General features: G+C 34.6%; 2 protein-coding genes, 1 long non-coding RNA gene and 2 pseudogenes across 4 annotated transcripts; 4 read left to right on the forward strand and 1 right to left on the reverse strand.

Annotated features, from left to right (window-relative positions):
* Window positions 1-3,758: 3,758 nt before the first annotated feature.
* On the reverse strand, window positions 3,759-8,100 carry LOC124822477 (uncharacterized). Of its 2 annotated transcripts, XM_088093999.1 has the most exons (4): window positions 7,289-8,095; window positions 4,628-4,720; window positions 4,220-4,287; window positions 3,759-4,149 (listed from the first exon to the last, which is right to left on the reverse strand). In XM_088093999.1, exons 1-4 carry the CDS (start codon window positions 7,925-7,927, stop codon window positions 4,002-4,004), a joined length of 948 nt encoding a protein of 315 aa, XP_087950125.1. In that variant the 5' UTR covers window positions 7,928-8,095; the 3' UTR covers window positions 3,759-4,001. The 2 variants fall into 2 exon arrangements, with proteins under 2 accessions (XP_087950125.1, XP_087950126.1); XM_088094000.1 differs by lacking the exon at window positions 4,220-4,287 and having other exon boundaries at window positions 7,289-8,100.
* A 7,814-nt stretch (window positions 8,101-15,914) lies between these two features.
* Window positions 15,915-16,540, forward strand: LOC148195028 (uncharacterized). Its single transcript, XR_015780569.1, has 2 exons — window positions 15,915-16,104; window positions 16,378-16,540. It is a non-coding gene; the product is annotated as an uncharacterized LOC148195028 (long non-coding RNA).
* Window positions 16,541-41,944: 25,404 nt separating this feature from the next.
* Window positions 41,945-42,427, forward strand: LOC124823207 (uncharacterized). Its single transcript, XM_088094413.1, has 2 exons — window positions 41,945-42,136; window positions 42,221-42,427. The coding sequence occupies exons 1-2, from the start codon at window positions 41,945-41,947 to the stop codon at window positions 42,425-42,427; spliced, it is 399 nt and encodes a 132-aa protein (XP_087950539.1).
* A 4,793-nt stretch (window positions 42,428-47,220) lies between these two features.
* Window positions 47,221-48,608, forward strand: LOC124823206 (2-hydroxyisoflavanone dehydratase pseudogene; annotated as a pseudogene).
* A 5,051-nt stretch (window positions 48,609-53,659) lies between these two features.
* LOC148195029 (putative carboxylesterase 7 pseudogene) lies at window positions 53,660-54,705 on the forward strand (annotated as a pseudogene).
* Window positions 54,706-72,089: the final 17,384 nt, after the last annotated feature.

Raw genomic sequence — 72,089 nt, forward strand, 5'->3', positions numbered from 1 at the left:
GCCCCCCGTAGCCGTGGTCACCAGGTGTTCCAGATGAATGATGAATGAAGAGTAAGATGAAGATGATGTGATGAAGATGATGATGTTCGAGAGAATAAGGATGGTGACGGGAAAATGTAGTGGAGGTAGTGAGTGAGTTGTGAAGAGGAAATGGTTGGGATGGTTACGGATGGGAGGAGCAGAGGGGTTGGAGAGTATATTCGCTGTGTATGAATGATGATGGTCGTGTGATCTTGTTGGAGATGAAGGCCAGTATAATGATCAAGATGATCGTTTTTGCCCTGGTTTTGGAGGGTGTGATTTTGTTGAGTGAATAGAGAAGAGTCCGAGAGTGAATGGAAGATAGGATAAAAAAAGTGGTGGGTTCTGTGGCTTTTAGTGTACTGAAGGAATTAAGAACTTTTTTGTGTGGAGGTATTGATTGAAGATTGATGTTGGCCGTAAGGTGTAAGGATGAAAAAAAAATCAGAGAAGCCTCCGGATGGGTGCTCGTGGGAGACAAACCCAAAAGCGAATGTGTCAGAAAATGATTCCCCTCTTCTGCAGAAACCCGTACTATGAGCTAGCTTTCACTTTGGACGCGTGTTTGCTTCATCATGTGTCTCCGACAATTGCTCTGCCGCGTTGGTATGCTTCCCTTCCAGCCAGGCCGTGAATATGGAGCTGCCCATGCTGCTGCCAGCGTGTTGCTCCCCATGCTTCCAATCGTGTCTGCTTCCAGCCAAACATCTACCTTTATCCAAATTAAAATCCAAAAGTGAAAGCCTGCCAAAAATATTCTCTTGCAGAAACCCATACTGCAAATTCTCGTTAGTGGTCAAGGTAGGGATCCCTGGTGTAATGCTCAGGCCAAATTAAAAAACGCAACCACCACTGCTTTTGGACGCTCGGTCCATACGGGAAACGGACGACCCCGTGCACATAAAATGAACGAACGTCCAGATCGAACGTTCACAAGGTAAAAGTTCTGATCCAGGTCGAACGCGAACGCTTAAGAGTTACCCGAGTATACCAAACGCCAAAACCGAACGCTCAAAATCACTACTACATAGACCGAACGCTTATGACTCAAACCGATAATAAGACCGAACGCTCACAAGGTAAACTTGAGAAAACCGAGCGCTCACAAACACTACCACAAAGACCGAACGCTCATAGACACTACCACAAGGACCGAACGCTTAAGATTTACAAATTAAAGCACGAACGCCCACAATCATCAATCCCACAAGACCGGACGCTCGAGATTGCTTTATGAGAATATACATCATCAAAACCAAAAGCTACCTATTGACGCTCGCTCCCCAATAGGACGAACGTTAATATAGGACGAACGGTCACGTAGGATAGAGGACGAACGTTTGAAAGCGTAGAAAACGCACGCGCAAGGTGCAGGACGAACGCTTATGGTCAGGGATGGACGAGCGGTAGAAGAGGCGAAGTGATTAGGACGAGCGGCAGAAAGACAGGAATGATTAGGACGAGCGATAGAAGAATGGAAGGGAGGGTCAGGACGAGCGGTAGAAGACTGAAATTAGTTGGGCGAACGGTAGAAAGGGGAAGTGATGGACGAGCGGTAGGAAGGAAAGTGATGGACGAGCGGTAGGGGGAATGATTAGGACGAACGCCTCACCACACTCTTTGCCGAACGCTATTTGTTTCCTGGCCGAACGCTTAAAACCGAACACTGGACGAAATTAAGCAAGAGAACGAACGCTAAAGACAACCGACATTGAGACCGAGCGTTCAAATGAAGGACTGAGCGTTCGAGTGAAGACCGAACGCTCATTAAACAATATAAACCGAACGCTCACTAACACATTACATGACCGAACGTTGACATAAAGTGACCGAAAGTTCACTAACATAAAACATAACCGAACGTTCACAAACACATAACATGACCGAACGTTCACTAACACAACATGACCGAACGGTCAATGCTGAGAATTGCCGAACGTCCTTGAGGTAAGAAAGGACGAACGGTTTTTTTTTTTTTTTTTTTTTTTTTAACACTCCCCATGCAAAGAAAAATAAATCTATTAGCCAATCCGGACGAAATTGGGTGTTGACACCCACAAGGGATGAACACCTCCTCCAAATGCTTCACGAAGGATGACCACCTCCTTTTAATCTTCACAAAGGATGATAGGCTTTCAACTTAGCAATAGAAACAACACTCAATCACACTCCAATGAAAGTTCTCTAGCAATTGCCAACACGTCAAGTTCTAAAAATCACAGCACAAGGGTTACACAAACCCTAGAATACTTACACTGTAGATAAGAATTTCGAAATACACTTATTTCATATGTTGTATTTTAGGATGAAAGTCTCAATCTAATTTATAGAGATCACACTCAAGGATACCTCCAAAAATCCGTTGTCAGCTAATTAACGTGTGACAATCAATTATCCACTTATGCTAATTGATTATACATTTAAGGGTTAAATATGTTTTTAGTCCCTAAACTATTGACCGTTTTTGGTTTTCGTCCCTCTTCCAAAGTAAGGTACAATTTGGTCCTCAATCTTTAAAAAACGTTCGTTTTAGTCGAAAAAACGAACGTTTTGAGGACTAAAACGAGGACTAAAAACAAAATTTTGAGGACTAAAACGAACGTTTTTCTAAAGAATGAGGACCAAATTGTACCTTACTTTGGAAGAGGGACGAAAAACAGAAACGGCCAATAGTTTAGGGACTAAAAACATATTTAACCCTACATTTAATGAATGCACAACGGTTAAAAACTTACTTAAAAATTCTCATAATTGCTCGTGATAATCAATTACTGATAATCGATTATTATAAGTTGATAATCGATTAACTTAAGTATAAAATGAGATTTTCTGATTCAAAACGAACTTTAACGCAACTTAAAGCAAACAATACATAGAATCAAAGCTAAACCACATCCTATATATAAATATACTAAATTACAAAACATTTTAACACAAAACAAGTCGTCACGAAGATCTTCTTGCAACAAAAGCACTTGAGACTTGATTTTGAGACATCATCAAAACTTCTCTTCAACTTTATACTAACATAAAGGTTAAGTCAAAACTTTTTTTAAAATTGTTCTTTATATTCTAATTTTATAAAGCATATATGTCAGTTAAAAGTGTATCATATTGAAAGGATTTAAACATATATTGCCATTTCTTTATTTCCTAAAAAAATAAAGCCTCAAGGTCAACTTTAACGTCTCTTTATTTTTAAGAGATAAGATGTAGTTATAACACACTCAATAATATCAAGAAGAGTCATGCAAAATGTCAGATTGGAGAGCTTGTTTGTGGAGAATTATGAAATCTTTTAGCTTTTTGGAGGATGCAAAAAAGAGTAATATTTAGGAAGAAGGAATGAATGCAAATGCATAGAATTACAATTACTTGTACACTTTTTTTCCATCAAATTGAATACTTAGATAGTCCCTTTGAAACGCTTGGTTGGCTACAGCTTGTAGCATTTACTTTTGTGTCAACAACTTAATCCTCACACTCTTGATGGGTTTGGTGGAGCATTACGCAATGAAGATCAATTATGTTTTTGAATAAATAGTCTCTTTGCAGTTCCTTCTTATTAATTAATGATTACACCGTTGAAATTTTATTAAATTTTAAAAACTAAACATAATTAAAAGTTTGAAAATTTGAGACATCAGAGTGTTCATAGTCTAAATATAGCAAACACGAATAAATATATCTACTTCTTTGACCAATAATTTACTTGAACGTCAATTGTTGACCATCAGTTAAAAAAATTATGCTTGCGATTGAGATGGATATTCTGTGAGGATTGGATAGAGAGTTTGAAAACCTGTGATCCAAATCCAATGATTTTCAAATGCTAATGATTTAGAGTTTATTTATCAACATGCCACTAACCCCTTTGCATTGAACTATTTAATGAGCCTATGCTTTGGAGACAATGGAAAAAGAATGTGTTTGTAGGGTTTGTTTCATATAATGGTGTTTGAAGTAGGATTATTGTTGTTTTATACATTTGAAGGTGAGACCTCTGCAGGCACCTGGAAATCCAAGAGATAAGACTTGAAGATGCTGAAGAACTCATTGGCCTTCTCCGCACAGAAAGCATGCCCCGCCTTCTTAATGACAACTAGTTGAGCATTGTCCCCTAAATGCCTGCAATCCAAATCCAATGAGTTCTAAATTCAAAACTGATGCTAACAACTACAATGAGAGTGTTATAAACCTTTTCAATCTGTGTCCCAGTTCTAAAGGAAATACTTGATCATGTTCTCCCCAGATTATTAATGTAGGCTGCATGCAAAATTAAATGAAGCCTTTTAATGTAACTACTAGCACAAAGAGACAGACTGCTGCCAACACACTCTTCTTGATCTAAATCTATTCAAAACACAAAATCATGAGTGAAGTACATTAAGAGGAGAGTTAGCGACAACATACTGTTTTAGTATACCTCTACTATTATTTATAACTTTTTAATTAAAGATATAAAATTAAGAGAGTAATCAGATTGTAATTTGCAATAAATTATAGCTAACAATAACAGAGAGTAAGTTCAAATAATGTGTTGTTAACATTTATCAGTTTATAATAGGAAGAAAAGTTATCCAGTTAAGAGGAAAGTTAAATGAACCTGAGATATCTTGGGGATGTCAGAAAGTTTTCGGTCCTTTACAAGGGCTTTGATGAGTTCTCTCTTTTCTTGTTCATAGTCCCTGCACATTGTCTACCCAAAATCACCAATTTAAGCCCACTCTGGCTCCTTTACATTCACAAATATACACCGTAACATTCTAGTTAGTTAAAATGGCAGTTGAAACATCATCTATTTTAAACCATTACATACACAACAACAACAACAGACTATTCTTTCTCTTTTAAGTAAGCTTGAAGTCACGTTGCTAGACTAATCCACTTATAACAGCCAAAACTAAACCGGTAACTTATATAAACAACCTTTAGAACAGAAACAAACTAATAAAAATAGTATTACATCCTTCACTATGATAAATTAATCCAATTGCCAAGTAATCACTCTTAACTCATGACCAAAAAGGGTGGCCAAGTATAAATTAAGCACACAAGAATTTATAAAAATAAATCAAATGTATGATAAAACTTTTATACTGCGTTGCATATCGCTCGAACTAGTCTATCAACCTGCCCTACTATCTACTGTCAAATTAGAAAGGGTTAAATATCTCTCTTTCAAGCTTGAACACGCCTCACAAATTATGTGTCCTGGTGTGCAACACCTATGTCGGACACCAATATGCTTACAATACTAATACGATACATATCGTTGAAATGTCAAATTGAAAGATTTTTTTTTTTTTTGTCTTTAACACAATCTTAGAAAAGAAAAATACCATGATTTTCTAAAAATCCAAAAACCTATAAATTTATTATATAAGTTTCTATTATAATTGTAGAAACAAATAACAAATCTTATATCCTCACTACTTTCGACTTTTTGGATATTAAATAGATGGATTAGATTCGTTTTTCATTTGGTGATAATATGTCTAGCTCTTTTTAAATTTTGATACATTTTTTTCTTTAAATTTTAAAAATGAATCAATAATGTTTTTATAGTTTTTTATACTAACATTTGAACTTAAACATATCAGAGAGTATAAATAACTTAAATGTTAATTTAAAATATCATTTGATATGTTAAAAATATTTAACACAATTAAATTAAAATAGCTATATTTACTCATTTTAAAAATTTGAAAACTAAATTATATCCAAGTTTAGGATAGAAATGAATTCCAGCCTAAAAATGTGAAAACTTAAAAACTAAAAATATATTTAACGATAGAAATAATGATGATGACGGAAGAATCAGCCTACTACTGCTACAAAACTAAACCAGCCCAGATTGAGATATGCATATCAAGAACAAAAACCAAGTAAATAACAGTCACCTACATAATCGAAACTACAATAAATTAGCTAAATTGATTAAGTACCGTACAAGTCAAAACTTGGAAGTGACTAAGAGAGGAAGGTTAGATTTCCAAAGACACTGCCAAAAGCTCTAATCACATAGTTGTATTATTCATACACTAATGTCTTTCAACATTTTTTACCACATTGTTTCTGTTTTCTCTTCGTCTCATCTCTCATCAAGTAACCAATCATATGTACAGAAATCTATAATATTTATCATTTTTATTTATTTATTTCTTTTAATCAAAAAATATTACACATAGTTTTCTCTCACTTTTCTCTGCTTGTTTTTTATTAAATTAAAATATCAATGGACACCTAAATGCTATTCAAACACTTTAGAGAAAGAAAGCCGAAAATAGAAGTGTAAATATGAAGGTGAAATGAAAGAACTGAAAAAAAAAAGTATAAATATTGATAAAAGTGTTTAAATATAAAGTTATACAAATTTATTACTATTCTATCACACACTTTTTTGGTTATGCTTCTTATCTCTCACTTCTTTACATAAAATTTCAAAATTCAAGTAGACAATATTTTCATCTACTTTCGTAAGATTGGCCCTTTTAACAAAACAAAAAGCCTGTGAGGCTGTATAAGACAAAAAGTATAATAGAACTAAAGTTTCTTTTCCCTGTTTTCCAATCAAAATTTAAATTATCAAAAAACGTTCAACTGTAAGACGTAAACTATCAATCAAGAGAGATATCTATATAAGGGAAAGAACAACACCGAAAGTACCAAACTATTCCATTTTCTTTTAAAATACAGTAAATGTAAAATAAAAGATATGTTATATACACAACATAAAATATAGTTTTGAAGGGATTATTCTCAAGGTCTAAAACCTTACAGACCAAACAAATAAGTTGCTGTCTTTTTCAAGTATAATATCAATATGAAGCATCTATCAACTTTATTCATAACTAACTTTATTCATTCCCAAGCACTTGTTGGTTATCTATTTTAAAACTATATATTTCCTTCATCTCGATAGTTATTTTTAATTAGTTTTAGTATTTATGCCATAAAAATCAGAGGTTTTATTATTTTATATATATTTCATTATTATAAGAAAATTTATTTTATTTCTCAATTTCTGTAAATACAATTCTAAGATACAGATAACAAAAAAGTAATAGTTGCACTTAATTTATAAGTTTTCCCCCTACTTTTACAAATTAAATTTCATTCTTGTTTTCATTTTCTTCTTCACTGTCAAAAACATTGAACGGTAGGATTAAAGAGACGAAAACATGTAACTTCTAGAGACAGTCGAAAACATGAAAATGATTGGATCTTACATTGAAACATGGAGAGTTGAGAAGAATTTTCTTACCTCAATGAAATCATGGAGGAAGCAAGAAGGAAACCAGCTGAAGAGAGTTGGTTTGAAAAAAGAATACCGAACAAGCTCCTTCAGTTTATTCGGCGTTTGCGGCACCAAAATACTCGCAGCCTCATCCAAATCCGTCACAGGGAAAAGCCCTTCCTTAACGTCCCTCTCCTCCATACACACCCCTGACCCACACACCACCACCTTCTCCACCACCACCGTCTCTCTCTCCATCGCCGCCATGCAGTACGCCACGAATCCGCCGTAGCTCAGCCCCGCTACACTGACCCGCCGCACCCCTTGCGCCTCCATCACCCGCATCACACATTCCGCCTGGAACCGCTCGCTCCGCTCGGGCCGGGTCGTGTAGGACCCGCCGAAGAAGACGAGGTCCGGCACGTACACATTGAAGAGCGACGCCAGGCCGCGGACGAAGTCCCCCCACTGCCACAGCGCATTGGCTCCGAGCCCGTGGATGAGGAGGAGGTTGGGTTTGGCCTCGGTTGGGGCCTTGGGGGCCCAGTAGTGCATTACGGTTCCGTCTTTTAAGTCTGTTATGGTGGAGCGGAGGCCCGACCCGGTGAACGCTGACCGGTAGCAGCGGTTTCGGGTCTCCGTGAAGCTGAACAAACAGTGAGTCATGATTGAAGAAAAGGAGAATGGAGACAGGCATGAATGGGTGGTGGTGACTGTGGTGTTATTAAAGTGTCTGGCTGGTAAAACTACATTTTGCAAATCCGTGTGGCACGTGCCGAAAATGATTGGGGGGAAATAAAATTATCCAGAAAGTAGGTAGGCGGGGATATAGAACGAGACTCAACCTGCATCACCTATTTCCATCATGTGTAATGTTATGTGGTTGAATACAAAGTTCTTAAATAATTAATATCCGCCTATTTATTCAATCTAATTATTGAACAAATATATTAAGTTTTCTTTTCATTTACTTATTATTCAATACTATATCTTATAAAATATTGGTACAGATTTGTGTTAAAATTTTATCTCCAAATTATCTTCTGATTGAGTGTAGTCGTGCTGTGGACTTTCTTGCTTTTTCATGTTCAACATTGAATATAATATAATATAATATAATAATAATAATATAACAGTGTGAATGAAGTGTTACTCTTACTTTTTCATATGAGCCGGAGTGATTAATCTTATTATTACTCGTTTTGGATTAATTTATAAGAAAAAATCATGTTTATTGAATTCAAATATTAGTAAATTTATTCTCTAAAAAAGTCATTTAATATTTTTCTAAAACCATATATCCGGATTTAATTCAAGAATTTATTTTCAATATGACTAAGAGTCATTAAAGAATATATTCATATATTATATTAAAAAAACTTATATGAAATTAATTAATTTAGTATATTGTATGTGTATAAAAAATGTATTATATTATGTGAAATTAATTCATTTTTAAGTAGGAATGGAAATAGATCGAATTGGACACAAATAGTGCATAATTCTAGTAAAAAATTCGATGTTTATCGTACCTGTTTAAAAAATACTCATAATTTTTCTAAAATTCACGAATATTCATGAATATCTATGGATATTTAAAAAAATAATTAATGGATTTTTAAAATAAAATCTAAACAAAATTACAAAATAAAATATAATGTAAATTAAATTAAATTTTAATTTTAATTAAATTTAACTTAATGAAATTTGAATTAATTTTTTTTTTGCGAATAATATATATGGATAAGGTAGTATGATACTCACACTCGACTCATTTATAAGTGGGTATCAAATTTTTTGTTACCTATTACTCGCAGTTACCCATTTGAAGTATTTACTTACTACTTGTAACAAATTTTATCCGCAGATATCCACATACATGAATATTTTTGTCATCCCTAATCATTAGCATCATAAGATTCTTGATAATAAAGTTGTTGATCTGATCTTCATTTTCCATATTCAAATTTCACTAAATAAGTTAAGTCATAATGTATTAGAGACTTGACTTTATATTGTCTGCTTAGTATCTCATTTGATACGTATGGTAAGTGGAGTTATAATCTATTTGACTTTCAATAGGTATCGTCAACTTAATTTGTCTCGTAAGCTCAATTCATCGAGGCAACTTGGTTCATTTGGTTAACTTAATTTGTCTCATTAATTTGATTCATTTGATCAACTTGGTTTGTCTTGTCATCATTGTTTGTATTGTTTTGTCTACCTATTATCTATGCATTCCTAACAAGATTTGCTTCAACTCATAAACACATGTTAGACAATATATATAATCAACAAATTTATGATTGACATATCTTAGACTATTTCACAATATCTAATTAGGACATTCTTTTGTAGAGTCTAAAGGATTTTTAGCATAAATTTTAGACATTAAATTTTAATCATTTTATTTGAATAAATTATTTTAGTTACTACTTGTACCGTCATAGTCGACCAAAGATTAACTTGAAACTTAAGTCCATCCTGTATCAAAATGTCTTAAAATTGATCTAATTGCATGTGTTAAAGTCATTAGGTTAAGGTTAGGAAATTAAGTCCAAGACATTAGGAAGTTGATCGCCCTAAAGTCAACCTAGAAAAAAATATTAGCATGATGTCTTTGGGTTGGTGTGACCCAAGAAGTTAAGAAATAACTCATGAAAAATAAGTTTGTACTAAAGAGTTGGGCCTAAACCTTTAATAAAGTAGGTTTCATTTTATTTCCTATATAGGAGATATTTTACCAAAAGATGAAAGGGAACTAAATATTAAAGAAGAATATGGATATCTTATTCTCAATCTTCTTAAAGAAAGTAAAGTTTTGATGACGATAAAAAATGAAGAAAAGTTGAAGACTTAATAATAATAATGAAGATTTATGGGGAATTGTTGAAGAGCTACATATTAAATAACTACATTAAAGACTTATAAATTTAGTTGTTGAAATCATGTAATATATGTACTTAATTAAGGTAGTAAAAATAGAAGGTTAGAAGTCAAAAGGTTTACTGAGTTAAAATAAAGTAATGGTTTTTATAAAACTCTATTTTTTAAGAGAAATTCAACACCCTCAATCTCTCATCCTTCTTGATTTTGTCCAACAACAAATATTATGTGTTATGATATAAATAGGTTTAAGAACTTGAATTTTCTGACTTAAAGTAGTGTTAACTTTAAATTAGACCATTCATTCTTTGTTTATTTTCTGATTTAGAATGTTTAAGTCTAAACAAAACACTACTAAATGCAAAATTTCTAGTTTATCTTACAAACATTAATAAAGTAATTCACATAGTTGAAATCCAAAAGAAAATAGTCTCATTAACATTATACGAGGAAACCAAAAACAAAAATAGTTTTAGTTTCCATTGACTTATAAAATTTTACATTAATGTCATATAGAAAATAATTTACATTAATATTGAAGAAAAAGAACACCAACTTACATATAGGTAAAAAAAATAGTTTCATTTGTTGATAAAAATTCAAATAAAGCATTGGTTAAAAAATAAAAATAGTCCTTTCAATACTATGAAAAAAAAGCACACTAAGTTTCTTTTGTATTGGGTTGCCGAGTTACTTCTTTGCTAAATATCGTCATGTAAGTTTTTTTTTTTTTACATGGTACTCGAAAGACAAGTTCCTTTGAACTTGGCATTGGTAAACCATTTTACCTTTTTATGCTCGGGCACTATAATGTCAGGCTTCTTTTGTGCTCAGACACCGAAATGTTGTGCTTTTCTTGTATTCTGGTACACACCGAATTTATCTTGCCACCGAGATGCTCTTGTACTCAGGTACTAGGACGATGAGTTGTTGTTGTACTCAAGTATTGGGTGGCCGAGTTTATCTTGTACTCGGCACTGGCACACCGAGCTTTTCGTGTCCTTTGGTACAAGAATGTCGAGTTTCTGATTTGTTTGGAAGGTTCATTCTTGCAGTCTTTTGCTTCAGTCCTTGTTCTTATAGGGTCATGTGAACCAACCAACCTCTTACATTGGTAAGGTGGATCCCAATCTCTCTTTAACCTTTAAGATTCCTCTTGTAGTTCACCCTTCTTAGACTATATGGTTGTCATAGAGATTAAGTTGTTTTTGGCGTTTAGGTTTTAAGGATCCTTCTAGGCTTGTGTGAGTTTATGCTACTCGAACAAATTTTAGCGACTTTTTCTTAAAATAATAGAAATGAAATTACTCGAGCTTGTACAATTGGGCTCATGTGGGGTGAGTTTACTCTGTTGTTCAACTTGTCAAGCTTGTACGCTCTATTATGTGCTCATATCCATTGTGTAAGCACTATGTTATATGTATTCTCCCTTCTTCTTTCCATTTGTACGCAAATAATTATTACATATTAATATTGTTCATTTGTTCTCCTCTTTTTCTCGTGCTAAGTCTTTTTCCATTCATGTAAATTCTTTGTCCATGCATGCAAAGTCTTCTTCTGGAGTGTTGGATTTCTTTGGTTTGTCATTCTTTCTCTTATGAAGGTTTCTTCATCAAAGTGTTTTCTTGCCGAGTTTTAGTAGCGAATGTCTCCCTTTTCCTAAAAGGAAGAGTGAGGATGATTTTGGCGGTTTGGACCTGCTCATTCACTTAGGGACACTCAATTGACGAGAGTTAGTGTTTTATGTCGAGTTGGCTCACATTTGTCTAATTTACCTCTATCTTTTTTCGGGTTATCTTGGAAAACAAGAATTTGCCACCACCTACTTAAAAAAAACATTTTTTTTCTCAATTTAAAATGATATCATGGTAGCGTACCTTATCGAAGGTGTCTTGTAGGTGTGTTGGATGGTCAACTACAACCATGGATTTGTAAACCTCCTTTGTTTTTCCAATGAGGTTGGAAAAATAGTGTCCATCAAGTGCAAGTAGGTTGCAGCTACGTTTTACAAGTACTACGCGTCTAGGAAGTTAACCATCTCGTACCCTATCATGTTATCCACAAGCGCTAGTTGTCATTGGTATTCTTTGACGTTGGTAAGCCACATTATATAAGTGATCTCTCTTCTAGAATCGGGCTCCAAGAGGGTTGTTCTTTTGTTTTCAACACTCTTATGACTCTCAAGATGGTGTATTGCCTACAACATATGACTCTCATTATATGATCAAATTTTCTCTTATCATTAAATGCATGAGCCAAGGTTGTCCTCTACAAGTCGAGCTCTATGGCCAAACTATATCCTCTATTGGCTAAGCTTTGATAACAGTTGAAAAACTGTTATTTTCATGCCTAAAATTGACACAAAAAGCAACCTTTACACTTAGAAACTATCTTGAAATCATGCTTTTATCCATATTTTCATAAATAAGAGAGTTGGACAGGTTTATGCTTGATTTCAGTGTTTTTGTGCAGGTTTTAAGGTGAATTTGGTGAAAGAAGTGAAGAAGGAGAGAGATGGAATCAGAAAAGTCAACCAGAAACCAGAAAAGTCAACCAGTCAACCAGTCAACCAAAAAGTCAACCAGTCAACCAGAATACGAAAAAAGTCAACCAGACGAGTTTTGGGCCAGTTTTATGCGATTTTATGATCTGTTTGGGCCTGGACCCGTTTTCTATTATTTTTATGTCCTATTTAAAGACCTAGATGTCTTAGGGTTGGTATCTTTGGCAGAAACAAAGCAAACACTCTCTCTTCCACCCCTTTGAAGGAGGATCTTGGATGCTCAGGCTACCTCTTCACCTTTCTCGGCTTTTTCTATCTCCTTTCATTCTTTCATTATTGTTCATCTAGGTTCACCATGAATATGGTGAACTAAACCTTGTATGTTTGTTGGGGAATCAATGTAATCTTTTGAAGCTCTCATATATGGAATTTGTGTTTGCATCTTAATCTAAGACTTATGCTTTCTTTCATCATTAGTTAGGGTTTTTCCTCTTTGCTTAATGCTTGCTTTGTTTAACTCATTCAATGCATGATTATTGATTTTGTCGATACGGGAACGTACGGGGAAGTCTAGATCCGGGGAATCTCTCCCAATATTATTAAGCTCCTGTGCTAAAAAACTAATTATTAGGAATGCTAGGAATTGTATGAACTCGTAATTAGGGAGAAGCCTTCTTGAAAGGTAATTTAGAGAGTGGCATTAACAATGATGACTTGAATGTTGAATTCCTAAAATATATGAGAGTGGATAAGATGAAATTGACCCCCAACAACATATTCATATATATAATTCATTGAAAGTGCTTGTCTTTTGCTTTTGCCATTGATCAAAACTCATGCATACATGTTTATTTTCTGTCTTGCATATTAAACTCCAATTATTTTGTTATTAAGTCTTAGCTAATCAACAAATCACATAACTAAACTAGGCCGTGAGTCCTTTGGGAGAACGATACTTGGTCTTACTGAGTTTATTACTTGAAACGATTCGGTCATACTTGCCGATTATTCAACAAGTTTGTGACATCATATTTTGGTGATCATAAATTTGTCCATCAAGTTTTTGGCGCCGTTGCCGGGGACTCGTGGTTTAACTGGTTAATTTGTGTGATTATTGATTATCTTTGACTTTAATTTTGAATTTCTGTTTTTATTTTCTGTTTTTATTTTTTCGGTTTTTATTTTATCTTATTTGATTTGATTTGATTAGATTAGATTTTATTTTATTTTATTTGATTAGATTAGATTTTATTTTATTTGATTTTATTTGATTAGATTATATTTTATTTTATTTTATTTTATTTGATTAGATTAGATTTTATTTTATTTTATTTTATTTGGTTAGATTAGATTTTATTTTATTTTATTTTATCTTATTTGATTAGATTAGATTTTATTTTATATTATTTTATATTATTTTATATTATTTTATCTTATCCTCTGAATCTTTTATCTTCTGAATCTATATCTTCTCCTATATCGTTTTTGTGCTAACAAATCTTTTCTAGGGTTTTGTTTTCTTGTGCATGCAGGAAGCAATTAGAACAAGGAGTAAGAAAACAACAGAACCTCTGCTTGAAGGTCTAGACGAGAGTAAACGGAGGAGAAGAATCCGAACATCTAGAGAACTTTTCCCTTCTCCAGAAACTCTCTTACAATCATCACCACAAGGTTCTGTTCAGAGCACAGAAAATATGGAGAACAACAATGTTAGAAGAACTCTTGCTGACTACACCAATATAGCTGGACCTCAGCACTTTAACAGTATAGCTAGACCTAGAGTCAATGCAGCTAATATGGAGGTCAAACCAGCACTGATTCAACTGGTGAAAAGCAACCAATTTAATGGGTTATCTCATGAAAGCCCATATGAGCACCTCACTACCTTCAATGAGATTTGCAACACAGTCAAGATTAATGGGGTGCCAGACGAAGCTATCAAACTTAGCTTGTTTCCTTTCTCATTGGGAGGCAATGCTAAGCTTTGGTTGAATTCTTTCCCAGAAGAAAGTTTCACAGAGTGGGAAGCAGTGGTCACAAAATTCTTAAACAAGTACTTCCCACAATCTAAGGTGACAAAAGGCAAGCAAGAGATTTCTTCATTTAAGCAGGGCATGGAAGAATCATTGGGGCATTGATGAGTCAATATTTTGTTCACTTCACTTTGTTTATTATACTAGAATTAATCGGGGAATTGTGCTTAAATGTCTGGTATTTTCCCATTTTTCCTAATTGTGCTTAATTTGATCAGAAATTCTTATTTTAATTAATTTGAATGATTTGAGCTAATTATTTGCATTATTAATTGTAGGGAAAATTTCGGAAATACAATTTGGGACATTTAGAGGCTAAATAGTAATCTGAGGAGGTGTGGATTTAAATTATGGGAGTGCACATGGAGATGGGCTTGGTTGGAGAAGCTAAGAAGTGGTGCTGGAAGAAAAAGAGGCTCACGGCCTGCACCCAACAGAAGCACGAGCGTCCAACACTTCAGCGCACGTCCAGCAGCTTCAGTACACGCCCACGACGAGCGTCCAGCAGCTTCAGCACACTCCCACGACGAGCGTCCAGTAGATGGCAAGCACGTCCTGATTTGGCTTCTCGCGGATAGCACGAGCGTCCAACACTTCAGCGCACGTCCAGCACGTCCGCACACATCCAGCACGAACGTCCAGCAGAGTGGAAGACAGCGCACGTCCAACACACTCCACAGCGCACGTCCGCACACATCCAGGCCGCACGTCCAATAGTTGCGGTCCAGCACACGCCCATTCTTTTACGCTCCCAGCTGATTCGCATCCAGCGCCTTCTTCCATTCAGCAACAGCGAAGCCACATGGGAAGCAGCGGTGCATCCAGTAGAGTCCAGGAGGCATCACGCATGAAGGAGCTTCACGGTCTAGCAGAGGAAGTGGTTTTCATTTTTCCAGAACTTGGTTTATGCACCTTTGGAGCTTTATTCCAGCAAGCACGTCCAGCAAGGAGAGCCACACGTGAAGGGGTGTCAAAAGCAAGCAAGGGTGTGATGGGCAGCTTTCTTAGGTGGCAAAAGAAGTAAGCACACGTCCAGCACACTCCACACGCATCCAACAATGTAGGGGTGCACTGTCCAGTGAGGCCCACCACGGCCCAAGGCCTGGGAAGCAGTTTTGGGGGTGCATCCAGCACTGATCCAGAAACGTGAGAGTCCATGGCAGCTTTCTTAGGTGGTGCGTGAAGAAAGAAGAAGCACACAACAGCAGATGTTGCGTTGAAAAGAGGGAGGTGCACGAAGAAGCCAAATGAAAGTTGGTCCAGAGGAATGGGCGAGAAAAGGGCACAAGTCATCTTTCATTTTTGGAAGTTAAGACCCAGCCGCCACCTTGAGAGGCATGATTATCTTTCACTGAGAAAAAAAAAAGTACTGGAAAGATGGAGGGTGATGTAGCTTGAAGTTCTTGGTGCCTTCTCCTTCGGTTTTGTACACTTTTCCATTTAAGCTTTTATTCATCTGCTGTTATCATCTTTGGATTCTATAAACTGCACTCTGTATTCTGTTTGTGCAAGTTGTTATTGTAATTTGAAGCTTTGTAATTTCATTTTTGAAGTGTTTCATTTCTTTTCATTTGTGTTGAATAGTCACGGCTGTGTTAGTGTTATTCTCCTTTCTTCATTTAGTTTTCTTTGATGCATTTGGGTGAATGTTTTTATTGTTCAAAGCTTGAAAGTTTCACGGCTGTCCAAAACAGAGAAAGAAGAATCACAGTACAGAAAATGGAGTTTACGGTTGATGCACTCATCTTCTTTGCTGTAATGTTTAATTTTCAATTTAGCTTTCTTGTTCTTTGTTGTAATAATTTCATGCACAATTTAATTTCTAAGCAAAGTTTGGTTTCAAATTCTGTTTCTAAATTTCCAGATTTTACTGTCTCTTTTTACTGCTGCAATTTAATTTCTGTTGTAATTTAATTTCAGTTGTTGTTTTCTGCAATTTAATTTCTGCTCTTCTTTATTTTTGCATGTTGATCATTTACTATAATTTTATTTTCTGTATTTTACTGCAGTGATTTTGATTCTGTTTTTACTGTTTTCTAAATTTACTGTTTTCTGTATTTACTATTTTCTGTATTTTATGTTTTTCTGTATTTTCGTTTTTTTTACTGTTCCAGATTTATTTTCACTGTTTCATGTTACTGTATTTTCGTTTTTTTTTACTGTTTTAATTTCATTTACTGTACCAATTTCATTTTACTGTTTTAAATTTCGTTTTACTGTTTTGAATTTTATTTCAACGCTTTTAATTTTTACTGCAACCAAAAAAAAAATCACAAACCCCCCACTACGTGTTTGATCTAAGACTGAACCCAAATTGGTCCTTGAGAGACGACCTAGGAGTCACTTCCTAGTAACTGTACTGCATTAATATCTGCAATCAACTTTTGTGTGAGGTGCGACCCTCTCATCAGGCATGCATGGGACAGGTATAAAAGTTTGTTACGTAAAACTCCCACGCATGGTTTTGAAGATCAGGAAGTAGTCTTAACTTTCCTTGGAGGACTTGGTTCACAAACCAAGATGATGCTGGATGCCTCAGCAAGAGGCAATATTAAATGGAAAACTCTAGAGGAAGCAACAGAGATTATAGAAAACATGGCTACTAGTGATAATGAGCTACACAGTGAGAGAGGAGCTCCTATGCAAAAAGGAGTCCTCCAATTACAGACACATGATGCCCTGCTAGCTCAAAACAAAATTCTCACTCAATAGCTAGAGACTCTGACCAAAACTCTAGCTCAATTACCCAAAGAGTTGAAAACTGTTGCACAGGTACAATCCCAGTTGTGCGAATTGTGTGGAGATGACCATATCAATGGTCAATGTGCCTTTCCAGTCGAAGTCGTAGAGGATGTAAACTACATGACCAATCAGTATCGTCAAGGGAGCTACAATCAGGGGTGGAAACCACACCCAAGTATTGGTCAAGGGCAAACTGGGCAAGCTGGTCAATATAATAAGCAGCAGCAGCAACCCACCTTATGGCAACACTTATCTATGCTTAATGAAAGGTCCATGAGGATGGAGGAAACTGAGTCTACCCAAAAGAGCACGGAAGCTGCTATAAAAAATTGGAGACTCAGATGGGGCAGATCACCAAACAGGTGGAAGAAAGGCCAAATAGAAATTTTGGGGCTAATACTGAGGTTAACCCCAGAGAAGAGTGCAAGGTGGTAGAGAGTGTTGATGATGAGAAAGTTGAGTTAGATACAGAAGAGAGAAGAGAAATAGAGAGCAAAAGCACTTTTCCTTTTCCAATCCATCAAGGGAAACAACTAGACTTCACAGAATTATTCAAAATGGTGGATAATGATGCACCTTGGGAACAGATTCTACAACAGATTACGGTTTACACTAAATCTAATGAAGAAATCTCTACAAAGAAAGGACGTAGAGATGATGAGGCAAAGGAGTGTATAACTGTTAAAAAAGAGTCATTCCCTCCTAAAGCAACAGACCCAGGCAGTTTTTCTATCCCTTGTACCATAGGGAAGAAAAGGGTGAAGAAAGCTCTTCTTGATTTAGGTTCAAGTGTTAACTTGATACCTTATTCTTTACTGGAGCAAATCGGCAATGTTAAAGTGAAACCTGTAAAGGTTAATATAGTAATGGCCGATGGATCTTCAAAGGAGCCATGTGGGATTGCAGAGGACATTATAGTTTGTGTTGGCAAACTTTAGTTCTTGGCAGACTTTGTGGTGATGAAGATGGAGACAGAGAAGATACCTATCATACTTGGAAGACCGTTTATGAAAATGGCCAGAGCTATCATTGATGTAAATGAAGGTATAGTAGTGCTCCAGGACAGAGAGGAGAGAGTGGTTGTAGACGTCTTCAAAGATGAGACGCAAGCACAGGAGGATGAAGCTAGTTATAAAGCTGCATTTCAAGATGCACCCATGACTAGCCATAAAGATGAAAATCTCAAGGTTGCAGGTAACCATTGTTTGTTGTTTCAGGTACACAAGGAAGAAAAGATTGGAAGAGGAGGAGAAATTCCTGGTGACTGGGAGAAAAGAAGATTCCAACTTGGCACACCTGTAAGAATCAAGAACAAGTTGTGGGTTGTGAAGGGCTTTAAAGAGAAGGAGATGATAGAGATAGAGTCTCCACATTCTAGAAGGACCAAAACAGTTCACAGGAAACAGCTGAGGAGTTGGTGGAATGACAACATCAACTATAAAGAAGGAACTTGAGCTTTACTGGGTCAAGCTAATGATGTTAAAAGAGCGCTTGCTGGGAGGCAACCCAGTGATTTAAAAAACTTTTAATTTTATTTTGGTTTGTAATTTTTAATCTGTTGAACATGATTTTGTGAATATTTTGCTGAACATAGCATCTACTGATGGATGCTAGGTGGTTAAGTATCTACTGAAGGATACTAAGTGTGTAACACCTACTGATGGGTGTTGATGAGAAAATTTTGCACCTACTGATGGGTGTTGGTAAGTTTTAAACACCTACTGATGGGTGTTGGTGGACTTTGGGTCAGGCTCGTGACGTTAAACAAGCGCTACCTGGGAGGCAACCCAGTTGATTGATTGTTTTTGTTTGTTTTATTTTAGTTAGGGTTTGCATAAGTATTTTAAGCATTGAATTGCAGGGAACCAGTGAGGGGCATGTCTAGGAGGCACGTAGGATAAGAAAAGAAGGAGAAGAGCACATCACGAAAGTGCCGCTGAGCGGCAACTTACCGCTGAGCGGTACTCTCGCAGATGGGCTTTGGTTACCCTTTAGCAGAGCCCGAGCCCATTAGGGTATTTTTATACCCTAAGCTGCGCAAATGCTTTTATTTTCAGGCTCTTCTCTGCACACACACTCCTACATACCTTTTCAAAGGTTCTCTACAACTTTTCCCTCATCCCTCTTTAGAAAATCTCCCTTCCACTCACTTGCTCACTAGTTTTCCATCTAAGTTTGGGGTTGGGAGAAAACATCATTGAAGGGGCTGATTTCTTCATTGTGGTTTACTAATGCTTAACAATGTATCTTTTGGTTTTGTGAATTATGTTTGATGCAGGGATGGGCTCCTCATCGGGCAAAAAGAATCAAGACTAGAAGATCCAAGAAGAGGAAGATACAGAGGACAACTCAGATTGATGAGGAGCTGAGATAGCATTTACGGATGAATGCTATCATATGCTTATGCTTTTGTTGGTTTAAGTTTTCTAAACTTATTTATTTTTCGTTTTAGATTAGGGTTTGATGTACTCTATTGGAAACCTGGTTTCTTGTGATGGTTTGCTATTAACTGTGATTGTGTGATAAGTAATGTTGAATGATGCTTATTGATTGATTGATGTTGAGATGATATGCACATTAAAATGCTTATACAGGTGATTCACAAGCTTTGTGAATAAATGCAGGATATCATGATTGTGGTTGTGGGATTAACCAGGATGTGTATGTCAAATGTGAATGAGCTTATATGTGAGGTTTTGAGCTCCAGAGTTGTTATGTTTGAATGCTATTACTTTGAAAGCATGAATGATTTTGCCCAGGTTTTCTATGATTGAATCAATTGCTTGTTTTGCATCATGTGATCAAGGCCGTTTGTTGGAACCCTTTTTATTGGCCAAATTCATAAAGTTAGCCCACTAAAAGAGAACACTTTGTGTTCTATCCTTTGAACCCTTAGCCTTGAACATACACTGAAACACTTGATTGAAAATCTTTACCTTGAGTTAAGTAGAAGATCTTGTGTGGTATTGTTAAATGTTCAAGTTTGGGGTTGTTGGGAAAACATGAAAAAGGAAAAGCATTGAGCTAAGAGCTAAAAAGTAAGAATATGCAAAGAAAAAAAAAAGAAAAAGAAAAGAAAAGAAAAAGAAGCAAAGCTCAATGCAAATGCAAAGGCAAGTTGGGAAGAATAAGAATAATTGTGTTGTTATGATTCTCTTAACTCAAGGATTTTGTGATCCAGAAAAACCAATTTTCTTGTTAGCCCAGCCACATTATAAGCCATTGAAAAGTCCTTGTGATGATGCATGCTTGTGAATGTTTTTGATTGTGGTAAAATGAAAGGCAAAGTTGATTCATGTGACATTGTGACAGTAGAGTGAATGAGTGATTACCTCTTATACACTTGTGTGTGAGTGAAACACTTTACCTAGTGAGGAAATATTCCATGAGCACATGAACATCCATGCTTAATTGATTGATCATTCATGAAAAATAGCATTTGTTGGAATTTAAATGACTTTGTGAACACTAAAGCTTGTGCACATCTTGATTGAACTCTTGGTCATAAGTTTGAGTGAAGTTGTTACTTATCTTGAAAAAGAGGATTTTTGAATGAGTGAACCATCATATGAATTAGTTGAAGATTGAGTTACATCTTGTTTGCTTGAGGACAAGTAAAGTTCTAAGTTTGGGGTTGTGATAACAGTTGAAAAACTGTTATTTTCATGCCTAAAATTCACACAAAAAGCAACCTTTACACTTAGAAACTAGCTTGAAATCATGCATTTATCCATATTTTCAGAAATAAGAGAGCTGGACAGGTTTATGCTTGATTTCAGTGTTTTTGTGCAGGTTTTAAGGTGAATTTAGTGAAAGAAGTGAAGAAGGAGAGAGATGGAATCAGAAAAGTCAACCAGAAACCAGAAAAGTCAACCAGTCAACCAAAAAGTCAACCAGTCAACCAGAATACGAAAAAAGTCAACCAGACGAGTTTTGGGCCAGTTTTATGCGATTTTATGATCTGTTTGGGCCTGGACCCGTTTTCTATTATTTTTATGTCCTATTTAAAGACCTAGATGTCTTAGGGTTGGTATCTTTGGCAGAAACAAAGCAAACACTCTCTCTTCCACCCTTTTGAAGGAGGATCTTGGATGCTCAGGCTACCTCTTCACCTTTCTCGGCTTTTTCTATCTCTTTCATTCTTTCATTATTGTTCATCTAGGTTCACCATGAATATGGTGAACTAAACCTTGTATGCTTGTTGGGGAATCAATGTAATCTTTTGAAGCTCTCATATATGGAATTTGTGCTTGCATCTTAATCTAAGACTTATGCTTTCTTTCATCATTAGTTAGGGTTTTTTCTTTTTGCTTAATGCTTGCTTTGTTTAACTCATTCAATGCATGATTATTGATTTTGTCGATACGGGAACGTACGGGGAAGTCTAGATCCGGGGAATCTCTCCCAATATTATATTGGTTGCCTTAAGCTCCTGTGCTAAAAAAACTAATTATTATGAATGCTAGGAATTGTATGAACTCGTAATTAGGGAGAAGCCTTCTTGAAAGGTAATTTAGAGAGTGGCATTAACAATGATGACTTGAATGTTGAATTCCTAAAATATATGAGAGTGGATAAGATGAAATTGACCCCCAACAACATATTCATATATATAATTCATTGAAAGTGCTTGTCTTTTGCTTTTGCCATTGATCAAAACTCATGCATACATGTTTATTTTCTGTCTTGCATATTAAACTCCAATTATTTTGTTATTAAGTCTAGCTAATCAACAAATCACATAACTAAACTAGGCCATGAGTCCTTTGGGAGAACGATACTTGGTCTTACCGAGTTTATTACTTGAAACGATTCGGTCATACTTGCCGATTGTTCAACAAGTTTGTGACATCATATTTTGGTGATCATAAATTTGTCCATCAAGCTTCGTGACCGAGCTTTATTCTCTAGTCGTCAGGCTTCACGGTCAAGATTATCATCTAATGGCGGAGCTTCACAATCGAGATTATCCTGTGCTAGCCGAGCTTCACGGCCGAGGTTATCCTTTTTTCGATGAGTTTTATGCTCGAACTTATTGTAACACCCCGATTTCTGGGATGTCACGAGTTATTAAAAATCAGTAAAATTCAAAATTTATCATAGCGTGGAAACATACTTAAAGAAAATTGTTCTCTCATTGGCAAGTATACTAAATTGTATCAAGTAATATATAATGGTAAGATCAAGTATCGTTTCCCAAGAGACCCGTGACACCAAACAATTGTATAATACCTTAACAAATTAAGACTAAAGAATGATTCCATTGAATGAAATTTGAATGCAATAAAAGTAAACATAAAACTTTGAATGTAAAATTGATCTTTAGAAGCTAGAACAAGAATGAATGAATGTTATTGAGATGATATGAGATGATGATATTGTTGGGGTTAGATTTCACCTACTTCACTTTCATGCATATTAGAACTCATCTTCTTAATTAGAATGCTAATGTCACTTTCAAAATTACTTAGAACTCAATCCCTTGGCATAAAAAGCCTAGCCTTGATTATTAGACAACAATCCCTTGGAAACCCTAATAACCAATTTCGCATTAAGAAAAGAAGCTTAAGACAACTAAACGTCCTATTTCTATCCTTAGCTAATATTTCCTCTAGGTGAAATCCTCCAAATCATGGTTCTTCAGTATTTCCGAGTAACAAAGAAATCCAATCATCAAGCTATGAATGGCCAAAACATAACAAGCATTAAGAATAGGAGAAAATCACTAGCATTCAATGAAAGAAGCATAAAATATTCAAAACATGTTCAACTACATGAAGTTCAGAGGTTACATCTTTCCCCAACAATAAATGAATGTAGCTCTCCATTGTCATGGAGAACTTTGGCTTACAATGGAAGAATGTAAATGAGATGGAAACCCTAGAAAGAGAAAAGGAAAGCTCCTGGATGCCCAATTTTCCTTCAAAGGATATGAACCATAGTGCGTAAAAGCCTTTAAATAGATCAAAAGTGCCACATAAGCCAGCGTCACTGGCGCTCAGTGCCCCAACTAGGGGCAACCAGGCGAGACTGTGCAAAGAGTGTAACCAAGTGTGCTACTGTGTAACTAGCGCTCAGCGCCCCAAAGAAGGGCAACCAGGCGTGGTTATGTGGCCTTCACCGCTGAGCACCCCAGAAGAGGGCAAGTAGGCGTCCTTGTGGGACCGTTAGTGCTAAGGGCCCCTGAAGAAGGCAATCAGGCGTGATTGCGTGGCAACCAACGACCAGGGCCCCAGAAAAGGGCAACCAGGCGTCCTTGAGCCTTTTGCAGCCTTCTATTCTTGTGCTTCTACTATCCTTCCTGGGTTCCAACTCCTTAATACTTTACTTCTCTTCCAAAACATACCAATAACCTACAAAATTGGAATTAGTGATAAAAATCATTAAGTATACCCACAACTAACTTATTCACAAAATTCAACTAAAAACAAGAGTTTAAGCAAACTTCATAGTGAAAAAGAGTTGATTTAGTTTCTAAATTACATCACAGATAACGGTAAAATCAACTGTTATCATAACCCCAAACTTGAAACTTTGTTTGTCCTCAAGCAAAATGTAACCTGGCTTAAACAAAATAGCCATACTACAATGGTCTAGCACACCAAAAAGCATTTTCTTCTAAGACAAGTAATCACTTATGTGTGCCCATCATAGAAAGATCAATCAAGATATAATGATGTCTTAGCCAATCAAGCTTCCACTATGGTGCTCACATAACAAATAATACACAACAGATGCAAAAGCCATATGAGTGATCAATAACCAAAGAAAAATGTTATCCTATAGTGCATGGAACCATTCCTCACCAAAGAAACTGTTTCACTCAAGCTCAAAGGGGTATAGTTAGGTGTCTCTATCACTCTACCATCACATTGTCACACAAATCAACTTTGCCTTTCATTTAAACAACATCAAACACATTCACAAGCAAGTTATCATTACAAAGGACTTTTTAAGGCTTGTATTGTGGTTGGGTTAAAAAAGACTAGTTTTTCTGGACAACAAAGTTCATTGAGTTAAGAGAGTGAACAATTTACTTCATAATTTAACATTAACCTCTCTTTCTACTTTTCACTTGAGAAACCACTTCTCAACTTAATCCCAACTTTTATTCATTGAACTCATCATTCTCTTCTTCTTCTTCCTTCTTTTTCTTTTTTTTCCTTACTTAATGCTCGTTTTCTTTTTCTTTTAACAACCCCAAACTTGAATCATTCTCCTATACCATACATGCATGCTCTACTCAACTCAAGGCAAGGATTTCAAGGGTTTTTCACTTTAAGCTCAAGGTTCAAAGGATAAAACAATTCTTTTTCTTTTTGGGTCAAAATGTTGGCATTGGCTTATTTGGCTTAAATTGTAGATAAAGGGGAGAATAACAGACGACCTTGATCATTTGTAAGAAGTAAGAAAATAATTCAATAGCGAAACTCGGGCAAAATCAACTATGATTCCAAAGGAATAGCATTCAACAATACACTATGGAGCCCAACCTCTCACAGGTTAATTCAAGTTCCACAATTTGATAAACATCAATGCAAGCACATTAATCACAGCTGAAACCATGCATTTGTCTTAAACAACTATGAGCAACCACCATTTGTGCTTAAGAGCTAAAGCAAACATTAACTCAACATGAATCTCAAACAATAAAGCAAACACAAGATAATCTTACTTCTCACCATCAAACAATTTATCACTTAACACCAAACCATTGCAACAAACTATCCATTTAACCAAGTACCTAGCTCAAACTAAAATTAAAAGAGAAATAACCAAAATTCAAACATGCAAAAAATAACACAAACACAAGAAAAATCCTAGTCTAGCAACATTAGGAGATGTTGTCATCACTCCCCTTAAAGGCATCTAAATCTTCCCTATCATCCTCATCATCCTTTGCCATAGCTTCGGCTCCGAACGTGCCACCTCATCCACTAGCTTGGGCCTGGTCCCCAAGCCAAGACATGCGAGTGATGAACTCATCAAGTGAAATTCATTGAATTCCAGGAGAAGCAGCATATAACCTAAAACACAAAAACACTCAAAGCAAAATCAAATGAAAACTGCACAATTAAATGAACTAAAAAGAAGGGTTAACGTCATTATCTTGACACCACTATGCTCAATTTGGATTTTTAATGTTGGCATTCTTCCTTCTTTCAATACACCAACATAATCTCAACATCTTCCTAGCCATCAACTTGACTCTCCTAGAATAAGGAGCCTTAATCCCTAGATCTCCATTTGCTTTGATAGCCTTGATAACCCATAACATGTTCTTGAATTTCACTGGTTTGCCAGGTTTGGGTTCATTATTGTCCAGCACAAAGTCTTGGTGCACTAGTTTTTCTTCATTATCTTCATCCTCTTCCTTCATTTTTGAAGAAAAATAATTATGGCCCCTCTTTACCAAATTGGCAGCTTGGTCAGGTAGACTAGTCACTGATAGAACTTCACTTTTTGTTTTAGGACTAGTCTGTTTTACTTGAATTGGCTGCGCATCATTGAAGACATTAAAAGTCATCTCTTCATCTTGTCTTTCAACGTTAAAACTCCATCCTCTACATGAATTACAACCTTGGTTGTCTTCATGAATGGTCTTCCAAGAATGAGAGGTGATGGAAGACCATCAAGGAATCACATTGGAACTCTTACTAGAGCCATGACAAAGAAGATTCAAGAAGAAGAAGGATCACCTATCACTTTACTTCTATATAAGGTTACTTATAAATATCCTTCTTCTTTTGTCTAAAACATTTATACTATTGTTTGTAGGGTCTAATAAAGCTTGGAGACCATAGTTGAGCCACCTAGGAAGCTTGAGAAGCCAAGGAAAGAAAAGGAGCTAAAAAGAAGAGGAAATGAAGTGAATTACAGATTTAGCAGCTTAGCTTCCGGATTGGAAACATGAAGAATTTTAGCTTCCGGATTCTGAAATGGCCCAGCCAAAACCCTGCTCGGCCCAGCCACTACGTATCAGAATTTTAATTTTCACATGCTTTCCTTGTGTGCTTGAAGTGGGAAGCGTGTCCCAACTAACTTGGCGCCCAAGCGCAAATTGTATTTGACTTTTGGAGGGAAATTAGATTAGAAATGAGGCCCCTCTTCACCTATAAATAAGAGGGCCTCTCCTTTGTATTTTTCTCACTTTTGAGCTTAGTGATATGTTGCTGAATTCATTTCCCAAAACTATTTCTCTTGAGTCACTCTTGATTTTCGACTTCTCCACCCTTCCTCTAGCTTCCTTCCTTTGTAGGAAGGCCTTCTGAGCTGTGAGGCCTCACCAACATGCTTCTCTTAACCTTAAACACTTCAAACACTGCATTATCTTCCATTTTTCGCTGCATCTATTTCCATGGTTGTTCTACTCTGGTTTGGAGCTCCTCCTTGCGTGAATCCAGCTGGAAGTAGTGTCCATCAAGAGGGATCTCTACATCTTCCCCTGTTTCCATCACTACAAAATCAACTGGGAATTTGAGTTTGTCAATCTAAATCACAACATTTTCCACTACACCATAAGGATGCTTGATGGACCTGTCTGCCATTTGTAAGATAATTCTTGTAGGTTTGACCTCAACACCACCAATCTTCTTGAGCATATATAGGAGCATCAGATTGATGCTAGCCCCTAAGTCAACTAGAGCCTTCCCTATATCATGATTCCCAATGGTGCAAGGGATAGTGAAACTTTCTGGATCTTTAAATTTTGGAGGGAGAGTCTTCTGCATAATGGCACTATAATTACCCTTCACTTCAATTGTTTTTAGTGAGAAACTGTTTCAAGCATTTAGCATAAGCAGGGATTTGTTGTAGTGCTTCAGTCAAGGGTATAGTAATCTCCAATTTCTTGAAGGTATCTATGAAACGCCCAAATTTCTTCTCTTTTCCCTTCCTTGAATAACCTTTTGGGTAAGGAAGGGGTTTCTTTATTGTTTTTCCTTTTTTTTCTCTCATCCTCTTCTTCTTTCTTTTTCTCCCTGATGACAAATTTATGAACACCGAAAAACGGCACCACAAACTTGTTTAACAATCGGCAAGTGTGACCGAATCGTATCAAGTAATAAAACTAGGTAAGACCAAGTATCGTTTTCCCAAAGGACTCACGGCCTAGTTAGCTATATGATTTGTTGATTATTTGAGACTTGTAAACAATTGATTGTAGGTTTAAATGCAAAAGACAGTAATTAAACATGTATGCATGAATTTTGATCAATGGAAAAGAGGAAAACAAACACTTTAATGAATTAAATGGATGAGTATGTTGTTGGGGTTATCAATTTCATCTTGTTCACTCTCATATACTTTAGGAATTCATCATTCTTTTCATCAATTGCTAATGCCACTCTCTAAATCACCTTGCAAGAAGGCCTATCCTTAATTACGAGTTCATACAATTCCTAGCATTCCTAGTAATTAGTTCTGAAGTGCAGGAGCTTAAAGGCAACCAATATGCTATTGGGAGAAATTCCCCGGATCTAGATTTCCCCGTACGTTCCCATATCGACAAAATCAATAATCATGGCAATGAATGAGTTAAACAAAGCAAGCATTAAGCAAAGAGGAAAATCCCTAACTAAAGATGAAAGAAAGCATGTATCTTAATATAAGATGTTAAAACACAAATTCCATATATGAGAGTTTCACAAGACTACATTGATTCCCCAACAACAATACAAGGTTTAGTTCACCATATTCATGGTGAAACTAGATGAACAATAATGAATGAAAGAAAGATAGAACCCTAGAAAGAGGAGAAGGTAGCCTGAACATCCAAGATCTTCCTTCAAGGGGTGGAAAAGGGAGTGTTTGCTTCGTCTCAGCCAAAGATACACATCCTAGGACGACCTAAAGCTTATGTACTATTCTAAAATATACAGAAAATTAGGCCCAAGCCCAAAATAGTGTCGCTCAGCGGTAAGTGCGTAAGTTGTTTTCTTCCCCTCAGCGGCCTTTTCACCCCTCAGCGGATCCACCGTGATTGCCTGAGTGCCGCTCAACGGTAAACTGCCGCTGAGCGGCAGTTGCGGCTTCTCCTTTAGCACTTTTTTTATGTCTTTTCTGATTCCATCTCTATCCTTCTTCACTTCTTTCACCAAATTCACCTTAAAACCTGCATAAAACACTGAAATCAAGCATAAACCTGTCCAGCTCTCTTATTTCTAAAAATATACCCAAAAGCATGATTTCAAGCTAGTTTCTAAGTGTTAAAGGTTGCTTTTAGTATCAATTTTAAGCATGAAAATAACAGTTTTTCAACTGTTATCACTCCCCCTCATAACTTTCTTTCTTTTTCTCAGCCACTTCTTTTCTCTCTTCATTCATCTCTTCTTTTTCACTCAACTCATCTTTCTCTTTTATCTTAATTTTTCTCTCATCTAACATCTTGCCACCTAAAATCATAATGGCGTTACTGATAACGGTTGAATTTACTGTTATCTGTGACGCAATTTTGACACTAAATTAACTATTTTTGACTTTGAAACTTACTTAAACTCTTGTTTTAGTTGAATTTGGTGAATAAGTGAATAGAGGTTATAATTAATGATTTTATCACTAATTCCCTCAATTTTGTAGGTTATTGGTATGATTGGAAGAGGCGCAAAAGTATCAAGGAGTTGGAACCCAGGAGGACTAGCAAAAGCACCGGGAAAGAAGCCTAAAGAAGGCGTAGGGCGCCTGGTTGCCCTTTTCTGGCACCCTAGGCGTTGGTTGTCTCGCAACCACGCCTGGTTGCCCTTTTTAGGGGCCCTCAGCGTGGGAATTCTCGCAAGGGCCCCTGCTTGCCCCCATTTAGGGCACTGAGCGCCATTCATCTCGCAAGCACGGCTAGACGTCCCCTCCAAGGGCGTTGAGCGCCAGTCAGCTACACCGTAGGACGCTTGGTTGCCCCCAGCCAGGGTGCTGAGGGCCAGTCTCTTCGTAGTTGCGCTTGCTTGCCCCTAGTTAGGGCGGTGAGTGCTAACGACGTTGGCCCTTGATCCAATTTATGTTTATTTAAAGGCTTCTACACATTAGGGTTGGTATCTTTGGACGGCTGAAGCACAAAAACACATTTTTCGACCCTTTGGAGGGAGATTGGGCATGCGGGAGCTTTCCTTCTCACTTTCTAGGGTTTCCATTCATTCATTCTTCCATTGTACACCAAGGTTCTACATAACAATAGAGAACTAAACTCATTTGGTGTTGGGGATGATGTAACCTCTAAACTTTCATGTATTTGAACATCTTTTAAATATTTTATGCTTATTCCATTGAATGTTAGTGATTTTCTCCTATTCTTAATGCTTGTCTTGTTTTGGCCATTCATAACTTGATGTTTGATTTGTTTGAGTATTGGGAAATATCTTATGAATCATGATCTGGAGGATTTCGCCCAAAGGGAATATTGCCTAGGGATAGGGATAGGACGTTTGGTTCTCTTAAGCTTCTTTTCTTAATGCGGAATTGATTGTTAGGGTTTTCAAGGGATTATTGTCTAATAATCAAGGTTGGGCTTTTTACGCCGAGGGATCGGGTTCTAAGTAATTTCGTAAGTGACATTAACATTCCAATGAAGAAGATGAGTTCTAATATGCATGAAAGTAAAGTAGGTGAAATCTAACCCCAACAACATCATCATCTCATATCATCAATATCATTCATTCATTCTTTCTTTTAGTTCCAAAATATCAAGATTTTTACATTCAAGTTTAGCTTTACTTTTATTGCATTTTAGCCTTGATCATTTGAATCATTCTTTAGTCTTAATTGGTTAAGGTATTACACGATTATTTAGTAACACGAGTCTCTTGGGGAAACAATACTTGGTCTTACCATTTTATATTACTTGATACGATTTGGTATACTTGCCAATGAGTTAACAATGTTTTGGCGCTGCTACCGGGGACTCGTGGTCATACTATATATACTGTTGTGTGATTCTTACCTTGTTTAGACTTTTTCTGTTTTTAATTTTTGTTTATGTTTTTTTTGGCTAATCTGGTGCTCTAGTGTAGTGTTCTTTAGTGTATGCAGGACAAGATTCGCACAAGGAGCACAAAATTATTTGAACCTCTCTTTACAAGTCTGGACTATAGTAGATGAAGAAGGCGAAAAAGGGTTTCCGGAGAACTTTTTCCCTCTCTTGAGACTCTTGATCAACCCTTCACTTCAGTCTTTGATCAGGAAACATAAGACATGGCTGGAAATCAGAATATGAGTCTAGTTAGACGTACTTTGGAGGATTATGCAACAATCACTTTCCCTCTTCATTTTAATAGTATTGTCAGGCTTAGGGTCAATGCCACCAACATGGAGATGAAGCGTGCTCTCATTCACTTGGTGCAGAGTAAGCAATTCAATGGCTTAGCTCACGAAAATCCATATGAACATTTGACCACTTTCATAGAAATATGTAATACAGTGAAGATTCATGATGTAATACATTTGACCAACGCCCAAGGCCCTAGAAAAGAGCAACCAGGCATCCTTGAGCCTTCTGTAGCCTTCTATTTGTATGCTTCTGTTGTCCTTCCTCGAATCCAACTCCTTGATAATTTGCTCCTCTTGCAAAACATACTAATAACCGACAAAATTGAGGGAATTAGTGATAAAAATCATTAAGTATACCCTCAACTAACTTATTCACAAAATTCAACTAAAAACAAAAGTTTAAGAAAGCTTCATAGTCAAAGAGCGTTGATTTAGAATCAAAATTACATCACAGATAACGATAAATCAACTGTTATAAAAAACCTTATCTAATTACATTATTTTGAGTAATAAAATAACGAAGAAAATACTCCAATTATATTGTCTTAACTTGTAAAATAAAATAGATTTAAATAAATCTCAAGGTAATTCCCCATCCTCTCTCGAGTCAATCACGCATGTAGAACATCTGTAACATTGTCTGCTCATGTATAACACATATATGATTATCACCGATAATTTCATTCACAAACAAATAAACACAAACATGTATGAGGTAAGCTACCGATAAAAAAACTATAACAACTAGATACATACATACTGATTATATCAATCATAATCAAACACATAACAAGATACATATCTTCTGGTTATATCAACCACACAATCAAACACACAACAAGATACATTCTTTTTTATTATATCAATCATAATCGAACACATCATACATAATAGTAATAACAATAAGATTCTTAATCCTCTAACATAAACATTTCAATCATACTGAATTACTCGATCCTCAATCTTCGATCCCCGATCCTTGAACGTTGATCATCAATTCTTAACCTCTAACCCTTGATGTCATCACTAACACCTCACACATAAAACCTTGGTGTATCCACTCATTAACACTCATGCTAACTACTTACTATAACCATTATAGAAACACCACTATCAACATAACATAACTTGGAGCATCTCAAGTACCATGATCATCATCATAGACACACCACCATCATGATTATCCTAGCCATGAACAACACCATGAGCATCACCGTACCATAATACCATAGTGGAAAGAGTCCATCTCACTCTTGTACCCTACCTCACTGACTATAGCCGCTCCAACAGCCCACCTATAGCCTCCCTTATAGGACATTTATAGCCTGCCCTACAAGGTCATCTCCTTTTGAGGCACACAAGGCAAAAGGAAGCACATACTCGTAGATAGAACAAGGATTCACGAGATGCAACAAGTAGACTTATCCTCCACTTTCAATCACATACTCAAGTACATCCCAACACTCACTCATATTCCACTCTCAACCACAAGTCAAACTAACCGTAAAAATAATCACTCACCTCAACCTCTGATTATCATCAGGTTCCATAGCTCCTTAGGCTTGGTTCACGTTCATTCTTCATCAAATTCACCATTGTCACCAAAATGTACTGTGATAATCGATTATCACTTAAGACAATTGATTATCTCAATAAAATTTACCCACAAACATCACGCAGGAAGGGATTATCAATTATCATCCCAAATAATCGATTATTCCCAAAATCACACTCAAAATCAATGCGCAGATAATCGATTATAAGTAATGATAATCGATTATTTCCAGATTGAAACACATCCTGGACATGATTCAAGCATTCAAACATACATACATCAACCCTGGATCACGTGGAAACATAATTAACACATCATACTTGCATTCAAGCATTACATACTCATGTAAACATACTAAAACACATATAGTACATCACTTGAATCATCCAAATCATATCATTGACATGTTATACCGCAATAATAGGGTACAAAAGAGTCTTCGATAAAAACACCAAATAGGGTTTTCAATCAACCAAACTAACTAAGCATAATGCTTACAAATGACAACCAAGAAGATGAAAATTCTCCAAAATAGAGTTGTTGATGTGAGGTTGTTTTCTCCCAAACTAGACCTATGATGGACGATACAAATGGTCAAAATGAAGAATCATACATCTGTTAACTCATTGGCTAGTGTACCAAATTGTATCAAGTAATATAAAATGGTAAGACCAAGTATCGTTTCCCAAGAGACTCATGTTCCTAAACAATTGTATAATCACTTAACTAATTAAGACTAAAGAACGATTCCATTGAATGAAATTGAATTGCATTAAAAGTAAACATAAAAACTTGAATGTAAAATTGATTAATTGAGGCTAAAACAAGAATGAATGATTTAAGATGATATGACATGATGATGTTGTTGGGGTTAGATTTCACCTACTTTACTTTCATGCATATTAGAACTCATCTTCTTCATTTGAATTTTAATGTTACTAACGAAATTACTTAGAACCCGATCCCTCGGCGTAAAAAGCCTAACCTTGATTATTAGACAACAATCCCTTGAAAACCCTAACAACCAATTCCGCATTAAGAAAAGAAGCTTAAGGGAATCAAACGTCCTATCCCTATCCCTAGGCAATATTCCCTTTGGGTGAAATCCTCTAGATCATGATTCATAAGATATTTCCCAATACTCAAACAAATCAAACATCAAGTCATGAATGGCCAAAACAAGACAAGCATTAAGAATAGGATAAAATCACTAACATTCAATGAAAGAAGCATAAAATATTTAAAACATGTTCAAATACATGAAAGTTTAGAGGTTACATCACCCCAACAACAAATGAGTTTAGTTCTCCATTGTCATGGAGAACCTTGGTGTACAATGGAAGAATGAATGAATGAAAACCCTAGAAAGTGAGAAGGAAAGCTCCCGCATGCCCAATCTCTCTTCAAAGGATCGAAAAATGTGTTTCTATGCTTCAGTCGTCCAAAGATACCAATTGTCGCAACCAGAATCGCGACGGGACGACGACCCGAAAAAAATAAACGGCGTTTGAAAAAAAGAAGATAATTGGAGTCGCCACCATAGTTTATTCTGGAAAACTATGGAAACACCATAAAATGATAAGGCATGGTCTACAAGAACCAGATTCTAGGTTCGGGAGTCGGTTACGTGTAGGGAAGGTATTAACACCCTACAACGCTTGCCCTAAGGCAGTACCTCTAACTAAATACGCGAATGTGATGTGGTTTTCAAAATGTTTAACTATCCCCTAAAATAAAACTCTAAAGAGACAAAATATATTTTTTAGTTTTTTGTGCCCGACAAGGATTGACCTTGCTCCTACGTATTCTCATTAAAATGAGAAATCAGGATTACGTAGTTCTTTTAGAAACTGCTTGAAAATTTTGTTTGAGGAATTGTTTGAGAGATTTGTTTGAGAAATTGATCATGGATAAATTTGGATTTTTGGGGAAGTGAACCTGACAAGGACTAGCTTTGCTCCTATGTATCTCCACTTTTAATGGAGAATCAAGGATCACGTAGTTCTGGCTGAAAGAGTGTTTGTTTGCTTGAAAGTGTTGATGTTTTTAGTTTTTGAAGATTTTATATTTTTTTTGGTATTTTTTGAGAAAAAGGAGGTGAAAAGGTTTTTTAGCACAAGGACGATGCGAGCGATCACACATGTGCTTAACCCTTTAAGACATATTTTTATAATTTTATTTGAGAAAGAAGAAAAGGTTTTAGCACAAGGACGATGCGAGCGATCACACATGTGCTTAACCTTTAAAATATTTTTGGTATTTTTATAAAAAAAGAGAAAAAGTTTTTAGCACAAGGACGATGCGAGCGATCACACATGTGCTTATACCATTATTTATATCATTACATGTTTTTTAAAGTTTTATATTTTTTTATTTTCTTTTTATTAAGAAAGAGAGGATAAAAGCATAAGATAAAATTGTGGTAGAAAACAGGATAAATTTATAAACTAAAAAAATGGTCAAAATGCATATAAATAGAATAAAAAGAAAATGTGTACCTTGTTGAAGATTTGGATGATGAAGCAAGACTTTGCTTGTAATAAGTTGTGAGAAGAGAGATATTGATGGTGAAGAAGATGAATTTATAGTAGAAATGTGGTATGTGATTTACTATGTATAGAGGGATTAGGAAATAGTAAAATGTGAGAGAAAAATGAAGTAGAGTTTTGGGATGGAATGAAGAGGTTTTGAGAGAGAAGAGATGGATATTATGTAATTGTATGTGTCTAAAAAGGAGTGAAGAGAATGTGGGTATTTATAGAGTTAAGGATGGAGAGAGTATTAAATATAATATATATTTTTTTTAAAATGAGTGGAAAAAATAGAAAAAGTTAAAGTGAAAAATAAGTAAAAGAAATAATATAAAAAGTTGGTGGAGAGATTAGGTGAAATAAAATTAAGTTAAAGAAATAATATAAAAAGTGGGTGGAGAAAGTAGGTGAAGAAAGTGGATGGAGGAAATAATTAAAAAAGTTAATGAGGAAATTATGTGGAGAAAGTTGGTAAAGAAAAATAATATAAAATGTGAGTGGAGAGAGTAGAGGAAGAAAATAGATGAAAGAAATAATAAAATAAGTTGGTGAAGGTGGTGGATAAAATATAATTTAGAAAAGTAGATGGAATAAATAAAAGTTAGTAAGAGAAATTAATATAAAAGTGGGGTGGAAAAGTAGATGGAGAAAAATGGATGAAAGAAATAATAAAATAAATTGGGAGAATGTGGTGGATAAAATATAATTTAGGAAAGTAGATAGAATAAATAAAAGTTAGTAAGAGAAATTAATATAAAAGGGGTGAAAAAGTGGATGGAGAAAATGGATGAAAAAAATTATAAAATATGTTGGTGGAGAAGATATAAAAAAATGTAAGTGGAATAATTAGGAAAGTTGGTATATAAAATTAATAAGGAAATGAGGTGGAAAAAGTAAAAGAAAAAGGTAGATGATGTGGAATGTGATATGGAGGGTGAGGTGGATGGTGATGTGGAGAGTGGGGTGTGATAAGAGAAAAAGGGTGGTGAGGAAGTAAAAAAAGTGTGAGATTATTTTGGATCATTGAATTAAGGAATAAAAATTTAATTTGGGGGTGCAAATAGTAAAAAAAATATTTTTTTTATTCTTTTGTTTTTTTTTTAATTTGTTTTTGTGATGAATTTTATTTACCCGGATGAAATTGGGTATTAACACCAACCCTAATGTGTAGAAGCCTTTAAATAGATCAAAATTGGATCATGGGCCAACGTCGCTGGTGCTCAGCGCTCTAAGTGGGGGCAACCAGGCACAACTGCAAAGAGACTAGCCCTCAACACCCTGGTTGAGGGCAACCAGGCGTCCTACGATGTAGCTGATTGGCGCTTAGCGCCCCTGGATGGGGCGCCTAGGCGTGCTTACGAGATAAGTGGTGCTCAGCGAGACTTCCAACGTTGAGGGCCCCTAAAGAGGGAAACCAGGAGTGGTTGCGTGACAACCAGCGCCCAGGGCGCCTAAAAAGGGAAACCAGGTGCCCTACGCCTTCTTCAGCCTTCTTTCCCAATGCTTTTGTTGTCCCTCCTGGGTTCCAACTCCTTGATACTTTTGCTCCTCATCCAATCATACCAATAACCTAAAAATTGAGAAGAATTAGTGATAAAAATCATTAATTATAACCTCTATTCACTTATTCACCAAATTCAACTAAAACACGAGTTTAAGCAAGATTCAAAGTCAAAAAGGGTTAATTTAGTATCAAAATTGTATCACAAATAAAGGTAAATTCAACCGTTATCAACATCTGGAACCCACTGTCCAAACTTTAGCCTGATCCTACGGTGTATGACTTTACAATGACGAAAACACTAATGCAGGTTTCATGTTATGCGAGAATGACTTCTTCTCTTCCTTTCTCTCTCACTTGACTTTTCTCTCTCTTCAAATGACTCTATTGTGCCTTACTAATCTGACGCATCTCCACTAAAACAAAGTGAGACATAATGATCCACATTATTTGGCCTATTCTCCACATAGGAAGGGAACCCAATGACCCAACAATTACAACATATATTTGCATGGAAACCCCCAAGCATCATAATTTTTTTCTCCCTTAGCATCAAACCTTTGTTTGGAATAACCCAATAAAACATACATAATACATTAATAGGGAAAACTCATCACAAATATTAGATAAACCCTATGCCCATTCATACACAAACTTTTACCCAACAATAACCACATATAATCATAATCATATACACATATATCAAAACAAGGATTACAATCAACATAATCAAGAACACATTAACATATAACCATAAACAAACAAAGGTAAGATTCCCATACATTGGTCAATCATAAGGCTTTATCTATATCCTAAAACACCTTCCTTTACACTAAGAGTTTTCCTTCGCTCTCTCTCTTCTTCTCCCAAAACGTTAATCTCATCTTTTCCTCTATTTTTCTCTTTAATTTAGAGTTTCTAGGGTTTCTAAACACCAAATCATCCCTTAATTAAGTTCTATACCAATTAAATAAAGGTAAAATACCATTTTGCCCCCAGAAAAAAATATAAAAATAAAGAAATAACATAACAATTATACACTCAAGAACACTAATTTCTAAACAAAAACCCAAAGTCTCAAAACTACTTTATTTTTAAAACCCTTATTTTCCGTGATCTTACACTTATCCTCTACTAGTCCAGTTTCACAGTCGAGGTTATCCTTTGTTGGCCGAGCTTATAACACTTAGTTATTGAACTTGTAAACCGATATCGCCTTGTTGGAAGGTGTCTTGCTACTCTGGGCCTATGGTATGTTCAGGTGTGATTTCGTTGTAGATGATTTCATCTATTGAGAGAATCCTCTTTTTCCTAATTGTCTTGTCTGTCGAGGTGTCCGATGGTGTGCTTAGGGAGTCTGATATCCTTCCCGATTTACTATGATCACATCTTGAGTGACAAGGCCGTCCACGAGTCTCCTCTATCGTTCATCGAGTTGATTTTCTTCGAGCTCTTTGGGATTTGTGCCCGAGCATATCAACTATCATTCACTCAAGTCATGCAAATTTATCCATTTTTTGGGATGTTTTGTTGAATCTTGAGACTCCACCATTTTGCATCTCGATGTAGGTTGCGATGTTTATGCTTGTCGTGCTCTCATTTGAAGTGAGGGGAACATCGACTAGTTTCTTTTGTTCTTTATCGGTTGACCTGCTCTGATCTCTTTGAGATCGATGTTAAAGAGAACAATCTTTCCTCCCACACAAACCTCGTCGAGCTGGCGAACTATGTTTTGTCCAGGGATTGCAGGGCCTTATATATAGGAATCTAGCCGAGGTCGAGGAGATGATCTCTCATTCTTCAGGTCTATTAGCCTCTATTGAAGTCCCTAGAGTTCGTGGAGGTCTTCCTATTGTGGAGAGTGCATGGTCTCGAGGTCAACACCTTAATGTCTTCGTTGTTCGTTGTTTTGTTGGATTAACATATGCATTTTATATTGCATGGTCCCCAATGGGTTGGACTCCATCTTGCGGGAAAGTTGTTCCTGACTTCGAGTGGTGACCATGGAAATGTGAGACTGGGGAAAAGTTTTACCGAGGCCCCACGATGGGTGCCAAGTGATCGTACTAGGATCTTGAACATGTATATGCGGACAGGTGATGAGATCCTAGCAATGATTTGAAGGTTCTTAATGATCATAATGGAATGCCATATTGCTTAGGAAGGGAGATCTACCTACAAAAGGTTCTTTGATACTGAAGTTAGTAAAAGAGTTTAGGATCTATGAGTATGTGTAAGTATGAGATATTAGGTGAGTATTCCTTAGGGAATACTAGTTGTATTTATAAGAACTACACAAGTCGTGAACCTAGGTTATTATTGAAAAATACTCACTTCAAGTATAATATAAGAGTAGTTATAATAACATAATAATACTTTATCATAAATAATAATCATAATACAAAACGGTCGATATTAGTTATGATATGTGGATATTGTCCAATAAACGTAGGTTTTGACTGTTTCAGAATGAAGAGAATTATGAATCTTGTTTGTTTCGGGTTCTTTAGTATGTCTATTAGACTGCGTATGAAGAACACACAAAATAATAAAAGTGTTCATAGAAAAAAATTATTATTACTTTTAAAAAAAATCCAATATTAACTTAAAATAATTTTAGTTAACATAAAGTAAAAAAAAAAATCGTATGTGACAAATGGAAAAAATTGTTATTATAATAAAAAAGAACTGTGATTAATGTTGGTTAAAATATAATACTATCTTAATATCAACAATAAAATAATCTTCATGATATCATATGGAAATAAAACATAATTAATTTTAATTTGAAAAAGAGAAATTTTTATTTATATTTATAAAAGAAAACAATTTTTATGGCTTGATACTCAAATCTTAACCAAACTAACAATGAATCTTAATTAAATAAAATTTCAATATTTTAATTTTTTTGAAATTTTGGACTGAAATAACATATTTTAATATAAAATATTTTAAATTTTCTATGAAAATAATTATCCTTTAAAAATTATTTATTCAAACAGCTGTTTGAAGTTTCCCTTATTGGTATGAGCAGGTAAAACAAAAGTTATATGAAAATGATTATCCTGCTATAGAAACAAAAGTATATAACTTTTTTAAATTTTTTTAATGCTTTTGTTAAATATTAAATCATTCATGAATCTTATATCTTCACCTAAAAGTCAAAAGTTTAAATTTAGTATCTCATCTTAAGCAAAAAGGCGTGTTTGGAATGTAAAATAAGCTTTGAACTGGCTCTAATTTTAACTTCAAAAGGCTTTAGGACAATTAGGTTGAGCATAGATACGTGAATTTGATTTGGATTCATTATGACCAATTCAGTATATTTTAAATTAAATAATTTAAAATTTATATCTAATAATTTAATTTATTAGATTAATCGAATTCGGATTGTTCACAGATTAATTTAGTTGGAATATTCAAATTATAAATTTATATTTTTTTAATAAAAAATATTTCTATTTTAAATAAATAACATAAATATAATGAATTTTTAATTACAAAAATAACATCTATAATTTTAATAATTATTATTATAATGAATTACAATTTTATATTACTTATTATTAAATTTTACAAAAATATTATGATATTAAAATAAAATTTTAAATTTTAAATATATTTACGAATTTATCAACATTAAAATATAATTTCATATGGCATGGAATACCCTAAAATTTCAATTTTTCATAAATGTTCATATTTACTTCGGTTCGAATACTAAATGTTTTTCTCACCCTAGTACAATCACGAGAGAGCATATCATAATTGCTATTTCTATTTGTGACATTCCCATGCTTTCCTACACGTGGACATTTCTATTTTGTGAAAATATTTAACATTTTTATTTTTGGACTCTTTCATTTGTAACTTTAAACATTTCATCTTACTTTTTTAATTTCCAAAAATAACTAACAATTATATTTCTCTTCGTTAGATTTTAAAATTTTACAAAAAAAATAAAAAGTTTTTAATTGAATTTTGAAATTCAATAAAAAGAAATTTTTATGAAATTTGATAAAAAAATTTTTTTCAAATTTTAAAATTTGATGAAGAAAATAAATCCTTAATCAAATTTTAAAATTTGATAAAACATAAAAAGTTAGGTGTATGATTTTCTTAATTACAGATGACAGTTTTAAAATTTTAAAAAATTTTATAAGTAGAGAATAAAATGATTGAAGATGCAAAATGAAATAGTCATGCTTTTGTGGTGAAATGAATACAAATTAATAAATAAACAAATAAAGAAACTTGATTGTTTAATTTGATAGAAATTTAAAAGGAGAGTCCACACTCTTTAACATTTCTATTAAGAAAATAAATAAATAACCATACCAACACCGACAATCTTTCATCAATTAACATAATTAATTATAAGTTTTTTTTATGCAAATTGATTTATGATTGATTACATATAATTCAATTCGATTAGGAATTATAATAAATAATCATTTAAATTTAAAAAAATAATTTACTTTATTTTCCCTTCTATTTTCTTAACTTGTAAAACTATGTACCCGTATTTTCATTCCATTTCTCACGTTCTCGTTCATCTTATTTTTCTCTTTTCTTTGTTTATCCATCTTATTGTTCATTTGTTTTTTCTATCTCTTTCTTTCTCCTAAACACCCTAATAATTCCAAGTATGTTCACGTGTTGATGTGATCTTTTGTTCACTATTTGTAAACGAGTCACATATTCAAGTGGACAGTAATTATGGATACAAACGTGGGGCTAAAGTCCCTCTCAATAAAAAATAACGATAAATTAGTTTAGCGAATACTCATTCGACACCTCTACTTGATATTCTTTTTTACCATAATTAATTGAACTTGGTTAAGTTAGTTTAATTATTGGTTAAATTTATGTCTGAACCAAAATTTTAATGGTAACATATTCAAACACTATATCACTAGTACAGTCAGGGGAAACGACAGCGGTTATTTTTGTCTATAGGCAGCGGTTTCTGAACCGAGGCATATTCAGGCGAGGTAAAAAGTCCAATACTTTTGGTCTCGGTTGTGAACCGAGGCATATAGTCCCACTCTACGGCCTCGGTTCAGATCTAACCGAAGCATGAAAGTTACAGGTTTTTTAATTTATTTTTTTCGTTGGACATACTGCCTCGGGGCCCTTTAACCGAGGCATAAAGTCCCACTCTACTGCCTCGGTTGTAGTCTAAACCGAGGCAGTAGATCCTTTTTTTTTTCTCTTTCGCGACACGTTCTGCTTTGGTTTTTACCATAACCGAGGCATAAAGTCGCACTCTACTGCCTCGGTTTAGGCTACAACCGAGGCAGTAGACCCTTTTGACTTCGGTTGTTACCAGAACCGAGGCATATAAGTACGTTTTTTTTTTGTTTAATACCTCTTTTGGTCCCTCGAAAGGGGGCCAATGTTCAATGTGGTCCTACCCTTTTTTAGAAGTTCAATGTGGTCCCACCTTTTGTAAAAAGTGTGCAATGAAGTCCTTTTTGGAAACGGCGCGTTGAGTTTTTAACGGAGCAGCTGACAGGGTGGACTGAAGTTAGCTACGTGGCTTTGTGTGGGTAATACGTGGCTGTGAGTGGGTGATACGTGGCTGTGAGAGGGTAAATTTGATAATATTACTGAGGTTAGGAAATCAGAAGTTAGGGTTTCAGGAGTTTTAGAGAAATTGGTAATTTGGGATACGAATGGCTTCTTCTGAAGGGTGTTCGTCGTGTTCGAGAAGTTGGGGCAAAGGATCTTCTCGGTGGTCCCATGGTTGTGGTGTGAGAGGAGGTGGGATAATCCCCACTTGTTACTGTGGTAATGTTGCTATAACCAAAGTGGCGAGAACTACGAAGAATGCTGGGAGAAATTTCTGGGGTTGTCCACGTTACAAGGTTTGAATTATACCCTTTTGAGTTAAAGTTTTTTTGAATTGATTATGCATTTGTTGATAGATTCCATAACTTGGTGAATAACAGGGTGGATCTTCAATTGGCAGCTCGTGTAACTTTTTCAAGTGGTGTGTTGAAGAGAAAGTTGATGAAAAAGATTGCACAATGGTGAGGAGGATAAGTCAGCTGGAAAATTCAGTGCAGGACTTGCAGAAAATGATGAAGATCTTAGTTGTAGCTTTGTGTGTGTGTATTGTGGTGTGCCTTGTTCAGGTTCTGTTTAGGTTCATTTAGTTAGATTGTAACATCCAATGTATTACGTATTGACTATTTTAATGAGTAAATTTTAGTGATTAATGTTCAAATCAGTCCCCCTGATGTTTTAACAATGTTGAAATCAGTCCCCTGATGTTTTAAAAATGTTGAAATGAGTCTCCCATTTGCTTTAAAACTGTTCACAAAGGTCACCCAAATAATGCATATGATGCTGAATATTGGCACATAAAACAAATACATAAAACAAGTACATAAAACATATACATAAAAGCAGTTTCATTCATTACGACACATAAAAGAAATACAGAAAATCAGTTCAGTAAGTAAGTTAAGTATGTATTACACCACCATGTAACAAATAGTACATATTACACCACCACGTAATTTAAATATCTAATAACCCAATTTCATCTAAGTATGTTTTCTTCTGACTTTGCATTTTGTTGGCCAGGATGATTGGGGACTTGATGGCTGTGATGGTTCAGGGGTTGGGGAACTTGGAGGTGGCTGTGATGGTTGTGTTGTTTTTGCTGGCTGGGGCTTTAAAGGGCAGTTATTCTTGTTGTGCCCCATCTTACGACAAAGACTACATTTTTTCTATGGCCACCAACACGCATTTGAGTCTGATCTTTAGTTAGCTCCCATGCTTCCAACCTCCTTTTTTTCTTTGGCCTCCCAGGCATCTTCCTGATCAGTGGTGGTAGTACATCATTGAAATTTGTGGTTTCCCATAGTAGGTGGCCATTGAGTGGAAAAATGATGGACGCATAGACCTCTTCATAGGTGGATCTTGTGAATACATTGGGGACAAAAGTCTGTGGATCAACGTTGGAGAAGTTCATTGCTGCAATTGCATGACAGCATGGAATGGCACTAATCATCCACTTTCTGCAGCTACACTCCTTTGTGTCCAGGTCCAGTGTGAACTTGTTCCCAACTGATGAAGTATGCCTAACCTCAAAAATCTTTCGTGCAGACCAGCTGAAACAAATGAAGCACATCAACAATGTAGATAAATAACTTGTATATAAAATAAATTGAGTTATATTACCTTGGCACCCAAAATCTTGACAGATTACATTCCTTCTCAAGTCTCTTCTTTATCTTTGGGCATATTGTGAAGTCCATAGATGCCACCTTGGTTCTATTGGTGGCCCACCTTTTCATGAGATAAACTCTGATATCCTCCATCATGGTTATAATAGGTTTTCCTCTTGAATGAATAAGAACACTGTTGAAAGCTTCACTGATGTTGTTATCTAGTGTATCAGTCATTGCTTGACCTGTGAAGCGAGATCTTGACCAAAACCTGTTGCACACTCAAATGGGTTACAATGCATCAGGGATAGTAAATTGTATGTAATGGCTAATGGGTTACCTCGGGGGAATGCCTATGAGGTATTTATATGCTTCAATATTGACTTCTTTAATTTTCAGCATCTCTCTCTCCCAAGCCTGTGGATATGTGCTTGTGGCAGCTGTCCACATCAGATTTTTTAAAATTTGACCACCAAACCTTTTCCTAAAGTTTGCATACAGGTGCCTCATACAGAATCTTTGTTCTGCCCCAGGAAGAAGCTCTTGGATAGCTGGGACCAACCCCTGCACAAATAATTTTAGTCATAAAACAATATCCTTTAACAAAGCATTAACTAAAATTGAATATAAGGTGTATATTTACCTTCTGCTGGTCTGACATCCACGTGCACCCCCACATACTTCACTACCCCCGAGGTCTTCAATTAATAATTGCAAAAACCATGTCCAGCTGTCTTTGTTCTCCACTTCTACTACTGCATAGGCAAGGGTAGCATTTGATCGTTTGGGTCCCTACCAACAGCAGTGAGAAGCTCTCCCTTGTAATAACCTTTCAAAAAACATCCGTCTAAACATATATGGGCCTACAACTTTTGAAGCTGTCTTTACAAGCTTTCAGACAAACATACATTCTTTGGAAGATTGGGTCACCATTATGAGAGTCAACTTTAATCTGCACTGTTGAACCTGGGTTACACCTCAACAACTCATGTCCATAGTCGTATATCCTTTTATACTGTTCTTTGAAATCTCCTTCAAGCTGTCTTGTGGCAATTAACTTTGCCCTTCGTGCCTTGGATATTGACACATTTGTATTCCATTTTCTTAATGCTTTAGTACGAATATCATTCACCTTTAAATTAGGATTGTCAACTAAAGACCTATCTATTTCTTCACTCAACCACTGAGCATTCATTAGTTTGATGTTAAGTTGCCTACTACAACCGTGAGTATCAATTATCTTCCTTAATTGCCAAATTTTGCGTGATGGCAAGTACCCACAGTAAGCTACCCATGGGCACTTCCCTTGGCCACCCATGCAGCGCACCCTCACCCTACGCTTATCATTCTTCACAAATTTTAGATCCCTCCCAGCATGAACAACATACCTTCTAATAGCATCCTTAAACTCTTCCTTCCCACTGAAAATGGTGCCCACTTCCACTTGTAATCTGCCATGGACTTCTGTTTTGCATATTTTGAGAAACCACCATACATACTCTATCCTCGTTGTTATCTTCCTCACTTGAACTGTTTTCAGGAGTTACAAGCATATCAGACTCCCAATCATCATCTGACAAACCCCTGCATTGTTGTTGGGTTTCTTGATCATTGTCTGCATCCACATATTCATCACCACTCAGATCATCCATTCCTGGTTCATCATCACTGTCCACGTCCACTTCCAATTCTTCTTCAGTATGAAGCTCCCCTCCATCCTCAATGTCCGCTTCCAATTCTTGTTCAATATGAACCTCCCCTCCATCCTCAATGTCCACTTCCACTTCTTGTTCAGTAGGAACCTCCCCTCCCTCCTCAATGTCCACTTCCAATTCTTCTTCACTTTCAACCTCCCTTCCATCCTCAATGTGCACTTCCACTAATCCATCATTTTCAAGCTCAACTCTGTCCTCATTCTCAACCTCCACTGCAACCTCAACATCTTCTGCATCCTCCTTGTCATCCTCCCAGACATTTTCATTCTCAGCATCCTCCTTGTCACCCTCAACATGTGCTTCTCCTCCAACGTCACTACCCTCACCACTGTCTGCTGGACCTTCACATAGGTACAAAATCTCATTGTCATCATTTTCTACAATAGCTGGTTCGTCCACCCCATGCACAACATACAGGTTCACTTTCCCCAAATAATTAGCCACCTTCATCATGTTCATGCTCCTTTATCATCATCAAGCTTATGTAAAACATGTTGGATATTGTAATATAATTCTTTTACTTCCATGTAACCCAGATCTTTAAGTGAACCTAATACTCCAAAATAACACCATTTATCGGGATCTACGTCCCAATAAACTATCTCCCCGCCCATATACTTAAAGGGGACTTCTTTGATCAAGGTCCCACCGTGATGGACCACAACCTGAAACATGTCATCACCCATCCCTACCCCAACCCTGCAAATGCAAACGGGGACCACTAATTTAAGTTAAACTAATATCTATGGGACCACTATCAACCATCAAAAAAGACAACTTTTCACCCCTACTTAAACCCCTATAAAGCGACAACAGTGATAACATATACAACAACTACATGTCATAAAATTATCAAACATAAACCCTAACCTGATTTGCGGTTTCCAATTTGAGCTTCAGATTTGTGGTATCCAATTCGCGCTTGAGATTTCAACACCCTTCCTCCACGATGATCAATCCCAAATTCCCAATTTCTCTAAAACTCCTGAAACCCTAACTTCTGATTTCCTAACCTCAGTAATATTATCAAATTTACCCTCTCACAGCCACGTATGACCCTCTCTCAGCCACGTATTACCCACACAAAGCCACGTAGCTAACTTCAGTCCACCCTGTCAGCTGCTCCGTTAAAAACTCAACGCCATTTCCAAAAAGGACTTGATTGCACACTTTTTACAAAAGGTGGGACCACATTGAACTTCTAAAAAAGGGTAGGACCACATTGAACATTGGACCCCTTTCGAGGGACCAAAAGAGGTATTAAACCTAAAATTAACATAAATTTTAAATCAAAATAAAAATGTTTTAAAATTTTTTAATATATAAAATAATTATATTTTAAAATAGAAATACACTAGAATAAATTATTTTACTTGATATTAACATTGAAATTTGTTAATTTTATTCATTTATAATTTTAAATATTTATTTCTAAAATAAAGTTATTAGTAACATTAATTTTATTAAAAAATTCAATCTATTAATCAACATTTATAGTATATAAATATAATATAATATTTAGAAACATAATTATGTATAAACTTTCGTAACTTTTCTTTGGTATTTAGAAGGGAAAGTCATAACCTTTTCTTTTTCGTGTTTTCCATGATAATTTCCTAAACAGACGAAACGGTTGAAACAACGTTGAATAATGAATGTGCGCCGGACCACGTAAAGGAGGAAAAATTATGTATTGTACAATGACACGTGAATACATTATTTTATATTATTTTAATAAATAATGATATGATAACATATTTTTACTTTCATTTAATACATAATATAAAAATAAAATAATCATAAAAAGTAAATTTTTATATAGTTTTTTAAAATAAAAAATTAAAAGAAATAATGTTAAATAAATCTAAAAAATTTATGTTTATAAAAGTATATTTTTTTATTTTAATATAATGCATATTTGAATTGTTTTTGTTAAAATTATTATACGTAAGTACAGTAAGTAAAAAAAAAAGTGTCTTATGTTTTTTAAAAATATGTTTCAAAATATCTTTTTCTTATAAATTGTGTAAATTTTAGAAATCAGTTAAACCGTTCTTTATGGCATTGTTTCTAACCATCAACAGTTTCGGTTGTTTCTGCCAACCCTTTCTCTTTTATTCATTGCTACCAAACTCTCACATATTCTCCATCTTTTTCACACTTTTTCTCGTTCCATCTTTCTTACATCTTTTCTCATCACTGCAATGGAACCAAGCATCAAGCCCGGCGAGGTTGTCCGCGAGTTTCCTCACCTCTTCCGCGCCTACAAAGACGGCAGCGTCGAGCGTCTCCTCGGCACCGAAACCACTCCTGCCGGAACAGACCCCACCACCGCCGTTGAATCCAAAGACGTCACCATAAACCCCCAAACCAACGTCGCCGTCCGCCTCTACCTCCCTTCCAACGCTTCCTCCTCCTCCGAGAAACTCCCTATTCTCGTCTACATCCACGGCGGCGCCTTCTGCGTCTGCACCCCCTTCAACCCCGCCTACCACAACCACCTTAACACAGTCTGCGCGGGCGCCAGCGTTATCGTGGCCTCCGTTCACTACCGCCTCGCCCCGGAGCACCCGCTTCCCGCCGGCTACAACGACACCTGGGAGGCCTTCCTGTGGGTCGCCTCCCACGCTGCCGGTTCCGGCCCGGAGCCCTGGCTCAACGCCCACGGCGATCCAAAAAACGTGTTCATAGCCGGTGACAGCGCCGGCGGTAACATCGCGCACAACGTGGCGATGCGAGGCAGTGCTGAGGGGTTCTCGGGATTGAACCTCCAGGGGATGGTGCTGCTCCACCCATTCTTCGGGAACGATAAAAAGGATGAGCTGGTAGAGTATCTGTACCCTACCTACGAAGGACCGAGCAACATGATGATCCACGCCCCGCTGGATCCGAAACTATCGGATCTGGCGTGTCCGAGGTTGCTGATCTTCGTGTCAGAGAAAGATTTTCTGAGGGACAGAGGGATAAGCTATTACGAGGCGCTGAAGAAAAGCGGGTGGAAGGGTGAGGTGGAGAAGGTGGAGTTCCCCGGAGAAGACCACGTGTTTCATCTTCTTCAGCCCTCTAAGCAAAATTCCTTGGATCTCGTTAAACAGTTTGTCGCATTCTTGAAGCAAACCCCCTCGAGCCGCTGATTCATTGGTTAGATTATGATCACCCACTTTCTCATACTACTCTTTTGTTATTATTGCTTTTATTATGCCGTCTACCTTTTGGAAGCTCGTGCCCTGTGGATTTCTCTGTCTTCTTCTCCAGCTAGTCATAGCATAGCAGGAAGAGAATTTTCCTGTGAATTGAAAGCTCAGAATTTTGTTTCCGATTCTCTTGCTCCGTGTTTTTGTCTGAATTCAAGTGAATACAGGCATGTAACTGTCTTTCAATATTTCCTCGTTTTCTTTGTCGTTTCTATCCATAAGTGAATACAGACATGTGACTGTCTTTCAATATTTGCTAGTTTTCTTTGTCGTTTGTATCCAGTAATTGCTTTTTGCGTTCGTATTCTTGGAAATATTCATACAATTTCTCAAGAAAACTGAGGAGAGAAAACAAAATGAAGTACTCTTATCTCTCTCGTTATATGCTAGACAATGCATTTTTAAAAATAAAAAAATTGACATAGATTTTTTTCATAACATTTTGACACATAATTTTTTTACTAATTTATTATTATTTTTTGTTATAAATGTATAATATTAAAATGTTGGTGAAAAAAATATGTATTAACATTTCGTTGTCATTGTACCATTATTTGCGGGAAGAAGTGGGTATACTGTAATGAGGTGTCTATTTAACGCATATTTAATATAGCAGTGGTCGACTCACATGGTGGCCAAAAAATAATGACTTTTAAGTGAAAATGAATCAGTGATTTTTTTGCCGTGGAAAATTGAGTCCTTACTAATCACCCCAACTGTGGGTAAGGGGACGAGTATGGAGTAACATGTTGCGTTACTAATCTCTATCTGCACCACTCCCTACTTTAATGTTGCAAGACGAAACTGAGTAATTGTCTAACTAGTGAGAGAAAAAGGAAGTTAGTTGTAAATAAATAAGAAAAACTCCTATGAGGAGAGACCTATTTTCACTGGTAATCGAGATCTGGAAACGTAAAAGAGAGTGTTACAACAACTGTTTCGGACTTAAGCATCCATTTCAGTTTCCCACAGTGGTTTTGCTGCAGCGTGTGACAACGGCGTCGGGGTGGGTGTGACACGGCGACGCATGTGCGGCAGTGACACGGGACAGAGGCAAGGGTTTTTGGCTTGTGGCGCATTCTTTTCAGAAGGAGATCCGTCCCTGGTGTTTGCTTTTCGGCTGGTGTTTCTGCGGCGGCGAGTGCTTTTGGCGTGTGTCACGTTGTATTTAGAGGCAGGCTCATCCCGACAGTGGCCTTGTGGCGGCGGTGGCTGTGCGGTAGAGGTGTTTGTTCGACGGTAAAGATATCCATAACCAGCTATAAAGTTTGATCACTCTACTCTGCACAAATTGTCAACAAGAGCAGGAAGACATATCAGAAGCGCAACCATGTAGTTCCTTATTTCTCATCAACACAAGCTTCAAGAGAAAAACAGAGTTTTGATGACAACAATCTAAGAAAAAAAATAGGAAAACTCTGCACTTTGACGTATCAACAAAGGAAAAGGAAAATAGCTTATTAACCATGTTCATTATCCAAAATAAAATATTGATAATGCATTACACATTGGACTTAAGCCAAAGTCAATTTTACTTGACAATTAACCATGTTAATCCAAACATTTTCAGTTAAGTGCAATGTTGTAATGAATGAAACTCTTCCCTCCAATGCCCTCAATGAATAATTAGAACAAATGTCATAAGTGACGTGGTAATTCAATATTTGTCATAATAGGATTTTCGTAATAAAGTTCAAAACATACGATAATGGTCTCTCATAAAAGTTTTTAATCCCTAATTTATTTAAATTATTTTCGTATTTTTATCTTATTTATCCTCTTTTCGCGAATTCTCTTTCTCAATTTACCTTCTTCTCTCTTTTACAATAAGAAAAATGATTATTTGACACACTTAAATTTTTTAGGTTTATTTGACACTATCCTTACTTATTTTTACTTTTCTTCTTTTTGAAAAAATACAAAACTTTACACTTTTATAACCATTTTATCTTATATCATGTGTCAAATAAATATAAAAGTATGTCATGATACCCTTTCTCTTGTGATAATATTTATCTTCTCTTTACTTGTTGGCCTCTCCACATTACATCGATCACATGGCCTCATCTCCATGTCGTGGTCTCCCGCTGTGGTTTTCATACCATTGTCTTCGTGATGTCTTCTCCAATTTGCATACAATCAGGTTTTCTCTCTTTCCTTCACTTATCCATGTTGTCATTCAATATTTGCTCCAATGTATTTGTTTTGTTGCCCATTTCCCTCTTTATATTGTTGTATCGAACCTCAAGATGCATAGATTCGAGTTTTTTTTTCCTGCATAGGTTTTCTGTATCGATAAAAAAAAATTGAGGGGATTCTTCTGTTTAGAAGACTTTTTTGTTTTGTTTTCTTCTTTTTCTCCTCTTGGCTCTCGATTCTCTTTTATTCTTCTTGTCTTAATTTTCTATTTAGTAGAGTAAGATATATATATATATATATATATATATATATATATATATATATATATATATATATATATATATATATATATATATATATATATTAAGAGAGTGAACATTTGGGTAAAGGGTTTCATACGCACAGCGGTGTGAGGAACCACCATTGAGTGCAAAGCCATCGGAGGAGGACACTTGAGTTGTTGGGACTACGAGAGTGCAAAGCCACTGAGAGGATTTTAGTGTAAACAATACTTTGTACCTTTTCAATTTCAAAAAATTAATACAATTGAATGATTCATTTTCCAATTTGTGTTCTAATTTTACATTATTTCAATTTGTTCTTGATTCATTTTTTGATTATTTAAGATTTTCTTGCAAAGTTTTTTTTTTTATCTGGGTTGAAGTTTTCATGTTCAGTTTTATTCTTTTCTCGTGCATTATAATTGTGTGATTCTTGCAAAACCACATTCTTATGTATCAATTGTGTTTTTGCATTTCTTTACAGTTTTAGTTTTATCGTTTACTATATTTCTACCAATTAAAATTACCATATCTTGCTTTCTTTTAGATTTTCGCAATCTTGTTTGTGTTCATGTGTTGTTATTTTTCAGCATTGGCATTATCAACTTTGTTCTTTTTTAGGTTTTTTCAAATATTTGAATTATTTTCTATGTTTTAAATTCTAGTATTTGAAACCTTAATTTGTTTATATATTTCTTTTCAACCCTGAGAGGTTGATTCAAAGTTGTTGCTTGAATCTGATTAATTAATTGGATTGTGTAAACTCAATAGGTATGTGATTTAGTTTAAAAATCAAATGACCCCAAAGTGGACCTTTAAGATGTCTACCTTCGTGACCACACTATCATATAAATTCTCAATGTAACAAATATTTTAAAGATAGATAAAACTTATTATGGATTTTATTAATATTGCCCTTCCTACGAAGGATAGGTCTCTTTCTTTCCATTAAAGTGTAGTAATTTCATTAGCAACATAACAACAAGGACAATAAGATATCTAAATAAATAGTAGTTATATACTATAAACGAATAAACAAGTCGGAGAATATTTTTAATTTAAAATAAATTCAGTTCAATTTTTTTACTTTTAACAGTTTATTAAAATATAACTTTGTTTTTAAATATTATTTAAAAACATTTAAATTCGATCTCCGTCAATTTTTTAATAAATATATAAAATTTTAGTTCATTTTACTTTCTTTCTTGTGTTGCATGTCAATCTCATTTTTTAAGTAATAATTTAAATAAAGATATTCCTTCCATTTTTGGAAAATTTATCACGTCATTTTTCACATAAAACATGAGAATGAGCAACTTTTAATATGATTAAGTTTAATATATATTTGTATTTAAATTTTAATATCTACGTCAATGGGAAAATTATAAGTGTGAGATCATGAAACAAATGCACACAATTATATGTACAAACATTATTGAATAAGGTAATAAAAATTTGATTAAATACTTATCAATATTATTTTAATTTTATTACTTTATTTATAGATATTTAACTATTCATCCTCATTAGAAGGAAGAGACATGAAAGAAATTAGAATAAAGTGGACTGTTTTTTTAAATGTCAGTGACTTGTACTAGTGTACTTATGGAACTGTGTATACCCTGACAAGTTGAACTCTACAAACTTCCTCAATCTTCCTCGAGTCAAGAATTTTTCCTTGCTCCTCTCGGTACTTGTGCTCCATAGGATGGACGGTGGTGTGCCTGAAAAAGTCACTTTATGTCCAGGTGAGTTTGGTGGATTAGATAGAACCTAAATTGTAAACATGAACTTAAATTATTTACTTTGATTTTATTATTTATAGAATAATTATCACATTTGTGAGTCCACACTTATTAAGGTTAGAGTGGGTATAGGGATTCATTTATTTTGATATAAATTATGTTAAGTTAAAGAATATCACACTAATAAAGTATAACAAACAAATTTAATTCTGAATAGTAACAGACTGACTTGTGGCAGGATAGGAAGAGGTCGATTTGTGACCGAGTACGAAGAAATTGGCTTATGGTTGGGTGGAAAAATTTTGACTTGTATCTGATGGAAACATGCCGATTTATGATTATGTATGAAGAGATTTGCTTTTGATTAGATAGGAAGAGGTCGACTTATGATCGAGTAGAAAAATGTTGGTTTATAACTAATTAGAAAGAGGCCAACTTGTAACCGCGACTTGTGACATGGTAAGAACAGGCCAACTTTTAGGTAGTATAAAAATATTAACTCTCTAGTTTTCTGATGACTTTGAAAAATGTAAAAAACTTAAATAAAATAATTGTAACTGACCATTTGTTAACTAACTTATGAAACATGATACCAAAATAATAGGTATTGGATAATCGTGCTGTACCAACAAAACAAATGTAAAGAAAAGAAAAAATAAAGTTGTATCTTTAGTAATGATCTTAAATATATATAATAAACTCATTTTCTCAAAATATACTCTCGGTTTGTACATTTTGTAAATAAATAAGTAGTAAACTTTGAATAAATTATTTTTCCTTTTTAAGAAAATCAAGTTTAAGCTCTTCTTGACCATTAAATGCTCAATTTTCTTTAAATTCCAATTTACATATTATTAACATTAATACAACTGAAAGTTATAATATAAATAATTTAGTGGTTCTGGTTCCGCTTCATATGATATTAGTTAATCATCCATCTGTCAGTATTGAAGTTTTACTATGAGATGCGAAGATATTAAAAAGTAGAAGTTGAGGAACTAGAATGACTTTTAACCTTACCTTACCTACATAATAGCCCTAGAAAGTTGACCATATCCACGCCAACCAATGCTTCTGCATGCACATTATAACAATCCCTCTCCCACATCACACAAACTAACAACTTTCTTCTCCATCGCCTTCAGCCATGGATTCCAGTTCTACCGAAGTAGCCTTCGATTTCTCACCCTTTCTCAAAATCTACAAAGACGGTAGCGTCCAGAGACTTGCCGGCTGCGACGTCACCCCGCCGGGTTTCGATACCGAAACAAACGTGGAATCCAAAGACATCGTAATCTCGAAAGACGACGACGTATCGGCCAGGATATTTATTCCCAACGTCAGCGATCAAACCCAAAAGCTTCCTCTCCTAGCCTACTTCCATGGTGGGGGATTCTGCATAGAAACACCATACTCTCCTCCTTACCATAAATTCCTCAACTCACTTGTTTCCAAGGCCCACATCTTTGCTGTGTCTGTTCATTACAGAAGAGCACCAGAGCACCCCCTTCCCATTGCCTATGAAGATTCATGGACCTCGCTCAAGTGGGTGGCGTCCCATTTCGACGGAAACGGCCCTGAGGAGTGCCTCAATCGCCACGTTGATTTCGGGAAGGTTTTCTACGGTGGGGACAGTGCGGGAGCAAACATCGCACACAATATGTGTATTCGAGCGGGGATCCACGGGCTTCCGGGTGTTAACGTTGAGGGGATTGTTTTGGTGCATCCCTACTTTTGGGGCGTGGAGCGAATCGGAAGTGAGAGCCAAAAGCCTGAACATCTTGCAGCGGTGGATAATTTGTGGCGTTTTATTTGTCCCACCTCGACAGGATCCGACGACCCGTTGATCAACCCGGCTACGGATCCGAATCTGGCAAAGCTAGCTTGCAGGAGAGTGATGATCTTTGTTGCTGAGAATGATTTGATGAGGGATCGGGGTTGGTATTACAAGGAGTCGGTAGAGAAGTGTGGGTGGCAGGGTGTTGCAGAGGTCATGGAGGCAAAGGAGAAAACCACGTGTTTCATTTGTTCAATCCAGATTCTGACAACGCTGTCTCCCTGCTCAGTCGATTTGTTTCTTTTATCAACCATAGTAGTTAATAGTTAACTTTATTAGCAGATAATTTTTCATGCTTACTTGCAATAATATTGTAGAAAATTAGAAAACAAAAAATAAAAATAAAAATTGACGGTTTGAAAAGAAATTTATACGAGTCGGCTATTGTGTTGTTAAGCATTAGATTCTTAATTTTGAATTATTTGTGATTCGGATCTTTTAATTTAACTATTTATAGTTTTTACTACTTTAATCATTACAGTGCGAGGTTGGAAACACATGATATTCTCGTCACTTATTTACACTTAAGGTATATGGACATGCTGCAAAATGCAAGTTATTAAATATGTTTTTATAACTGAAAATCGAACCCAAGTGTTACACGATATTGTATGTAGCTGAATATCCTTTGGCTTTGCAAACAATGATGTCTTCTTAGGACAATCGGTTGCATACACATTATAACACATTATATGTTGATTGTGAGGAGTGAATATTATCCAGTGAAAGTTAGCGAACTCTTGAGGGTTGAACACTACCTAGTGAAGGTTAATAGCATACTGTTGAAGATCGGAAACTATTTAGTGAAGGTTAATAGTGATTTGTCAAAAGCTGAGCACTACTCAATAGAGGTTATAATTGCCTACTAAACATTGATAACTGCTCGCCAAAAGTCAACATTTGTTTACCAAAGAATAAGTACAATGCGCGTTACATGTCAGTGTTGTTTCATGATGGACGAGTGCCTCTTATCCAGGGTTAAGTGTTACCAACTATAATTTGGTATAAGACCTAAGAAAAATGTAAAAGTTAGAAGTAATATTGTAATAAAATTTAAGTAAGTTTTAATGAAAATTGCATGTTTTCGAAAGGTGTAATGTAGTTCAGTGGTGAGAGCTCTTTGATGGGTTGAGATATCACGTGTTCAAGTATTGGCTGCAGATGTAAACACCATCATAAGTATAGAACAAGTATATGTTCATAAACATAAATCACCATCATAAGTATAGAACAAGTATATGTTCATAAACATAAATCACCAATACAAAATACATTTTTTATAGCGGTATAGAAAGATGTCTGTTTCGTATTTTCAAATTTATTTTGTTCAGGCTATTGAACTAAAACCCTAGGTAGCAGTGTTCTCATTCTCCTTTTTTTCTTGCATCGTTTAGTGTGACATCCTTATCATCGACAACCCCCTGGACGACAATGTCGAGTTCGAGATTGTGAGATTCTTTTATGATCTGGTGTTATTTTTTGTGAGATTGTGAAGAGTGTTTGGTTAGGTTTTGTGACTCATGGCAAATCATCCATAATTTGGGATTGCACTGATGACTCCCGATAGGAAAGCGGGGCAACCAATCTCTTCTATATTCCCACATCTGAGCACTCGGGTATGGTTGGTTTCAAGAATGATAATATGTACTTTAAAGAGATATTTTTGTTATTTTTTATAGAGGTTGTCGTGAGCTATCTGTTTTTCTTCTTCTAAGTGAGATTAACATACCTTTTTTATGAGGATCATGGATGTTGTCGTTATTTATAATCATCATTTTCTTGAACAATCCTCTAGGTGTCATTTGAAATATGGATGTTGATGTATTGTCAAGTAAATTAAATGATTTGATCTTAACCCATCTTTACAAGACTTGCCAGATTTGAAGGATGCAGACTTTTATGACGTGGATTATGAATTTGACCTGTCAACATTTATTTCTTTTCAAGTGTTCATCTATATAATATATGAGAAGATTGAGTCCTAGGTTGAAACCTCTTTCTCGTTTTGTAATTTGGTTTTAATGCCTGAATTAATCAGTAATTTCTATCCAAAAAGAAGTTGTATATGGATTGACAGAGGTTTTAAGGGAGGATATAAAGAATGCACGTCTAATTGCCAATCCTGGTTGTTATTCAACTTTCCCTTGTTCCATTTATAAAGGTCAGGATGTTTACTTTACAGTGTACAATGCATATTTTGAAAAAATTGAATTTTCCTTTCAAGAAAAGATTGTCTCATTAAAATGCAAATAATGGTATAAATTTGTGCTTTAAGGATTTTGTTCTGTGAGTTGTATCTACTAGTCCTTTCTTTGCCTTGTGGCTTGAAATTTATGGTCTAGGATGTTCAGCTTGATAAGTATTGTTCACTTTTAACATATTTCTATGGTGCTTAATTCATGGTCTTTTTAAGCTAATTAATTTTCAGATATGCGGAGGAACTGGATAACTCTCATATAATGTCTAGATTTTAGGAGCTCCTTTTGTTTTTTTCTTTTGCCCATTTTTTTTCTTCTTGTGGATTTCTTATCCTTCAACCTTTTGTTCATCCGAGCATGTTTTATTCCATGAAAAAAAATATTTTAGTTTTCTTCAATAATCTTACATCACTAAAAGTTTCTCTTTTTAGTTGTGTATGTTATATTTTCTCTGCTTTGTGGGTGTTGTTTATAGTTTACACTTAATACTAGTCTTGTGATGAATTGTGCATTAAGTAGAATTCATGTTGTTGCATCTGTCTGTGCACTTTTAGGGTGTCCTATATTTGGTAGAAATCTTCATGAGTCACACCTGAGGACCCGCAATCACAAAGAATGCTTTAGGGATTGCATTTAACATGTGACTTAAGCAACCTGTTTGATAAATTGGGTGGACTATGAAATATTGTGCTTTATGTTCTGAATTTGAAACTTGGGTTACAAATTTTTATTTCAACATAGTATTCTTGGGGCATGAGCCTAAATACGTTGCACCAGTTAGTTAAAATCACTATCGTTGTAAACCTTAGTTTATGTCTTGCTAAGCATGAACATGACCAACAGTAACGATATCATGTTTTTATCTTATTTATTTTGAGCTCTGGGAATATGATATAATTTGAAGACGGACAATTTTAATAACTAGTTAAAAAACATATGCAGAGAGAGTACAATTTGAAGATTGAATATTTTAAATTTTTAAAATCTACATGATTATTCGGTCACTTAATTAGTTTATATTTGTTAAATTATTTCGTTTAACGACTTGTAAAATATAAGAAGTAATATAAATGGGTGTTGATGATTTTGTTATGATAGTGAAGGTTGATGCATATGACAAAGAGAGGTTCACAAGGAGCTTAATGCCGTGCAATGGACGAATCATTGGCAAATGTTCCATTTCTTGTGCTAGCAAACAAGATTGGCATTCCATATGCTGCATTAGAAGAATAGTTACGTTATTATCTCGGTCTCATACATCTACAGTGATTTATTGTCTCGGTCTCATACATCTACAGTGATGATGTTAAATGTCATAATTTATATTTTTAAGGTTTTGTTCACTTGAATGGATTTTGGGAAAAGTGATTGAGTGAATTTGAGAGGATTTGAAGATAAACTTTTTTGTTGTTTATTTGAGTAAATTTGGAGGTAAATGAGAGTAGATTTGGAAGTAATTTTTTTTAATCTGTTACATCAATCAAATCCTACACTAATTCTCACAAACATTGCTTCCAAATTCACTCTCACTTACCTCCAAATTCACTCAAATAAACAACAACCAAATTTATTTTTAAATCCTCTCAAATCCACTCAATCAATCTCCCACAAATCCATTCAAGTGAACAAAGGGTAAAAGTTTCTTTTATCGGCAATATTTTTATCTGAAACATTGGATTCTATTGTAAGGGTTATGTATGATTTTATTGAAAATAGTAACAAATATGGTGATGTCTTTTTCAAATTTTTTCCAATGATATAAAAAGTCATTTTTAACCGATATACATCCTGTCCTATAGCTACTCGAAAATCGATATAAAAAGTCATTTTTAACCGATATAAAAAGTCTTTTTTTGACATAATGAACCTAAATAGTGATCATCTTCATGGTCTTGTTCTTGTTCATCGTTCTATTGTTGTGAAAGTGACTAGATTGGTGTAGGCTGGACTGATATACAATGTTAGTAAATGATATAGTAGAATAAGTTTAAAGTCTAAAACAATTAATATTAAAAGTGTTTGCTTACATGTGTCCTCCGAGACCTTTTGATCGAGGTCGTACCCGAATTAAATTAATATGCAATTAAGTGCAGTATAATACTAAGAAGTGACTCCTAGGTCGTCTCTCAAGGACTAAATGTGGTTCAGACAATAGGTCGAATACATGGTGAGGGGTTTTAAAGGTTGTTTTGCGAAATGAAATGAACTAATTAACACACAATTTAAACACAGATTTAACAACAGGTTGGCATTTGGATCAATTACAATGCTTCTATCCTTGATTAATAACAAATCAAAAACTCATCTTACCCCTAATCCAACACGAATTAACCAACTAAGCAAAGGTTAATCCAGTCTTCAAATTGCAAACTAAGCAAATGCAACACACATATTCAATTGATTCTACACTACACAGATTAATCAACTAAGCGAAGACTAACACCAATTAGGCAACTAAGCGTATACCTAATTGCAAACACAGAACAAACTTAATACAATGCAAGGTAAGAAAACACATTAAAATTTACAGTCCATAAATCTCAAGTAAGCAATGCAATATCCCCAATTACCAACTCACACAGATTCAAGCTACCATCAAGATGAAATGCAAACAGCAAAACGAAATTAAATTGCAAATGAAACTGGACATGTAAACAAAGTTGAAAATGGAATTGAACAAAACACAAACTGGAATAGAAAGGGGAAAAACGAAATGCAATGGTAAACGAAATGCAAGAATATAAAACGTAAATTGAAGCAAGAGTACAAAACGAAAATGAAATTGGAATTAAAAACAAGATTCAATACATAAAAAGGGAAGGGAAAGAAAAACCTAAAACCCCTAGGAGGGCTGCAAAAACTTAAAATGGAGAAGAAGAGAGTTTCTAAAATTTGATTCAAGGGTTTAATAACCCCAAAAGACGAAAATGCCCTCCTAATGAGCTTCTCCTAAATTTGACCAAAAATGGGTCGAAAGTCAAAAAGTTTGACCCAATTACATTATAAACGAATTCAAAACAAAATTGAACTATAATGTTGACGTGGCGAGAGTCTTATTGTCCAAAAATATGATTCCAAAATTGTTCTGCAAATAATAATTGAAATAATTAGACCCAAATAATTCAAATTAATTAAAATGAGAACTATTAGTAAAATTAAGCTCAAATAGTGAAAATGAGACAATAATAGAGAATTAAATACAATTCACTAATACAATTTGGTGCCAAAAGCTAAGTGAATAGTATAAAATAGTGATTCATCACCTTTATCAACGAACTGACCAGATCCCTTCCGAAGATGAGTTTGTTGGAAAACCTCATCAACATGGACAACTCACCCTAGTTCTTAAGCTTGTAACAAAATATAGTTATATATTTACATAAAATTTAGAAAACATAAGTTATAGGTAATGGATACTAAAGGAATGAAGGTTTACCATGCTAATAGCATGTTCATGAAGTTAATTAATTAACCTGTATGTACGGTCCCACCCTTTTCTGAAGCTCTATTCCTCATGCAGTAACAATTTATTACGATAATTTGGCGAATTTCAATGTGCTAGTAAGGAGTTCCAAATCTTCTCTCCAATCCAGTAAGGGTGTTCTCGTGCATTGCATACATATCTCTAAACATCTCTAATAGCCTATGAGATGCTTTAGTGTAAAAATTTCTATGAATTTGACTTTCATGTTTAAGGCTCAACTGCACATTCATCTGTGATAATAAATCATACAAACATTAGAATTGATGTACTATGTTTTGCATTTTATTTAACTTACATAAATAGGAAATGATAATTATTTTGATGCACTTTCACCTTAAATCGTTGTCAGAATGGGTCTTTGTCTTCTGCAAGTATTGTTTTCCATGTAGGCCAAGACTTAATTTTTTTTTGCTTAATTGACCTTTTGATTGCCTAAGAAGCAACTCTGGATGGAAGAAGCCTACATATAAATAAATGAAAGTAATTTGAATTAAGGAAAACATAAACAAGTCATGTCATAAAAATTAGTAACAAAGATTATTAGGTATTACTCTCGACCATAAGATTCAATCATGGGTCGACATGGAAAGGGGCGTCAACACCATCACCAGGTGAATTAGGATTACCAGATGGTGTAGGAATATTTGAAGATGGTATGAACAATGAGGGAGGTATAAAAGTAGAGTCCAAAGGTGTCCCAATGAATGTAGAAGGTGACATATCAACTACATGGTCTACTACATGATGAACTAAAAGGTCTGTTGTGGGTAGCTTAGGAGGGTGTGTTGCATGTGATGGTCCAACATTCGATGGAGTGAGGGCAGCAATGGACAATAGTGTTGTAGGAACCCTCAATATATAGTGTGTCTGTCATTACCTCTTCTTAATTAGGTTTTGTTATCCCCTTGCCTTTATCAGACATGATGGACGTTTTTTGTCATTACTTCATTGAAATGGTTAAAAATGAAGTGAAACAATGCAGAGGATTAAACCAGGGTTATATTTTGAAATACAGTTGGTAGATACATAAGATGGATATCATATTTAGTACAAAATAAAGTGAATGTAAAGTTTATGCATACAACTTTGAACATGGTATACACTACATCATATGTTTTTGAAATTAAAGTTTGACAAAGCATAATAAATCTCTTAATTGAGTGATTGTCATCATCATTGTCTTATTCTTCTTCTGCGTCCTCATCATCATCGTGTTCTTGTTTTTGTTCTTAATCTTCATCATCATATTCTTCTTTTTGTCTTCGTATTTCTCCTTCTAATTCCTCAACATCACCATCATAGTCATGCAATGCAGATACACATTCAACTTCAATAATTATATGGATCTATGAAATGTTGGTCAACTTGGTAGGTGATATCCTCTTCAATCTCATTTGAGTCAATGAAACAGACCAACTGATGGCATACCCCCTAGCAATGACCAAGGAAGTTCGAGAGGAGTTGGAGTCATATGTGGAAGATGGGACTAGATTCTCTCTCTTGGGCGATCTTGAGCCATCATGAAGCTTCTAGTAGAGTAAGAATAATTTTGTTTAAGAATACTGCATAACTAAGAGTGAGTGAAACTCAACTAGGTAGCGTATCGGGGATACTAGGAGCGGTGAGAATACTGAATTGTAATATTGTTGAAGATTATAGTGGAACCCTTTAAGGACAAAGGAGATTGGACGTAGTTTAGTTGGAGCGAACCAATATAGAAATATTTGTTCATTTATTGTTTACTTTTCTCTCAACTCTTCGCTTATAAAACCTGCAGTTGCATTTTAGTTTTGAATATAAGAGCTTCTCATACTAAACAATTGTTCATTAAAAGGAAGTCCTTACAAACCCTACATTAGATATTTTGAATAGCACTCGAAAAGAAATTATTATTTAAAACCAATTACAAGGTCGAGCGTTTAACAACTTCTTGAAATATCCTGTATTTGACGAAAGTGCTGTATTAGAAAGGTTGCAAAAATGTTTTTTCCATTAACATTATCCAACACCCCTTTTCAAATCATTCCCTTTGAAAGCTTCGCTCAACCCTCTTATGGATCCGCACCTAAGAAGTCAATCATGGAAGGATCTCAAATTGCTGAAGAAACAAATATGGTGATCGTAGAGCAATCTACAGACCAAGGTAACCCTAAACCATCAATCTCTATAGTACCTCAATTTCAATCTAGTGTAGATAAATCTATGACAATTCAAACTTCTCATGAACAAGTCACACCTGAATCTCCCTTAGCACCTAACTCAACCCCAAAGCTCACCTTAAACATATCATCGTTCTATCCTCCAAATTTCCAACCTACACCACGTCAACCCTTCAACTATCCACTCTTAAACATTCCTCACAACAAAGATTATGAAGTTCATCCCTCACCTGACAGCCACAAAAATCTACCCATCTTCGAATCAATATTCAAACACACCATCGAGATACCCTATGAGACCACTCCTTATCAATCATCACATCACCAAGTACCATTACCTGAATATTTGAACCTTCCACCAAACTCCATAGTTTCTCTTCTTGCACCTTCTATGTCAAGAGAAATATATCCAAACCTCAAACGGTCATTGATAACAGTTGAAAAACTGTTATTTTCATGCTTAAAATTGATACTAAAAGCAACCTTTAACACTTAGAAACTAGCTTGAAACCATGCTTTTGTTTATATTTTTGGAAATAAGAGAGTTGGACAGGTTTATGCTTGATTTCAGTGTTTTATGCATATTTTAAGATGAATTTGATGAAAGAAGTGAAGAAGGATAGAAATCGAATCAGAAAAGAACTCAAAAAGTGTAAAAGAAGAGAAGCCGCAAGTACCGCTCACGCCAGTTTACCGCTGAGCGCACTAATGAACACCCGTTGGCACGCTGAGGAGTGAAACTGCAGCTGAGGGAAAGAATTCAACACACACACTTACCGCTGAGCGCCATTATTTTGGGCTTAGGCCCACTTTTCTGTAATATTTCGAATAGTATATAAGCTTTAGGACTTCCTAGGGTTTGTATCTTTGGTAGAGTACGAAGCAAACACACACCTTTCCACACCTTGGAGGAAGATTTTGGATGCTAAGGCTACCTACTCAACTTTCTAGGGTTCTATCTTTCACTCTTTCATTGTACTTCATCTAGTTTCACCATGAATATGGTGAACTAAACTCTTCTTGTTGTTGGGGAATCAATGTAATCTTTTGAAGCTCTCATATGTGGAATTTGTGTTTAAACATCTTATTTGAGATACATGCTTTCTTTCATTAATAGTTAGGGTTTTTCCTCTTTGCTCAAAGCATGCATTGTTTAACTCATTCGATGTCATGATTATTGATTTTGTCGATATGGACACATACGGGGAAATCTAGATCCGGGGAAATTCTCCCAATAGCATATTGCCTAGACATAGGGATATGAGGGTTGGTTGCCTTTAAGCTTCTGTGCTTAAGAATTAATTATTAGGGATGCTAGGAATTGTATGAACTCGTAATTAAGGATAGGCTTTCTTCGCCGAGACATCGGGTTTAAGGTAATTTAGAGAATGATATTAACATTGATGAAAAGAATGATGAATTCCTAAAATATATGAGAGTGGATAAGATGAAATTGATTACCCCAACAACATACTCATCCATATAATTCGTTCAGTGTTTGTGTTCTTCTTTCCCTTGATCATCACATGCATACATGTTTACTTTTTGTCTTTTGCATTTGAAACTTATAACAATTTGTTCACAAGTCTTAAATAATCAAGAAATCATATAACTAACTAGGCCGTGAGTCCTTTGGGAGAACGATACTTGGTCTTACCGAGTTTATTACTTGATACGATTCGGTCACACTTGCCGAGGGTTAAACAAGTTTTTGGCGCCATTTTTCGGTGTTCATAAATTTGTCATCAGCCATCACCATATCACATATCCACGGGGGCTATGACATTCGTCTGGTATGAGTCACAGTCTACTCGTCGACAAAAATCCTCGAAGGATGAAAAATAAGAATGGAAATTGAACTATCACTAGTTGGACATAGGGACTCAAGACCTGTAGAGGTGATGAATCATTATTTTGTCATATTCACTTAGCTTTCTGCACCAAATTTAATTAGTGAATTGTGTTTAACTTTCCATTATTTTCTCAACTTTGCTATTTGGGCTTAATTTGACCAATAATTTATATTTTAATTAATTTTAATTATTTGAGCTTAATTATTCCCATTATTATTTTCAGGGCGAATTTTGGAAATATAATTGGGACATCAAGAGGGTTGCCACATCATTTATTATTTTCCACATCAACATTTGTTTTTAATTTCTTTTGTAATTTTATTTCTTTTAATTTTGGGTTAGAATTGAATATTGGGCCATTTTTAGTGAATTAGAAAAAAGCCCAATTTTGGGGGTTGACTTGGCTAGCCTAAGGTTTAGCGCCCATGCAACAACCACCCCTTAGGAACTCTCATTCATTGTATTTTCGTTTTTTTTCAGCTTCCTGGACAAAAAACAAAGCTCTTATCTTAGGTTTCATTTACGTTCTCCAGCACCTTCAATTTCAGCAATTTAATTTTGGTTCTACATTTTCGTTTTTCTCTCCTTGTTTCTTGTGCACTTTCATTTCCATTCATATTTTCAAGTTTGATAATTTCGTTTTCTGGGTTCATTTCGTTTCTTTGATTCTACATTTCATTTCCATTTTCATTTTTACATTACAATTTCGTTTCAAGTTCTGTTTCCAATTTCACTTTGCATTCTAATTTCGTTTTCGTTTCTTGTATGTAATTCATTTGTTGTGTTAATTTCTTTTTCCAGTAATGCTTCGCTTTTAGTTTCATTTTCGCATTCCAAATTCAGTTTCAATTTCGTTCTTGCCTATGTTGTTATGGTTGTAATTCATTTTCATTGTGTTGAAGTTGTTTTTATGGAAGGCTGAATTTGTGTGGTTGGACACTAGGAAATTACATTGTTTTCCTTGAGATTTTTGAGCTGTCATTGTGATTTTGCTTCACATATCTTGCATAATGCTTAATCTGTTCTGTGCTTGCAATTAGGTACACGCTTAATTGCTTAATTTGTGTTTAATTTCCACTTAGTTGACTAATCTATGTGTGCAGAATTGATTAGACATATTCATTATGTTTGCTTAATTCACATTCTTGAAAACCAGATTAACCTTCGCTTAGTTGGTTAATTTGTGTTGGATTAGGAGTGAGAGGAGCATGTAATTTGTTGTTAATCAAGGATATGAAGCATTGCAATTGAACTAATGACCAACCGTTTTTAATCACTGTTTAATTCGTGTTTTAGTCAGTTAATTTAGTTCACACAATCTGTTAAAAAAATCTCCTTACTAAGTGTTTGATCCTTTGACTGAACCAAAATTATTCATTGAGAGACGACCTAGGAGTCATTCTCCAGTTACTGCATTTAATTTGCAACATCAATTTGAGTCGAGCGCGACATCGATGATCAAGGGGTCTGTGTGGATCACATCAAACTCTTTACTCATTTGTACAAGTTCACTACAGTTCATCCGTGCGAAGTGAAAGGTGGTATTCCTGAAGAATTTTATCGTAACATGGCTCTGACCCTGCTATAAGAAAATGAATACGAAAACAAGCGTATGAGAAAAGTACTTGTCATGCTAGCTGCCATTGCACCCAGATTACCTCCAATTGATGAAAGACCTCATGAAGAGAAGACAAGAACTAACAGTAACTTTATTGTTATACTCTTACACTGTCAAAACTCTCTTTCATCTTCTTCGTCTAAGCTCTTTGTAAAAGGAAAATCTTTGTAAGAATTTTTTCAGATAAATCTTGTATTGCTCAAATATCCTCTCTAAAAGAGTTAATATTTTTACTTCTTTAAAGAAAACACTTTACTATTTTTGTAAACTCAAGAGTAATTTAAGATACTTGTTTATTTAACTCAGGGGAGTTAAACAATAGTTAGTTGGATTAAATGATACGAAGAGTGGTTATACTCATTGTAAACTAGGAGTGGTTAAACTTGTTGTAATTTTTTCAAAGATTAAGGGAACCTTTAACGGTGCTTAAAGGAGAATTGGGTATAACTTAGACCTAGTGAACCAGTATAAAAACAAGTCTTCTTCCTTGTTATTTGTTTAACCGTTTTTCTGAATGCTTTATAATTATTTTTAAGTGTTCAACTCTATGTGCATACCATTTAACCCCTGCAAACAACATCTAGCACTTAATTACAAAAAGTTTTAAACTCAAATCACCCTCCTCCCCTCTTCCCTCATTCTAGAGTTTACTTGTGATTTCATGGTGTATATTATGTTGAATAGAGCCTAGGTCAAAGTGCAAAATGCTTTTTTTTGGAAATGTGAACCAATAATGTTATTATGTGAATTATATGAATGAAAAAGAAAGAATGAGTTTCTAGTGTTGATGGTGATGATTTCTAGATTTCAGTTTGAAATTGTGATTAGAAAGTATGGTTAACTTGTGTATTATATGGTTGTAGTTAATTCTTAGAAGAATTTCCACATTGTCTAATGTTAGGGTATGTATTCAGTGAAAGTTCTGATTGTGAGGTCATCTTAACTATACTAAATTCACATACTCATATAAAAGACGGAGTTTAGGCTATAAAAGTTGAATGAGGTTTCTATACTAGGATTAGTGTGAGAGATAATTATTGTGGCGATGTTATAGTAAATTAACCCTATCATGGTATATGTGTGCCAAGTGGAACACAACAAATACTTTTTTCTCAAATATGCTAAATATGTGTCAAGTGGAGCCACAACAATTATTTTTCTCGAATTCACTATATTGAGATTTCATGACAAATGTAGGACTTCACACGTATTTGGCTCAATACATGTATTCTATAATTGAGTCTAGTTTTATTAGTATTAATGTACTAATGATTGGTTGTTTGGTATTGTATTAATCATGAATATCTTTTTGAAAGATAAATTGTATGATGAAATGAATGATAGAACTTTATACAATGAATAAGCTTATCCTTATATTTGTATGTTGTTTGTGATTGTCCGGTTGTATGTTATAAATGACCAGATGATGATATAGGTGGAAGAAATGGATAATATAAAACTCCTTAAAAAATTTGTATGATATAATATTTATATGTACATATGTTTGCATTGTTGTATTTCTTTCCATACTAATAAGTTTTAATCTTTGCAAAATTTTCTTCAATTTACATATAGGATTGTAGATATTAAATATATATTATGTGATTGTTTATGCTTAATATCTAATTTGTAATATTTTAAATTAGTAGATAGTAGTGTAGTCGATGTTACACTCATATTATATACACCATCAATTAAAATATTTTATTAATAAAAAATTAAAATAATATTAATTATAATATGCAAAATAAATTATACAAAGCTTTATAAATAGTAAAATAAATATAAATAAAATATTTTTACATTAATATAAAAAATGGATTATTATCTAACGCATAAAAATATTTTTGTCAACAAACATTACTAATCACTATTAAATTCACGTTAAAGAATATTTTTTATTTTTAACAATTTTTTTTCAAATAGCATAAAAAAACTTAGTAAAATAGATGTTGCAGTGGATCTAAATACACAGAATAAAAAAGAAAAGAAATGAAAGATTGTTTAAATTAAAAAAAATAAGAATAAAAGATAGAGAAAAAGTAAAATAAATATATTTATTTATCTTATTTTATTTTATAATTATTTTACAATTTTAATATTAGATTTAAATTATTATTATTATTGTATACATAGAAAAAATATTATTAAAAATTACAATAACTAAATACTTCTTTTGATTAAGTTTTTAGGATAATGAATGACTTTCGAATTTTAAGAAGAAAATATTTGTTTTCAAAAAAATAAATACTTTTGATTATTTAGTTAATTCATTCTGCGTGCCTTCCCATGCTTCTCCCCTCTCTTCATTCTCAAGAAAACCTTTATTAATAATGGGATAAGGTAAAAATAAATAAATACGGTTTCATACATAACGACAAGAGGTGAGAGAGAAACGTGGGACACCTGTATTCAATTCAAAATTTCTTTGTTTGACTTTTCAACGTTGAGAATAAGGCAGCAACATCATTGTCTCTTAAACTTCTCGTCTAACTTTTCTTTTTATTTATTGAATTAATTCTATATCATTGCTGTCATTCTTGTTACGTATTATTGAAGAAAGTGTTTGGAGCTACCTTATTTCTGGTCAATTTTAGGTCGTCATATGACAAAGGGATTTAGATGGTTCTGTTTTATATATTGTGACTCAGATTGTTGTGTTTTATATGATAGCATTATTCCCTTCTCTCCTAAAGAGCATCACTTGACAAAGAAGAAACATTTAAAAAACTTTACTCTCATAATTTAATTAGATATTATTAGAGTGAGATAAACTTCAATTTTATTATGAATGAATAAATATTTATTAAAAAAAATTTGTATTAAGAAATGTCGAGTTTCATAAAAATGAGTAAAACTTTTTTTAATCACGAAAAAAGTTATGTTTGATATAATAGATTTTATTAATTTTTTTTAAATGGTACCATTCCCTCTTTGCATAAATAGCATCATTGAAAATGTGATAATTTCAGAAAATTTATCAGTTTAGAATAGTTTCTAGAAATAATTAAAATTGATAAATTTAAAAAGAAAAGTAAAAGTCTTATTATCTTACAAAAATCAATAACAATAAAAAACAAAAGTTGTATTTATCGTCAACTGTAATTTTAAAAAATTGAAAAATATTATATTTATCATACAAGACTTTTTTAATTCAAAAAATAAAAACCACATTTGTATACAGAACTTTAACTTAAAAAACACTAAAAATAAAAATGTTCATGTGGACAGGATTTTAATAATTGAAAAAGAAGTTTAATATTCGCAAAACACAGCTTAATCATATTGATAAATTCAAATTTGTCTATCCTAATAATTTAAGTAAGAATTAATGACAAATTTTCCGACAGATGTAAAATTACAATTTCTTAAATAATTCACCTTAAAATCAAACGAGCTAAAAATCCACAAAAACCACAAATTCTAAATGGTTTCACCAGCCATGGACGACTTTTGGTGAGTGGGGTCTGTGTGAACTTGTTTCTGCATGTGAATCCAAATCTTTTCTGGTTCAAATCCACCGTCGTTTTGGTTCACAACACGTGGACTGATTTTTTATTTTTAATTTTAACCTTAATCAAGTAGGAGAGAGCTAGGGAGAAATATAGGATGAAGTTGGTGGTTTGACAACTTAAAGTGAGGAGACTTTTGCATAGGTGAATAAAAAGTGTACTAGAATATTGAATAATGAGTGAATATTTTTCGTGCTATTGTCATGTATTTATAATAAAATAAAATAAAAATCAATAAATTTGTTATAATCTTATGAGAGATCATGATATTATTGGCGATAAGTAAATAAAAGGATTTTAACTGACAACGGACTAATGAATATTTGAACCTCGTAATGGATAAGTTCATAAGTTTTTATGGTTTGTAATAACTTGATTGCATATAATAACTCTAAATATTTTAATTGTTTCCCTTGAATGATTTGGATGATGTAGTGTTCGAATAGTTTGGATAGTATGAATTTGATGTGGGACTTGAAGATATTTCTAAAAAGTTGTATTTTATTTCAAGAATATATCTCATTAAAACCTTATAAAAAATATACCCAACAAAATATACTTTTAAAGTTGTATTATATCTTGTTCAGTGATTATAAAACTAACGATTATAAGAAAATCCTTAATAACAATTAATTTAGCAACCAAAATAATTAGTTATTACATTGATTAACTTAAATATTATTTTATAAACTAAAAAGATATTGATATCTTAAAAATCTCTATTATTAATAAAATTTTATAATTGGTTTGTAAATTCAAGTCTAAACTTGTCTTTAACATTAGTATCAAAGATTTAGCTTATTATAATTATATTCTAAACTAGTTTTTAATTAATAATAGACAGTAATAATAGTTAGTTAAAAAACTTTGATAAAGAGATCAATTTAGACTCTCAATTACAAATTAATTGTAATTTTTATTAATAATAGAGAGTTTTTATGTAACATCCTAATTTTTCATAGTGTTCAACTAGATCCATTATATATTTTTAATAATAAAAAAATTTAACTAAAAAAGAACATATAAATTACTATTACAATTATCCAAATATAACATATAATACAAATTATATACACGATCTACACTACAAGAAGATATACTACGGTGAACCAAAAGTGTATTATAGTTTATAGAAAAAAACTACAAAACATCTGATTCTAAGCCTCAACTCTACCACTAATTAGCACATGCTCACTAGAGACATTCTATTCTATTCACACCATTAAGATGATCTTTGCCAAAGAGAAAATAACACACACAAAGAAAGAAAGAAGGGTAAGCTAAAGGAAAAAAAAACTCCACCCGGATATCAATAAATTTTCAAATCAAACAATACAAAATAAACATATAAACTCTAAACTTTGACCATCCAAATACATGTATCGGTGTCAAACTCATGGGGCACCGACCTTGTGTGTGGTGAAACAACTCACCCACATCAAACTACCACACACCAAGGTTAACCAGTCCTGCTACTTTCCACAACATACTCCACCCTTCTCTACTTGCAATTGGATAGGTATTAAGACCGTCAGAATCATCTCTCAATCTTTGGAGTCCCTACTTCAATACATCACACTACAGAACAACAATAAGGATTTCCCTCAGGAATCCCTTCACAACATACTTAATTCACACTTTCCATTTCATTTGAAAATCACTCATACATGAGTAATTATCCATTCCAACTACAAAATAAACATGTACCAAATCAATTTACATCAATCCATGACAAATAAAGAATTAGAAAAACATAGAAAAAAAACACTACTACAAAATAGTGAGTGCCCAACACTCAAACCTCACCTAGCGTATCAGACCTCTCACCTAGCGAATTATATGGAAAAAAGGTCCAGACTTCCAGGGAAAATGACCACTCAGTGCCTTAGAATACCGCTTAGTACCCAAAAACATGTGGCTCACTGTTCTTAGCAATGCTTAACACCCAAAAGTGTCGTTCAAAGCCATACCAAAGTCACTTAACGCTACACCAGAAACCAACAACTTTATTTTTACGAATTGGGGAACTAGGGACATATTCGTATGACCAAATTGGTATTTTGACTCAATGGATAGTTCTAAAATAGGTTTTGATGTTAGATTGAACACCAATTTGCTCAATTGATTCAGAATCCCTATTCTCTAATTCAAAACCAAAATCAATAACTCATATAGCAGATTTCAACATATTTTAGATAAAATTTTAATGAACTAAATGGCTAACAAAGTCCTAGTTTACACAAAACAGACTCCAAACATCAGGTTCCCTCCTAAATCAACTCCTCTAAAGTTTCACCGATTAAAACCCAAATTTTATACCAAAAGCCAGTCATTTCTTTAACTTATTGTCAAACTAAAGTTCAACAACTAATTGATCAACCAAAACAACAACCTATCATCCATCATCATAAAGAATTAAGCAAAATTCAACAAGCAATCATAAAAAGTCTATTTATATCACACAACATATATTCAAACCAAATCACATAATCATGCATCACTATAATAGAGTTTCAGCAAGCTCAATCCATGTAATTTATCTAGTTAAAAGTGACTAAGTTTCAAATAATAGTATGTTATATATGAATGAAACATAATTATTTGGTCAAAAAATAAACATAATCTAAACTAATTAATTAAATATATTTGGCGTAAATCCTTTCTTTTCCTTAAACTCGGTTAAAATTTTGTTATAAAAATTATTCTAAAGGAAATCTTTTAAAACTAGTGTTACAGAATTTTTTTTTTGACAAATCGTCTCCATTTAAAAAATATATGTCTTCCTGATATCATCAAACAAAATTTTGAATTTTTTTTAAAATTTAGGTTTTAATAGCCAATTTTGCCCAGTTTCGTTGACAAATCTCAATTTAGTCCCTCGTTTGAAAAGTGTTGAAATGGATCCTC

This window comes from Vigna umbellata, chromosome 7 (assembly GCF_029865625.1).
Source record: "Vigna umbellata cultivar VRB3 chromosome 7, Vumbellata_1.0, whole genome shotgun sequence".
In the NCBI taxonomy this organism is placed as follows: Eukaryota; Viridiplantae; Streptophyta; class Magnoliopsida; order Fabales; family Fabaceae; genus Vigna; species Vigna umbellata.

Excerpts from the sequence above, each read along its gene's own strand:
- LOC124822477 (XM_088093999.1), bottom strand. The coding sequence starts at position 7,927 with ATGACTCACTGTTTGTTCAGCTTCACGGAGACCCGAAACCGCTGCTAC. Across the intron at positions 4,721-7,288 it reads TCCTCCATGATTTCATTGAG|ACAATGTGCAGGGACTATGA; the intron begins GTAAGAAAATTC and ends GATTTTGGGTAG. Across the intron at positions 4,288-4,627 it reads ACATCCCCAAGATATCTCAG|CCTACATTAATAATCTGGGG; the intron begins GTTCATTTAACT and ends TTTTGCATGCAG.
- LOC124823207 (XM_088094413.1), top strand. The coding sequence starts at position 41,945 with ATGGCTTCTTCTGAAGGGTGTTCGTCGTGTTCGAGAAGTTGGGGCAAA. Across the intron at positions 42,137-42,220 it reads GGGGTTGTCCACGTTACAAG|GGTGGATCTTCAATTGGCAG; the intron begins GTTTGAATTATA and ends GGTGAATAACAG.